At 36.6% G+C, this 72089-nt stretch overlaps 1 protein-coding gene across 2 annotated transcripts; it reads right to left on the bottom strand.

The window, feature by feature from the left end:
• Positions 1 to 19077: 19077 nt before the first annotated feature.
• MCM3 (minichromosome maintenance complex component 3) lies at positions 19078 to 61171 on the bottom strand. Of its 2 annotated transcripts, XM_003769147.4 has the most exons (17): positions 61004 to 61171; positions 57691 to 57803; positions 56547 to 56755; positions 55555 to 55685; positions 53843 to 54081; positions 52504 to 52612; positions 47230 to 47383; positions 43088 to 43219; positions 41705 to 41913; positions 37802 to 37976; positions 37292 to 37418; positions 32479 to 32629; positions 31225 to 31365; positions 23871 to 23974; positions 23381 to 23466; positions 22188 to 22257; positions 19078 to 20055 (listed from the first exon to the last, which is right to left on the bottom strand). In XM_003769147.4, the coding sequence occupies exons 1-17, from the start codon at positions 61079 to 61081 to the stop codon at positions 19857 to 19859; spliced, it is 2427 nt and encodes an 808-aa protein (XP_003769195.1). In that variant the 5' UTR covers positions 61082 to 61171; the 3' UTR covers positions 19078 to 19856. The 2 variants fall into 2 exon arrangements, with proteins under 2 accessions (XP_003769195.1, XP_031820590.1); XM_031964730.1 differs by lacking the exon at positions 57691 to 57803 and having other exon boundaries at positions 61004 to 61056.
• Between the last annotated feature and the right edge of the window lie 10918 nt (positions 61172 to 72089).

Below are 72089 nucleotides of genomic sequence, written 5' to 3'. Positions count from 1 at the left end.
CACTCTTTTATTTTTTGTAGCAGCTGAATAATCCTTAGTTATTCAAATTGATGCTCCTTCCTTTATAATCCAAGATTTTTCATCTAATTACCTGCATAAATTGCTATTCATTAGTCAACTTATGGAATTTGACTACTGGATCTCTTGGAATTTCAAGCATGGGATTTTTATATGATGGTGATTTCTGGATTAGATCAATCATATAATTTGATACATGATCATTTTGAGGAAGGGAAAAAATACTAATAATCAAGTTTGGGAAACAAGAAGCTGTTCAGTTTAAAGGAAAAGAAGAGAAAGCAGATGAAGACAGAGAATTTATGAGTTATGGATAAGGAATATTGAGTGAAATAACAACAGCTTGCCTCTATCTTTCTGATAAATAGGTGATAAGGTTATTAATAGAAGAGTTTAAAGGAAAGTGTGTAGAGGGCTGAAACTCCAAAAAGGCATATCTGAATCAGACAACCGAACACTTAAGGCTAATTACCTATTCAATGTGAGATAATTGCTCTATTAGGATATATTTTTGGATAATGGTACCCTCATTGCTGCTTGCTGAATGTTTGGTGTTAAGATAATCATAGGCAAGGATTAAGGGGGGTGGGAGGCCAGAGGCACTTGGAGGCAGGACAAGGAGGAGAGAGGTTAGTGACTCCAGACTCCAGAATCCAGGATTTTGCTTGCCTGCCTCCTTTACTTCTCCCCCTAAAGACCAAGGATTTTAATTCATCCTGACCCTGGCTGACCCCAAGACCCTCCAGGGAGCTAGCCCATACTTTACAAAAGGGAAAGGTTGAGTTAAGTGGAAAAGGTTTAGAATAGTTGCTATTGTGGGTAGGATATGGAATCAATAGGAGATTAATAAAATATTCAATAAAAATAGAGTTTGGGGTGGGTAGGGAAGGGATAGGAGGAAAGGAATTTAGAACTTAAAAAATTTAATAATGTTTAAAAATTGTTTTAAATTTTTTAAAGAAATAAACTTCAAATCTCACTCAAGATCTTTAATTGGTTGTACTGTCTATCTTTTTTTCAAGATTATAAACTCCAAAACAGTAGAGATTTGCATTTGGATAATTACTGCATTTGGCATAACATATACCTCTTTAAAAAGCCTATTAACAGCTAATAGGAAGAGGAGTGAAGTTAGATTAAACATTTTCTAAAGTCTTTCTTTATGGCTTTAATACATGAAACAGATTATGATATTTAAAAGTTTTTTAAAAAGCTTTTTTGAATTCAGATTAATTCCCAGGTGTAAATATCTATCCATCATAACAACAATATCTAACAGTGAACACCTCTCCATAGGGCAGAGTTGAGGCACCTGGATCATTTGTGAGTGTGTGTGTGTGTGTGTGTGTGTATAAAACATCATTTGGGAGTCATATAAAATTGTCAACTTAAAGAACTCAGGCAGTGAGAAGTTGTACTTAATTTTCAGTTCATAGCACCTGCAGTTGCCTTAATAAATAATTTTACAGGCCTTATCCAGCCTGTGAGTTGGACTACTGCCATTCTCCAGGTGGCCTTCTGAGGCAAAGATGAATATTACTTCATTTAACATATTTCTTTCTACTTGTGTCCTTCTCTTTCCCCAAGCTCTAACTAGCCTTTAATGAGTAGTTGTTTTTAAAATAATTGCTGGATTGAATTGGATTAAACCAAAACAACAAAATCCCTGGTACGAAATCCAAAATTTACTGGTTATGATACGCTGATGAAAACTTCAGATGCACCTGGAAGGACAACAAACAGATGAAAAATGGAATAGATCTATCATCTCAGTCCTAGTTTTGCTATCTAGGCAGAAATATTATTTAAAAAGAAAAATTGGGGAAGATAAATAAAACCAAACCAAATACACATAGATAAAATCTGCTGGAAGTGACAATTTTGAGGGCATTGGCAAGATCTAGTGTTACCTCTAAGCTAAGTACAGAATTTATTATTATCAAACCACCAGTGCAACACCCACTGACCAAAAAAAGTAATGTTTTTGCTTCATGAGTCCCAATCTTATTCTGGTTCTCAGAAATGAAGCTATAACCATAACCATAACCCAAAAAATTTATTTTCTTCAGAACTACAGATTAATTCAGAGTCACCTCAGAAGGTTAGGATCCAGAGGTTTTATGTTGAGGCAAAAAAAAAAGAGAACTAAAGCTTTTTAAAAATGTACCTATCCAAGGCAAGTAGATCTCATGCATCTTTGAGTACATCAATCAGGAATAGCAACAATAACAACTAACATCTACATAGCACTTACTATATAATCAGGCACAGTACTGTTTTAAAACAATTACCTCATTTGATCGTCAGATCCTCCTTGGGAGGTAAATATTATTATCCCCTTTTTATAGATGATGAAATTGAAGCAGACAGAGATTAGGCAACTTGCCCAGGGTTATTCATCTAGTAAATGTCTGTGACTGAATTTGACTTCAGGTCTTCTCAATATCAGGCTAATTTTTTATTCACTGTACTACGTTGCTATCCAAAACCCATATCTTAGGAGGCAGTTAGAAAGATAAACACAGAGGCTGGTAGAATGCTTTTGGTATCAGAAATTCATGGACTCATCAGTGTTTTTGTCCTTTCTTTGTAAAAAGGGTCAAGGATGGCCAGACTACATAAGTCTGGTAAATCAAAATATAAAGGTTCTCTCAAAAGAAGTCTCCAGTGCATATGTTAAGATTATATAGGATTCCTTGACAGATAAAATAGAGATAACTATGGGACTCTTCTAGTCATCAATTATTAATTTCAAATGATGTATAAAGTACCAAAAGAGCCACCATCAGAGGATATCTGACCAGAAGTTAAAGAAAAAAAAAAGAAATTCCCTGGAGAAAGAAGCCTCTTCTAAGACCTTTGAGTATTCACTGTTTTTTATGTTCATCCCCAATGTTCATCCCCTATGTTCATCCCCAATAGAATGAAATATTTCATTTTATCTGTATTTCCAATGCATTGCTCAATATCTTGTAAATAGTATGTGCTTAATAAATGTTGAATGTGAATTTGAATGGTGATGCTCCTGTTTGTGGATAACACTGTGTTTATTGCATCAATATTTGGAATACTATAGGGCCCCAGAAATGAGATCCACAGCCATTCATTTGATTCAGATAATAATAATAATAATGCATTTGATTCAAATAATAATAATAATAAAGCATTTACACAGTGTTTTAAAGTTTGCAGAGTGCTTTATATATGTTATCTCATTGGATCCTCACAACCCCAATTTATAGATGAGGAAATGAGAATGGTTAAATGACTTGCCCATGGGTTCAGATTGTTAGGGCTAGGGAAAGGAAATCTGATCAAGATTAGCTTAATTCCATGGTCCCACCCTCTGGAGGCAATTCAGTCAGAAATCCAAGTTATTCATGTTTCTGAGGCTAAATTCTATATATAAAACAACTTATGACCCATGGCATACTTACCACTGTCCTTTGAGTCAGTTTGTCACTGGCATTCTGCCTTATGTTGCTTTTTCTCTTACTTTTCCCCCATGCCACATGCTATTCCTCTTAACACTTTTAGAGTGTTAAATCCATTTCAGGATTTAGCCTGCAAGCTAAGGGCATGCCCCAGCTTCATGGGGCATTCTCTTCTACTGGGTAATTGGGAGTTCCACTGAGGAACTTCATTTTTACCATTCCTAGTGTTATTTAGCTTTAATATTTAACCTTTATCTAAAAACTATTTGTGACCCTTGTTGCTAATAGGAAGAAACGGAACTGGTGGCCATAGTTGGGAGAATGCTGACATAGTTCTGAAGGCTAATGTTAAGGAAATGATCCTTAATATGTTCTATAAATATAAGCTGTTAGATAATTGCAGAAATAGCCTGGAAGACTTTTACATGAACAGCATGCTACTTTACATAAGCGAGAACCATAGGACACATTGCAATTCATTCGCTATGATGGATCAATTTGGATGGTACATTGATCTCTTCAACTACATTGCTATCTGTCCCAGCAGAATATTGTATAAATTGAGCATATAGACTTTGAACTATAGTTCTACTCTGATGTTAGTAGTATAGACTTGTACTAAAACACTTAGCATGTTAGGAAGGCATGAAGGGAAAAATGGAACGAAGGTTTTGAAGCTAAGTTGAGGAATGTAATTACAATGTTGGAAGGAAATAAAAAGCTGTCTTAAAAAGATAAAAGATGCATATATTATTTTAAATAATAGAATGCTCTACATTTTAAGGAAGACATTGCATTTAGTGAAGCTATGAGGGAGACTCAGAATTTGTAGCTACATGCACGATGTCACATATGCACATCCTAAGATCCCAGAACAATAAAATGGAAGGCAGATTTTGAATAGGAATTGATCATGGAATGAGACTCCCATAGTGACAAGTGCTAAATGAATGGTAAAAGGAAGAAGAATAGGAAGGAGGGAGAAGGATATGAAAAGGAGAAGTGAATGAAGGGAAGAAGAAGGAGAGGAATCATAGTGCAGAAGGATCTAGAAGGAAGGAATGAGAAGAGGAAGGAGATGGAAGGAAGGAAGGGATGGAGAGGAAGGAATGGAAGGAAGGAAGGAATAGGAAGGAAGGAGGAAGGAAGGAAGAAGGAAGGAAGGAAGGAAGGAAGGAAGGAAGGAAGGAAGGAAGGAAGGAAGGAAGGAAAGGAAGGAAGGAAGAAAGGAAGGAAGGAAGGAAGGAAGGAAGAGAAGGAAGGAAGGAAGGAAGGAGAGAAGGAAGGAAGGAAGGAAGGAAGGAAGGAAGGAAGGAAGGAAGGAAGGGATGGAAGGAGGAAGGAAGGAAGAAGAAGAGGAAGGAAGGAATGGAAGGAAAGGAAGGAAGGAAGGAAGGAGGATGAAGGAGGAAGGAAGGAAGGAAGAAGGAAGGAGGATAGGAAGGAAGGAAGGAAGGAGAAGGAAGGAAGAGGAAGAGGAAGGAAGGAGGAAGGAAGGAGAGAAGGAAGGAAGGAAGGAAGGAAGGAAGGAAGGAAGGAAGGAAGGAAGAGAAGGAAGGAGGAAGGAGAGAAGGAAGGAAGGAAAGGAAGGAAGGAAGGAAGGAATGAAAGGAAGGGAAGGAGGGATGGAAGGAAGGATGGAAGGAAGGAAGGAAGGAGGGATGGAAGGAAGGAAGGAAGGAAGGAAGGAAGGAAGGGATGGAAGGAAGGAAGGAAGGAAGGGAGGAAGGAAGGAGAAGGAAGGAAGAGAAGGAAGAAAGGAAGGAAGGAAGGAAGGAAGGAGGAATGGAAGGAAGGAAGGAAGGAAGGAAGGAAGGAAGGAAGGAAGGAAGGAAGGAAGGAAGAGAAGGAAGGAAGAGGGAAGGAAGGAAGAAGGAAGGAAGGAAGGAAGAGGAAGGAAGGAAGGAGGAGAAGGAAGGAAGGAAGGAAGGAAGGAAGGAAGGAAGGAAGGAAGGAAGGAGGGATGGAAGGAGGATGGAAGGAAGGAAGGAAGGAGGGGAGGAAGGAAGGAGGGAGGAAGGAGAGAAGGAAGAAAGGGGAAAGGAAGGGAAGGAAGGAGGAATGAAAGGAAGGAAGGAAGGAAGGAAGGAAGGAAGGAAGGAAGGAAGGAAGAGGAGGAAGGAGAGAAGGAGGAAGGAAGGAAGGAAGGAAGGAAGGAAGGAAGGGAGGAAGGAGGAAAGGAAGGAAGAAAGGAATGAAAGGAAGGAAGGAAGGAAGGAGGGATGGAAGGAGGGATGGAAGGAGGGATGGAAGGAAGGAAGGAAGGAGGGATGGAAGGAAGGAAGGAAGGAAGGAAGAAAGGAAGAAAGGAATGAAAGGAAGGAAGGAAGGAAGGAAGGAAGGAGGAAAGAAAGGAAGGAAGGAGGGAAGGAAGGAAGGAGGGAGGAAGGAAGGAAGGAAGGAAGGAAGGAAGGAGGAGGAAGGAAGGAGGGAGAAGGGAAAGGAAGGAAGGAAGGAAGGAAGGAAGGAAGGAAGGAAGGAAGAAAGAAAGGAAGAAAGGAATGAAAGGAAGGAAGGAAGGAAGGAAGGAAGGAAGAAGGAAGGAAGGAAGGAAGGAATGAAAGGAAGGAAGGAGGGAAGGAAGGAAGGAGGAAAGGAAGGAAGGAAGGAAGGAAGGAGGAGGAAGGAGGGGAGGAGGAAGGAGAGAAGGAAGGAAGGAAGGAAGGAAGGAAGGAAGGAAGGAAGGAAGGAAGGAAGGAGGGAGGAAGGAAAGAAGGAAGAAAGGGGAAAGGAAGGGAAGGACATTGACAGGAAAAGGCTTTTGTTAAATTTAATTGGTATTTAAGTGGGCCTTTGTTGCAATTGAATTCCTAGTCTAATTCCTTGCATTGACAAAATTATCATGACCCCACAATTACTGTATCCAATGAGGAGGCCAAATTATGAATGTCAACCCCCAAGGTTATTTTTCTCTTATAAAGGAACCTACTAATACCTTCTTCCTAACTGCTTTTAGGAACTTAACCCACTTACTAAGCACCACAATGGCTAGTTCTTTGGGTACTTAGCCTGCCTTATGGCATCTTCCCCCTTGTTAATGATGAGTTTTGCTAAGGAACACAGCCCAAGCCTTTGTCCTTGTTAATTGCTACACTCCCTTTTAGAACTTAGCCCACTGTCATCAGTGTGTAAAATATCTGCCTCTTTATTTGGGGACGGTTTAAGACTGCAAATTCTCTTGAGATACCTCTCAACACCAGCTCAAAACCCCAATATAATTTGGGGGTTCAACCCTATGCCCCAACATGAAGGGAGAGGGAAAAGAATAAAGTATTTCAAACCTGAATAAATAGATATATGGTGGTATACTCAATAGCAATGGGAAAATTTAAATGTTGATTTTGTTCTGAACAAGTTGAGTTTGAGGGGCAGCTAGGTGAAGTAGTAGATAGAGCACCAGCCCTGAAGTCAGGAGGACGTAAGTTCAAATATGACCTCAGACACTTAACGTTTCCTAGCTGTGAGACTCTGGACAAATCACAATCTCAATTGCCTCAGTAAATTAAATAAATAAATAAATAAAATAAAGAGTAGTTAAAAAAAAAAAAGTTAGATCAAAGCATCTTAAACTATGGAAGGCTGTGTAACTTAATGTGGGGGCTGTGAAAAACAAGTTTCTGAATGAGCAAGGACCAAAAATTAATTCAAAATCAAACATATAAGTATCCCGAGGTGTTTCTGGCCACAATTATCTGTCCTGAATCACATGACTTCACTGTAGTTTTAATTCTGAACACACATGTACACTTTATACTGTGTATACCTTCCTGACATGCAACGCCAACTAATGTTGCCAGAAACAGGTTTAGATTCAAGACTATTGAACGTTACAAATTGCAGTTTTTACTGTACATATGTACTTGCCTGCCTCTTTGGTTTGGGCTTGCTACCCTGGATATTTCACAACAGGCCTGTTCTGCGTGGATCTGAGATCCCACTACCTATCTGGGATCAGAACTACACATCTGCTGTTTGCTTCTATGCTTGCTCCTCACTCAGTATATACTCTAGAACCCATAACTAATTCTTGCCTTAGACAGCTAGCTACCCCTATGCCTAGGTCTCCTCTTCAGTCTGCATTAGATTTATGACTCAGCAGTGGATTATGAGTGACAGAGCTGACAGCTGGCACAAGTTCATGCCCCAATCTGACTGATCTAGGACCTCTTCTTGCCCTGGTGCACAAAGGGAAAAGTTTTTCTTAAAGATAAATGTCTTTTATCTTGAGGAGGGCAGGTCCTCCTTTAGTCTCCACTAAAAAGCTCTCCACAATATTCCAACAAGATTCCATGCCCAGAGTCCACAAACCAGTCTCCCTTTGCTGACAAAGGAGTTTAAAAAAAAAAATTCCCTGTGATTTTTTTTTTCTTTTTGCATTTTTTGATTAGGACTTAGTCTGGTGTGTTTTGTAGATTTTTCTGGAGTTATTGTGGGGTATAGATTAGATATTACTACCTTCTTCTCTTCTAACACCTTGATTGGTCCTTTACCACATCCCACCCCTTCATTTTAAGGTAGAGAAAACCATGAACTATAGCAGTTGAGTAACTTGACCACTGTTATACAGGTAGCATATAGCACAGGCAGGATGTAACTCCAGACCCTTATAGGAGACCTATTGATCTTTCTACTGTGCCAAAGTAAACTCATTGGGACTACTCCATTGCTCTTGCACTCATTCAGTCTAGCAAGGTGTCAACTCTTGAACTCCTTCTTATCCTATTTTATATCGTACTGACTTCATGGCCCATAACCATTCCCGTTATCTGCCCTTTCAGAGTGTGCTGGAACCTATGGGAGAGTTGATTTGAGAATGTCTCATTAGGAACACACTGAAATACAAACTTCATTATATTCTCAGGGGAAAAGATAACATGTGAAGGGAAGAGAAAAGGGAGGATGGGGCATAAGGTATGGAGAAGGCATGGAAGTTTGTATGGAGACCTGGTTTCCATATGGAAAAAAAGATGAGTCTCAGGTAGGAAGAAATAAGGAGCTAAACAAGAAGCCAGAAATACACAAAGGAAAGTCAAAGTTGGAAATCCAAAGTGATAACAATACCTGGATACCAGGAGGTTACCTCTTTTTTTTTTTTTTTTTTTTTTTTTTTTTTTTTTGTAAAGTCCATTATTCTGTCCTTCCTGAAGATCTTTACTCCAGAAAATTTAGCAAAATTTATGGTCATAAGTCCTCTCAACTTTCTTCTTTCTATTTTGGATATGCCAGCTGCTACTCTATTTAGGGACAGGTGCTCCAGTTTGCCTTTCCTTGCCGCTTAGTCTAAGTCTCAGATTGTAAAATTTGAGTTGTCACTTTATCTCAACACATTATTCAAAGAATGTGGCTTTTACCCCAAGGAAATTCCTTTCTAAACATCAGCCCAGGAATACTTATAATGAAATTTAATGGCCAACTCATTTTTTCATTTAAAAAAATAGACATATTACACTGTTTCTAACAAAGTAATATGGGAAAGAAATTATTTTAAAATATACAAAGTAATGGATTTATTTACTTTCATCTTTTATTTCTTTAAGTGTTAAGATAATCTCTATGATGGTGATTTATCATAAGATTATAGATTTAGAGTTAGAAGGGATCTTAGAAGTCTGGGTTCTGCCAATTACTACTGCCTTCACCTTTCTGATTACCATTTACTGTTTTATTGTTTATATATCTAGTTACATGGAAGCTTCTTAAAGGCAGGAATATTTTTCCCCCTTTCTCTATAATCCCAATGCTTAGCATATTAGAATATAAGTAGATACTTCAACTGCCGAATAACCACAGTTATTTCTGAATCACCACTATGAGACTAAGTACAAAGTAAGCTAGTGTATGATTTGAGTAATGAATCATTGAGGAAGCATCCAGAGAGCTGGATTTCAAGTCAGAAATTCAGTTTCAAATCTCATCTTTGTCATTAGCTACAACCATAAACAAGTTATTCATGTAACTTCTCAGTCAAAAAGCATTTATTAGGCACCTACTATATGGCAGATGGACTCCATCCACTGTGACATCTAGTGGCCCTAAATTTATTTATATGAGTTCCTAGACAAATCAATAAAATGGAAATCATAATAGCACTTATCTTAGAGGGTTATCTTGAGTTAATCAGAAGTAAGATAACATAAAAGATTTTACAAAACTTTATGTGAATACAAATTATTATTATTCCTGTACTGGCAGTTCTTCATTAGGATTGTGAGTTGCTTTTTCTCATTGTAAGGGTAGATTTGCACTGATCCATCTATAACCTCTATCCATCCCTCTGAAGACTAATGATAGTTTTTTGCCAATAGAGTCTATTTGGCAAAAGGGCAATCTATGTGTAGACCTGAAATCTAGAGCAATGAACTAGCCCATAGAATGATGGAATACATATCTGCTGCCTCATTGGTCCTGTGCTCTCAACAACTGAGTAAACCAGTCAAGAGGGCATTAAATACTCAATTTCTATTAAAATGTTCATTGCCTAATTTATTGATTCCACTCTTTGTTTCTCTCCCTTGGGCCCATGATTCCCTCTAATTGCCATTGCATTTGTAAAGTATTTCAATTTAGAGATTAACAGCTGTTTAAGTGTGTGGCTCAAGAGAGCTATTTGCTCTACTCCCCTGTTCACAGGCTGCCCTTCTAATCCCTGCCAGTCACCTCAGAAATATATACTGATCCCAAAATCACCCATGGTACAGACATCCCCTGCTGATAGGAGACTGACAGCAGAGTCCTCACACAGAAAGCCTTTGAACCTTGGCAAAAATAAGCAAAGAGCAATGGGGGAAATGAGGATGTGGAATGATACTAAAAGAATCTTCATGATTATCAATGATTCTGGGTACTCGGTATGTTGTGACAAGAGACTAAAAGGAACTAGCAGTGAGTGGTACACTGGAAATGGAGCTGGATGTGGAGTTAAGTGTCCTAAGTCTGAATTTTATCCCTGGCACATACTATGAATGTGATCTCAAGCAAGTCATACAAAATAATAACAAAATAATAATAATAATAGCTGGTACTTAGATAGTTCTATAAGGTCCTTTTTTAGGTTATACAGATCCTTTTTTTTTTTTTTTTTTTAGGTTATACATGTATATTTATTTTTTTACATATTTCCATGAGTCATGTTGGGAGAAAAAAACCAAACAAAGGGAAAACATGAGAAATTTTTAAAATCCCATTCACCAACCTCAACTTCTAGATTCCTTGTTTCCCATCCCAAAGTTTCACTCAATCACCTAGTCTTTCCCTTAGACGCTGTGGAATACCAGTTGCATAGTTCAACAAATTTCCTTTCATCCTTAAATATTTTCCTTTCCCACTTCCTTCATCCTTTAATTGTTTGTGTTTCCTTGACTCAGTGTCATTTAGTCAATAACAATTATTTCTATTTTGGCCAGAAATCCTGAGAGTCTTTCCCTCCCAAACAGATTTTTTTTTGTTTTGAGGAGGTAAAAGAGTTTTTGTTTGGTTGGGGGGTTTTTTTGCTTCCTTTCTTACCAATACTGAACGAGTATTGCCTCAGACAAAGTGAGATCTGGGAAAGGTTTTAGCTTAAAAAGACCAAGGTCTCCCACTGCATCCAGAGACATCTCTGTCTCTGTCTCCAGTCATCCTGATTATGTCTTGCCATTCAGCCAGATGGCTCGAGAAAACAATGAGGCTGGTGACTATAAGGAATCCTACTGAGGAATTGTTTGCCGAGAATTTTGGAAATGCTCCCAGTTATCTCATAAAATTTCAGGAAGTATTAGCAGGATCCTCCTGGGGACTTAATGAATATTAAGGGAAAACCTGGCCAGTTTCTGGAGTAAACATAATTCTCCTAAAGGAATGAACAAATATTCTTTTTGGCAAGCCTCTTGAGATGAAAAAATCCTCTACTTGAGAGGATTATTCTATCTCAAGGGTCATTTATTAAATGAGAATATTTAACATAGAGCCTTCTTCGTTCTTAGTCTCCTTTAGTGGAAAGAGACTTTGAGAATTCAGTTAGGAAGCTTGGTGGCACTTGCCTAACAGCCTCCCACTTGAGACTGAATAGCTACGATCTGGGTTCTCCCAGCTAAAGGAATTAAGATGTTGGGGCTTCCTTATAGTAGTGATGATGTCGCATGTTATCTGTTTGTTTCTGATATTGTCTAGGTGATCACCATGTTAGTTAATTGTGCATTACTTTTATGCTGTAAATTTCCTCTTATATCTTATTTAAATCAAGGCTATGAGCAGTAACTATATTTCACCTTTTTAAGTCTGTGCCTGATTAATGCAAAATCCTTTGAATCTAAATTAATCCTACACTGATGTGGGGTTTGGCATCAAAATGATGTGGTTAATGTAGACATCAAATGATGGCAGGAACCAAATGTTGGAGTTCAATCATGTGGAGAGTTCACAATGGCCATTCTCTTTGGAAAAAGGTAGATTTAGGGGAAAAGATTACAGACAAAAAGAAAGGGATACAATAGACACCAGAAAAGGTAAATATGAAATAGAGTTGTGAGAGCATATGAAAGACAAGTTCCCCAGGGGAATTCACAGTTATCTAGTAGAAAGGAAACACTCCATGAGGTTGGGGTGTACCCTTAGCTGGCAGGCTAAATCCTAAAAGGGACTCAGCATCCTAAAAGAATTAGCTATAAGTAGGAGAAGAGGGGTTGGGAAGGCTAGTGGGGATAGGAGAAATACCATGTGACATGGAGGAGGGGTAAAGAGAAAGATACCAGGAGGCAGAATACCATGGCAGACTGACCCCAAAAAAAGCAGCACCCATGGGATGGCCCATAAGTAGATTTTATAGGGGAAATTTAACCTCAGGGTATTTCTGATAGACATGGCAAGATGACACTGCTAAAGACCCTACAGGGGGAGAGTCTCTGGGGTTTGACATAATTTGAATTTCAGACTGGGCAACTTCCCCAGATGGTGGGATTAAATTGATCTCTATCAGTGCCTTCTCTCTCCCTGCCTCAGGGATCAAATCTAGTTTCTCTTTGTCCAACTGCTCCTCCCAGGACCTCATCAGTGACTTTGCCTATAGTACTGCCTCACTTAAATCTAATTCACCTACAAGTCAAGACATCACCTTCCTGATGTCATTGCAGAACGAAGGACAAATAACCATCTGCCATACCAGCAGCTGCCCCACTGATGAGATCCTGAGTAACAGGGTGTGGTTGGCAGAGAGGAACTGCAGTACTGATGGAATTGCTCCCTGGGGCAGCAAGGGAAGGGCACTGATGGAGACCAGTTTAGTCTCATAATCCCACCTCCTGTCGAGATCTTGGGCAGCCCCACTTTGCTGTGTCTGCTCAGAAATCTAAGTCAAACCCCTGAGGTTAAATTTCCCCTATAAATCTGTCTATAGATCATGCCATCTTTGCCAAATCCCTTTTGGGTTATATCCTGCCATGATACCGTTTTATGGCTTCTTTTCCCTCATTCCTTCCCCATGCCTCTCCTCTCACCCCACCATGCTTCATGTCTTTCTCCTTCTTATAGTTAACTAACTCATTTAGGGTGCTAAACTCTTCTGTAGATTTAGTCCGTCAGCTAAGAAAATACTTCGGTCTCACAGGGTGTTCCATTTCTCCTGGTTAATTGAAAGTTCCACTAAGAATTGTGAATTCTTTCCATCATTGTTAAAATCTCTTTCCTTATGTTATTGTTCTATAAGAAACAAACAATGGGATGATTTCAAAGAGGCCTGAGATACTTACATGAACTGATGCTAAGTAAAATAAACAGAACCAGGAAATCATTATATATGGCAACAAGATTATACGACAACCAATTTTGATGGACATGATGGCTCTCAACAATGAGATGACTGAGGTCAGTTCCAGTGATCTTATGATGAAGCGAGCCATCTGTACCCAGAGAGAGGACTATGAGAACTGAGTGTGGATCACAACATAGTATTTTCACTATTTTTGTTGTTGTTTGCTTGCATTTTATTTTTTTTCCTCATTTTTTTTTCCTTTTTGGTCTGATTTTTCTTGGGCAGCACAATAATTATATAAATATGTATACAGGTATTGAATTTAACGTATATATGTGTGTGTGTGTGTATATATATATATATATGTACATATATATGTTGAATATATATATATATTCAACATGTTTAACATATATTGAATTACTTGTCATCTAAGGGAAGGGGTGGGGGGAGGAGGGAAATATGGAACATAAGGTTTTGCAAGGGTCAATGTTGAAAAATTATCCATGCATATGTTTTGAAAATAAAAAACTTAAAAAAAAAAAAAAAACTTTCCTTACTAACTATATATTCTCCCAACTATTTCAAATTTATTTACCTTCCCTGGTGTATATTGTATCTCATTGTCTGTTAATGGCTTCCACTAAATAAAACTACCTTTTGCCAACAGGAATGACCATTTTGAATTCTTCACATGACCAAACCCCAACACCTGGCATCGGATCACATCATTTGAAACCATTAATTGCTCTCCTAAACCATATCACGACTCCATTCCATCCCTCCTCCTTCCTTCTTTCTTTTCCTTACTTCCATCATTCCCTTCTTCCTCTTACTTTCTCCTTCCCCATAGGAATTCATGCACTTATATTTGGATGCTCTCTCCAAAGAAATAAAAATGTCTTAAAACAGGTCTGGGAAACCAGGCTTTGATAAAGTCCATTCAGATTCAAAGGAATCTATTTGACTGTGCCTTAAACTTAAATCACTCTAGCTATCACTGATAAACCAATACTAAGTCCCAGTTCAAGACTGTAGGTTGTTTGGATTCTGAAGGCTCAGAGTAAGTATAAATGGCAATTGTTTTGTTCCAGTCAGAAAGCCTATGGATCTTCCTCTGTCAAATTGATTTTTTTCTTTCTTTCTTTTTTTTTTTTTTTTTTTTTTTTTTTTTTTGGAATAGTCAAATAAGGCCATCTTTTGCTTCATTTCTTATCCAACCTTAAAGATCTTACAAGAAAGGAATATATAAATTTCTTAAAATAGATCTCTGGAAAACTAGGCATGGATAAAGTCAGGAAAATCCAAAAGGTGTTATAAGACTAAATCCAAAGTACTCTAGCTTTGATTGATCAACAATGGGCCAAAACTTAAGCCTCAATTGGATGTTTCTTGGATTTTGTTAGATCAGAATATGTATAAATAGCAATTTTTCTGTTCTGGTTAGAAACCCTAAGGGTCATCCCTTCCCAGATGTAATTTTTCTTTTTAAAGTAGATGAAAGGCCTTTTTTTTTTTTTTTTTTTTTTTTTTTTTTTTTTTTTGCTTTATTTCTAACCTAGTCTTAATCACTAAATGAATGTTGCCTCACATAAATTGAGATCCAGGAAAAACCAAGTTTAAAAGACCAAGGTCTCCAACTGCAGCCAAGTCCATGACTAGAGATGGACTGATCTATACCTTGCCAACAGACCCAAATGACACAGAAAAGAATGCCTCACCTAAATCCAATTCACTTGCAAGTCAAGACATCTGGATGTCATTGACCCTCTTCAAAGGACAAATTTTTCATCTACGATTATAGAAATCTGGCTCCCTATGAAGCCTCCTTGATCACCCTTTCTACATTGACTGCACCTTCTCCTAAGCTCCCCTGGGCTACTTCCAGGTTCTCCCCCTACCTCCATCACTTACTAACCTCTCCACAATATTCACATAAATCAAAACTCTGAGCTGTTGTCTATGGATCTCCAGTCATTCCCCTTCCTTCTGATGTAAACCCTAGAATAGCTTATTCTGGAAAACTGCTAAAGTGATAATCATGATCAAATCAGTCACCCAGACTGTCTAGTTAGCATCTTTAAAGACAGTCACAGCAGCCTTTTGGGAACTTCCCAGACTGTCTAGTTAAACACAGACTGATGATAAGCTGGAGCTCATCTGGCTTTTTCATTATTACTACTTCAACCTTGATAAGAAATTCTTACTTCCCAGATAATCTTTAGAAGTCTCAGCATCTTAGTACACATCTATGTTACTCCCTAGATGCTAAGCCCCAATCCTCCATCTCCCCTGAGCTATGTAAGATTGTGTTCTCCCAAACCAAATTGCTCATTCAGTATGACTGCCTTGCCTAACTGTATTTGAGCCTATGAAGCCATTTTTTAACATATAACAAAACAGCAAACCTTTGTGACTTGTGGATGTCTTGATTTCTTCAGGTTGATGGAATTGTAACCGCATCTCTATTATACTATTTTTGTATAATATTCTCTTACAATTATGCGTTCCCAAATCTACTTACCACTTCTGGTAACTATTTTTACCACTTCACTTCCTCAATTGGTTCATTACATGGTTCACAAATTGTATCTCCCCAACTCCTGTCCTTATACTAGGAAACTTCAATATAAGTACTGACTCTCCTTCAAACTCCAAAACCACTCAGTTCCTCAACTTAATTGATGAGATCCTAGGTCACTGGATGGGATTGGCAGAGAAAACCTGAAGTATTGATAAAATTACTTCAAGAAAAGCAGAGAAGGGCACATATAAGGATCATTGCAACCTTATTGTTCCATCCCCATGGCGGTCTTGTGTAATCCACCTTATTATATCCAATCAGAAATTCAAGTTGTCAAACCCCTGAGGTTAAATTTCTCCTATAAATCTGCTCATGGTTCATGCTATTTTTCCTGAATCCTTTTGGATTAGCCCCCCACAGCATTCTCCCTAGTGGTGCCTTTTTTCTCACCCCCCCACCCCATGCCTCATGGTACTTTTTTTTTTTGGCTATAGCTAAATAACTCTTTCAAGAAGCTAAACTTCTCTTTGGATTTAGCCTGACAGTTAAGGGTATGCTCCCACCTTATGGAGTATTTCCTTTCTCCTGGTTTATTGTATTTCACTGGGGAATTTGTCTTTTCCATTGTTAATTGCTAAAAAACCACTTTCCTGCTAACTATATGCTCTCCAAATTCTATTTTTTTATTTACCACTGTCTATTTTACTTTTTTATTTTATGTAAACTCTCATAAATGCACCTTTTGCCAGAGAAAGGTCTTTGGGAATTCTTCATATAACTGAATCCCAATATTTGATAGCAATTGCTCCCCTCAATCTCATCTTTTGGTGCTGAACCTCAAACACATCTTAGTCATTTCCCATAACCTACCTATTTCTCCATCTCATCTCAACTACACAGAAAGATGGATATACTCTGTTATCAACTCCATATTTAAGAATTCCATAATCACAATTCAATTATTTATTTTCCCTATCTCCATCACTAACTTCTCCATGATATTTATATAAATCAAAACTCTGGGAGCTATTGTCTACACATCTCCAGGGTACTCTCATTCCTTCTGATGTAAACCCTAGAATAGCTTATTCTGGAAAATTGCTAAAATGATAATCACGGTCAAGTCAGTCACCCAGACTTTTAGCATTTTCAAAGACAGTCACAGCAGCCTTTTAGGAACTGTTTACAAAGTCCTATTCCTAATCTGAACCATAACTTCTAATCCTCTGCCCCTCAATTCTCTTCCAGGCTATTTCCCTTGCACTAATAACTAATTTCATTTCTCCATTTTGAGAATCAATTCTCTACACTATCATCTTTTGAATCTCTATGCCCCTTATCATTTTTGCCACTTATGTACTGCTTGCAAAGTTCAGTAGTAGATCATTATTCCTACTATTCCCCACTTGCTATCCTACACATATGCTGCTGAATGAAGATGATGCAAAGCATACCATTCTGATTTGGTCTTCTCCAACATGTTACACAACTTGAACTTGGCCCTCACTGATACTTGGCAATCCTTTTGATGGGGGCTGAATCCCAAAATCTCTGTAGCACCAAGTAACATCAACAGAGAGCCTGAATTTTACTGTCCATGCTACCCCCAGAGGAAAGGAGGCAGGAATATTCATCTGATTTTTTTAAATGGATCATTTGATTTTAAGCAGGTCTTTTGCTCCTTGTCATAATACCTTGAATTAACAAAATAATAACCCTATAGTTTAGTCCAATGAGGTCAAGTTATTTCTCCCCTATAAATGAGCTTACCTGTGCCTTAATCCCTGCTAAACTTTTTTAGGAAGTTAGCTCACCTTATGGTATCAAGGGCTTATTAGGAACGTGCCATGCCTTAATGGCATCTTACTCCTTAATGGCACCTTCCTCCTACATAATTACGAGTTTGTTAATTGCTGAAATCCCATATGGAATTTAACTCACTATTAGCAGCATAATAAAATCTTTGTCTCTTGACTTGGAGATGGTCTAGGCCTACAAATTCTTTTGAGACACCTTGTGACACAAGCCTAGAATCTCAATAAACTTTTGGGATCCAACACTCCCCCACCCCATCATTTGGTAGCAAACCCCACCTCAACCTTATGCCTAAACCATTGCAAGAGCCTGCTGGTTTAACTGCCCATCTCCAGTCTTTCCCCATTCCTACCTTTCAGCCACCAAAGTGATTTTCCTAAAGCATAAGTCCCATATATCACTCCAACCTCACTCAATAAACTTTGGTGGCTCCCTGTTGCCTCCAGAATCAATTAATCTCTTAATATTCAAAGCTCTTCTTTGTAACCTGCCCCTTCACACCTCTTCAGTTGGCTCACATCACATTCACTTCAATATATTCTTCAAACTGGTCATGCTGGGTGTTCCATGAATAAGACAAACTCCATCTCTCCACTCCTGGCATTTTCTGTCTCCCATGCCTAAAATGCTCTCCCTCTTCATCTGCTATTGGCTTCTGTGACTTCAAATCTCAACTAAGATCCCATCTTTAAAAGGAAGACTTCCCCAAACCCTCTTAATTCCAGTGCCCTTCTCTCATTATTTCCTAGTTATTCTATATAGAGCTTGTTTGTATTTGTTTGATGTCTCATTAGATTGTGAGCTCCTTGGAGAGTACGATTTATCTTTTTGTATCCCCAACATTTATTGCAGTGCCTGGTACATAGTTAAGTGTTTATTATTGATTGATTGAGAATTGATCTGACTCCTTCTCCTATAGCCTGCCAACCCAGGACCAATGTCCAATTTAGAAGAGCTATTCTCAAAAGAACTTTTAGGTCTGTTTTATTATTGTTGTTTAAAAAAAAAAAAGGGGGGGGGGGGACAGACTCTGCAAAGGCTAGCAAACCAACCACATTTATACTTTACAGTAACAAGAAGTTCCACGACTTATCTCCCATTCAATCTGGTAAGCAGCATCTATCTACAGCCTGAAAAGGCCAATAAGGACCTTAAATTTCTGGGATACTCGAATGAGTGTAGCTTCACCAAGGCCTGAAAAATGAAAGGTCATCTTTTGCTTCAAAATTCAGAGCTCATCTATCATCAGCAGGTATTCCATCTCAGTCCTGCCAAAGACCAGTAATTGTTCAATTCTTCTCTAGAAATGGCTTCTGGAATGTTTCACTCCGTAAGCAGCTGGGCTTCCTCTAGCTAGGTGGCTACCTTTAGGCTCCAGGGAAAGGGTATCCCTCCCTACTGGGTCTGATTTGTTACCCATGCTAATTAAATGCTCATACAGATACCTCAGGAGATTAGCCTGAACCCAGCTGACTGCCCCTCCCGAGCTGGGCTGGTCCTATGCACAGCCACTTGTCGCCACCCTGTGGTGGTTTGGTGTCAGCAACAAATGCAGCAGTGAATTCAACACAAAAATTTTTTGGAAAGGAAAAATAATGCACAGGTACATACACATTAGGGCGAAAGGAGGGGAGGGGAGCTTACAAGTAATTCAGGCTTACAAGTAAATCATTATCAAAATGATTCAACTAGATGATTCCGGAGAAGGAAAAAAGAATGTATTTTTGCTCTCAAACCACTGGATTGTTTTGGAAGTATACTTAACCAACTAACTTAGGAAATTATCTCCTGTACTATTTCAAACAAGTAAAAATCGGGTCTTCAAACTGGGACAGCAACCCAAATGTGATGCAGGGACAGTCAGTGCATTTAATTTAGATGAAGTCTAAAAACTCAACCAGCAGATTTCAATAGAAATGGACCACAACAACGCAGGAGCTCCACCAACAAGTCAAGCATCACTGGTGACATCGTTGACTTGCACAAAACAAAGGCCAGAGGACTTTTTCCTCCCTCAATGAGACGAAGTAGCTTGTTTAAGAACTCAGGGTTGCAGGATTTTTTCTTCCACCCCTCCCCTGTTGCCCCACAGTGACAGGAAGAGGTTCCATCTTTAAAGCTTTTCCCCTAAGTCCAGTTTTAACTTCACTGGGATCCACCAAGGCTCTCTGTTTCCGTACAGCAGTCCTGGGCAACATAATAAGTCAATGGAGGAAGGCTAGAAGAAGGGATATACACAGATAGATACACAGGAAATGGAAGTGAGGAAGGGATGAAAAAACTTTTCTTGAACAAAAACAGTTTTAAAGATAAGTCCCCCCTTGTCTGGGAGACAGCAGACTCAGATGAGGAAAATGATGTCATCGGAGACCATGACCTGGTTATCGTCCTGCATCTTGCTCAATGCGGCCTGGACCTCAGCTGGGGAAAATGGCGATTCATTGTCCTGGTTGATGGATTCTGTAAGATGATTCATACCCACAGACTGGGCGTGGGCTGCCCGGAACACTTCCAGGAGGGCAACTTTGAATGCCTTCAACCTGCCCAAGACACAATAAACCATTACTAGCAGAATGCAGATGGGTAGCATGGAGGAATATCTAAAGTGGATAGCTAAACCTCCGTCCTTTCTTTGCTGAAATGGGAGACAAAGTGTGGAAGATTACATGTACTTTCAGGCTTGGTTAATCAGGCTGATTATTTTTAAAGAAATGCCTTTTTTTCCCTCCTGCCTTTTTTATTCTATTACAGGGGAAAGATGGAGTTGGACTTGGAGCCAGAATGTTCTGGGTTCCACCTCTGACACTATTAGATGAACACTCTCTTAGTTCTCTAGGCAACTATAAAATGGTAATTTGGAGATAAAAGGCTAGGAAATCATAGGTCAATCCCTATCCTTACAAACTTCAAGGTTGTTGCTATTTGCCCTTCTTTCTCAAAGAAGGCCATGACGTCAGGGAAGCAATACCGTGACATGCAAGTAAATTAGATTTAAGTGAGGAAGGACGTGAAAAGTCACCTGCCTCACTTTTCCTTCCAGAGCTATCTGGATCTAAGTGTCCTGACAATTAGAAATGGCTGTGGATGCAATGGGAGACCTTGGCCTTTTTAAGCAGGTCTCAATTTGCCTGAAACATTTACCCATTCTGTTATTAACACTAGTAAAAAAAGAAATGAGGCAAAGAATGGTGTTTTTAAACCTACTTTTAACCAAAGGAAGTCCATATTTTTAACCTATTTAACCGATAAATAAAATCTGGCAGGGAAAGACCCAGGCTATCTGGCCAAAACAGAAAAAACTGCTATTTATATTCACTCTGAGGTAAACAGGGTCCAAACCAAGTAAGTAGGGCTGGACCTGGAAGTTTTTGTTGAAAGCCAGAGAGCATGGGAAATAGGAACAAGGCAATAAAAAAATCAACTGAAAAATATTTTAGAAATGAAGGATAATAAAAAGAAATTGAGAATGCATTTTTTTTAAGTGCAGAGCAGAGCCTCCTTTCATTAGACTTGGTGAACTATGAACTCTGCTGGCCATAATTATCAATGCATTGGCTTTGCTTAATTACTTTTTTTTTTTAATCAAAAGTGGGCTCATCAAGGATCAGGAAATAAGAGAGGCTCATCAAATCTATAAATGACTATTTATATATATTTATATACAAATGAAAAGAACTGATTATGATGCTAAAAAAAAAGAAAAAAAGAAGTAACAATACAACTGTTCTAGTGTAGTTTTCAACTCCAAATACATCAAAGTCAGATGCAGATTTGAAGGGCTAAAATCTGTCTGTCTGTCTGTTTCTCTCATCACATCTCTGTGTGTGTGTGTGTCTGTCTCACCACACACACATAGGGCTGCCCCTAGTAAGTAGTTCCCTAGCCAACTTCCTCTTTTAGGGAAGTTAACTATTTTGCTCTACAGTGAGGTTTTTTGTCACCCAACTCAGCCAGTACTGGCAAATCATTGGTTATTTCCAGCAGAGAGGGAGTTCTGACCCCAAGCAAGCTCTTCTCCCCACAGGATGTCCCATTATCTCACGGTTAGCACCTTTATCCCTTCCAAGGGACGAATGAACCAATAAATTGGGAGATCCCTGCTTTGAGTCTTTTATGATTATATATCCCCATCCTAGGATCTTTCTTGGGGTGCATTAGAATTCTTCAACAGCTTACCAAGTATCCAAGGATTCAAAGTTGGAAGAGACCTTAGGGAACATCTAGACAAATCTCCTCATTTTACAGATGAGGAAATAGGAGACTCAAGAGTAATTTGTCCAAGGTCACACTTATAATAAACATAACAGGCAGCTCTAATGCTTACCACATAACTTTGGACAAATTCCTTCCCCTTGATTTTTCTAACTCCAAAAAGAGGGAATTGTTTCTAGCTATATAACCCTGGACAATCACTTAACCTTCCCATCCTCAGTAACATCACCTGAGGGTTGGGGCCCATGGCCCCCAAGGTCCCTTTTCCAATTCTATGATCCCTACTATAGTATGTGTCACCTTCCTTCCAGGTGTGACTTTCCAATAATCTATGATTCCAAGAAAAGATCATCACCTCAGTGAAATAAGTAACAAGTGAATAAACATTTAATGGATTTATTCATTGACTAACATAGACAATTTAGGAAGAAACAGATAATGATTCCCTATAATCTCTCACCTGGATTCAGTCAACTCTGTCTTCTGGCCCTCTTTGGATTCTTGTGGTTCAGGCATTTTTGGAGTATGCACTGCAGGGGATCCATAATTGGGGGGAAAGGGGGAAGGGGTGCAGGAAAGATAATAAATTAAAGCCAAATTTAAAATCAATAATAAAAAAAACACATTCTACAAACCCCAATTCAATAGAGGTTCTGCTGAATGGCAAGAGGTCCCAATACATCAACTGTTTCCACGATACAAGGCAGAACACAAGAAAGGACCAAGGGAAATTCAGCTTAAAAGATAAAGCAATGTTCAACATGGGAAGGGGGAAATTTTCTGCAAGAGGAAATCAAGGTGTTTTAGACTATTTAAAATAACTAGACAGTATAAAGTTGAAATATTGCTGTGATGGAGGGAAATGAGCTGATGGATTTAAAAAAATATGGAAAAACTTAGACTTATGAAGATGATATCCATCTTCAGAAAAACAGAAGATAGGAGAGAAGCATAGTACACTCTTACATATATGCATATGAATGTAAATGTACATATATGAGTATGACTAGATGTGTGTGTGTGTGTGTGTGTGTAAACAGATCTGCATTTAATTGTAGTTGCTTCAGGGAAGAGGAGAGAGGAAGGTAAAGTAAAAAGTGCAAAGCAGAAAACAAAAGAAAACCTACAAGGAAGCAAACAAAAACTGGACAATTCTGAAAATAACATGTGGTATTATATACTTTAGCTTTTTATTTTTCAAAATACACGCAACAATAATTTTCAACATTCACCCTTGCAAAACCCTGTGTTCCAAATTTTTCTCACTACCTCCCCACTCTCCTAGACAGCAAGTAATTTAATATATGTTAAACATGTACAATTCTTCTAAACACATTTCCACATTTTTATATAGGCTTTCTTGAAATGGAAATTCACTGCTTTATATTTTGAATCCTTTCTTATGTTCTGCTGTACATGTGGTTTTTTCCCTCTTATTTTGCATTTAAGTTTAAAAGAAAAAAAAAAAAAAAGAAAAAGAAATCTAGGAAGATCAGCATATATCTAGGGATATTAAAAACAAGCCTAGAACAAACATCAGAGCACACCCTGAGGTGAAGGACAGCAAAGGATTTGTCCTCCAGATGCAAGAACTTTGGTAACAGGGCCAAAGCTTGACAGCCTGGCCTCCAAATTATAGGGAGGGATACTCACCCTGGGGCATTTCCTCTTCTGTATCACTGAAGTCATAGGGATCATAAGAGTCCCCTTCTTTCCCTTCTGAGGCATCAACCTTCCTCCTAGAGTATTGACACAATTTTGTTAAAAACATCAATCCCACTTTCCTAAGTTCCATAAATCTCCTTTTAAATTTATAGACTTGGATCATATATTTATTTACTCCTTGAAACTTTTATCTTTTCAGAGAATAACTGAGATTCCAAAAATTCATCATCCTACTAGTACAAAAACACAGGGAGCAGGGATCCTAACCTGACCTGAGCTTGCTGTATCAAAGGAAGTCCTTCTTTTTCTTACTTCTCTGGTAACCTCAGCCTGAAATCCTGCCAAGACCAGCTTTCTCCAAGGAAGGAGAAGAAACCAAACATTCCTTAGCAAACAAGCATGGGAATACTCCCATTACCTCATCCTGAGGGAAATTAAAAAAGCCTTTTTCTCCTCCCAAGTCCTCTACTCCACTCACTTCTTCTTTCTCTGCTCATGGCCATCCTGCATTTGGTCCTCCTCATCCTCTGTCTCCGATTCATCCTCACTTCGTTTCTTTCGCTTCTTCTCTTTTTCTAAGACCTAGAGTCAAACCCGGGAATTAAAAAAACGATCAGATGCATGGATCCTACTTGGAGGATAACGTTATTCTAATCCTTAAAAGCCAACCACTCAATCTCTCTGTATCCCAGTATCCTTCTCCAAATATTTATAACAAGGTAAAGTATACTTATATGGCATCTAACTCAAAGTATTATTGTAAGCAAACAAAATAATGCATATAAAATGCTTGAAAGTCAGCATGGCACAGTGGATAGAGATTAAGCTTTAACATAAAGAAGCCCTGACTTCTGTTCACTTATAATATTTAGTGGACTCTTCAGCGAGGAACTTCCTACACTGATAAAATCATATTCCAAGAAGAAATATATTTTACACACAAACATACATAATGTATGTATAATTATAATATATATAATACTACTTCAGGACAGCTAGGATAAAACACTGGACCTTGGATCCAGGAGACTCAATTTCAAATCCATCCTTGTGTAACCCTGAACAAGTCACTTAACTTGTTTGCTTCAGTAACCTCATCAATAAAAACTGGAATAATAACACCTCCTATCTCCTGAAGAGTTTGCTAGGAGGATTAAATGAAATAAAAATAATACAGCACATAAGTGTTATATATTTATTGTTATATGCATATATATATAAAATACACATACATGTATATCATACATATACACATTCATACTTGTATACACATTAGTATTTCTATATCACTTTAAAGGTTTACAAAGCACTTTACAAATATTACATTTGATCCTCACAACTCCAGACTATTTACTATCTCCATTTAGCAGATAAGAAAACTGAAGTACATAGAGATTAAGTGACTTGTTCAGATCACACAGCTAGTAAGTACTTCAGCTAGAACTAGAAATCCAGGTCTTAACTATAGGTCTAAGAGGTCACAGAAGCTCTGAACTAGTGTACCAACCAGTTATTCATACATATGTATAAATGTGTAGACACATATGTATATATGCATTTATGTAAGTTTGTACATATATAACGTATTTTCATATGTTTAGCATAATATAAAATGATATAAATTTGTTTGCATATGGGTTTGTATATATACCTTCCAACATATATTATACATGTATAACATATATAATATACATGTTGTACGTGTATGTGCACATATTTCGTCTGTGTTATTGTATGTAATACTAGACTTCTTTGAGGTTATAAAGAATTAACCATGTGTCTCTGTGTGTGTATATATATATATATATACACACATATATATGTATTTAATATATACCCAAATATGTGTATATGTCACCAGAGATTTTCCTTGGGGCTATAAAGGATTAATTATATGTAAATTATCATTACAGCAATCATTTTCATGATGATCAATCCCTGATCTTTTGAGGCTGATATCATGGAGAGCACCCACGGTCTCCCACACACTGTCCCTTCACAGAATGGTCAGAGAGAGACTATTCTCCTACATGGAATCTCCATACAGAAGAAAATGAGATCTCTGTCCTGGTTTATAGTAGAGATATTGAGGACTGATAGAAAAGGATAGCCAGTCTCCCTACTAATAACCACACTTCCATGTACATGTTTCTTTAAAGTTTACAAAGTTCTTTCTTTACCACCAACCTCTATTGTTGATGATTACCACCTTACAAATGAAAAACCAGATGTTCAATGAGATTAAGTAACTTGATCCTGGTCACATTGCTAATGCTGGAACTGAGATGCAAACCCAGGCTTCCCACTAGTAGATCTGAGCATGCTGGAGAAGGGTATTGCTCTTCCTCACAAACTGGATGTCTGACCTTGACCAAAGGACCTAGTTCCCTAGCTATAAAATGAAGGAGCTCAAGTGATCAAAGAATCAAAAACATCAGAGTCAGGGGTTCATGAAAGGAAAAAGATCAATAATCAATGCCTTGAATGTTTTGCTTTGTATTGCCTGGCTGATCTTTGATCAGCTATAATCATTAAGATAATAAGTAACTGTATAACTTTAAAAAAAAAAAAAGGAAAAGAAATAACTGTGATTTATGCTAACAACATAAGGCCAGTTAAAAAAAATCCTGGGTGAAGATGGCGGGGAGGAGGCACACAGCTGTGTAAGCTCCACGTTTTCTCTCAGAATTTATTTCATGACAAGCCTCTGAATTAATGTTTGACTGGAAAAAACCCACAAACAGTTACCAAGAGAAGACATCCTTGAAATTCGCCAGGAAAGGTCTGTTTTTGCTCAAGGGCGGGACGGTTTTAAATCGGGCACAGGCTGAGGGCAGTGGCAGCTAGAGCTCAGCAGGAAGCTCACAGCCAAGCAGACCGTAGGGAGTAGGGTGTGATCTCAGCCATCTTTGCGGGGAGAGCTTCGCTACATGATTGGATACTTTGCCCTGGCAGCAAGTCAGTAGCCCAGCAGAGAAGCTAAAAACACCGGGGTTGAAGAATATAACCCCAAACAGCTAGAGTCTCTCGGGACTTGGCCACCCCTCCCCCACAGCTTAGAATTCAGCTCCGAGGACCCTCCAGTGAATATTCCAGGAACTGCAGATCTACTTCCTTCTCCAGGGGATCCTGAACCTGACTCCTCTCCCAGACTGATCCCTTATTCCCTAGACTCAGGTCAGCCTCCAATCTTAGGAATATCCCATTGTTTTTTTTTTGTTGTTGTTATTGTTTGTCTTGATAAAATTTTCATCTTAATCTCTCTGGTTTCCATTTCAAGAGAAAGTTAAGTGTGGGGAAGGATTCTGTAGCATCAGAAACTAGGTAACCTCTGCAACTTCTCTTTTTTTCAGAAATTATTAATAGAGTATGTAAATATCTGTTCCATGCTGTTTTGTACAAACCCATAACTAAATAGGTGTTTTTCACTTCTGCCTTTTCTTTTGGCTTGATCAAACAAAAAGAAACAGGCTGTAAAAAATTTTGTTTTCAAAAAGTCTTCACAGAAGTTAAGTCTCTCTTTTCTCTATTTCCAATGCTGGCCACATCAGAGCGTGAAGAGACAAAAAACAGATAATAAATAAAGCAAGACTAAAATTTGTGATGGAAGATTCTAAAACTGTGATTTTAAAAAATTCTATAATTTGATCTATTGCTGTATTTAAACCTTTCTTTTGGTTTTCAAACGGGAAAAGAAAAATTTAAAGATAGGAAACTAAGATAGAAAATGATTAGAAAGTAAATTTTTTTTAAAAATGTTTCACGCATGGTTCTGTTTGTCTATGTTTCATTCGACTGGTACCAGATTTCCAAATTTTTATATTTTACATGAGAATTTAGATTAGGATTCCTGAGTTAAAGTAGAGAAGGAAATGTGACTATGCATAAAGAAACAGACATGGGATACAGCATATACACATAGATTGCTGAGGGCAGGTAAAACCCAAGAAACAAGCCAACAGAGTCCATATTTACAAGGTACTATAAATTTCCTGGTCATAACTCTGGTTAGACTAGCTAGTTATCTTGTTACACCGAGTGTAACTTAAGTACAACTGAGAGTAGGAATGTACTTAGGATTCTCTTTGCTACAGATCACAGGTGTAGCAAGGAAATTAGCTTTAGCAGCCAGACACTAAGTTACAGTAATAGTCAGTAATGTTGTGGCTTAAAAATCAGTTATGATTCCACGTAAAGCAGATGTAAAGGAGAAGATTCAAAGGAATAAAACTGCTAAGCATATGCTGCAGTTAGTATAGAATAAGGAACTCACTTATTCAGTTTAGGTAGACAACAGCTTAGTTAGTGTATTATTTAGATAAAATTTTTAAATGGAATTTACTTTTCCCCTTTATCCCCCCACTTAATAATATTCTATTTTCCCCCAATTACATATAAATATCATTTTCAATATTTATCTTTAAAAGATTTTGATTTCCTTTTTCTTTTCTCCTTCCCTCCATTTCCTTTCCCTCACTCTTACTAATTATTCTGCATGTCAAATTCAGTCAGTCATAAATTAAAAGCAGTTTTGCTTTTGTGGTCTCCTAGAAATTAGTAAAAGGCAAAAAAGATTTCACATTAGGACCTAATAGAAATTAATTTTTTGTCTGTAATATATCTGTATATTTTCTCCTAGTTAAAGTTCTTGTTTCTATACTGTCTTATTCTTTAACCAGCTATTCAAAACATAAATTGGTTAAAAAGAGTAATTGGCAAACTTTTCTCTTTTCAATTCTTTGTGATCACAAATTTGTAGCACAAATTTAAGCTACAAACAGATTAGAAATAACTATTTTTTCTTCTCAGAAAGATTTAGGTTAATAACTAAAACTATAAATCTTACAAAAATCATTAAATTTATTCTATTCTTTATTCTATTCTATTCTAAGGTATTTCTTACCTTCTCAGGGGCTTTTTGATCACAATAGTCAACTCTTTGCTGTGGTATGGTCTCAGGATGTATAAGGAAACTGAACTTATCATCTGTTTCTTTTGTTTCCATGTTAGAGAACTACTTAGACTACCTATGTAACATGAGTTACTAAAACCATTTGGCAGTTTTTTTTCTCAAGACACTGAAATATTAAATTAGGTCTCCTTCACACCCGGAAACCACAAAACTAAGAAGTAAATGAAGAATATATGTAAATGAAGTATGTGAGCAGTAAATGAAGAATAAGAGCCAAATATGGAAGGGAGAGGAGAAGGGGAGGAGAAGGAGAGGAAGTACCCACAACCTTTCCTTGAATACAATCTGACACAGACCCTTAATAAGAGGGAAATCTGGACTCCTAATCTCCATACAGATGAAGATAGATGGCTTCAAACAAAGGAGGATCTGAAGAGAATTTCAGCAAGTTTCAGGAAATAGATAAGAAAACAAGAGACCCTGAATCAGTTCTGCAAAGAAGCTAAGTTATCTGGGATTTGACCCTATTGACTCCAAGGAGGCCAATATCATTAATAAAGCTTTTATAAATCAGACTCCTCAGAAATCAAAAGCTTTTCACCCCTGAGTAGAATGAGAGGAATATTAGTGAGCTCAAAATTATACTTCTGTGTATTTTTGAAAGGGATAAGAACAAGAAAAGAAATTAAGTAACTAGGACCCTAAGATTTTATAACATCTGCATCTGAGTCCTAACAGACGAAAGCAAACTCTTAAATTATTTTTACTGTGGGGAAAAAGGGTCACTGTGTTAGAAATTGCAGAAAGAAATCTCAGGTAGCCAGAGCCAAAATGGTGGAGTAAAAGCAAGGAACTCCCCAACCTCTCCCCCAGAGTGCTCCAAATTGACTCTAAACAAATTTTAGAACATCAGAACACTCAAAAAGATAGCGTAGAACATTTTCCAGCCAAAAGCCAATTTAGGAGCTCAACAGAAAAGGTCTATGTCACCTCCAGTGTGCAGGCCCAGTACAGGGCAGAGCCCTGGCCCCAGCCCTGGCCTGACCTGTGACTTAGCAGCAATACTGTGGTTTCCAGACCTCTCAACCCAGAGACACCAAAGAGGACCTGGAAGGTCAGCAGAAAAGGTCTGTGGGACCATAGTGGGGGCCTATCCCACAATCCCAGCACAGGTTCACATCCAGACCCAGCTCTAACCCAGACCCCAGTATCAGCAAGACAGGATTTCTGAATGAGCAGCAGTGCTGGAAGCTTCTGGTCTTCTCAGTTTGGGAACATCAGGGAGGACTAGGAAGGTTAATGAGAGGGTCTGCAGCAAAGGGGTAAGGTCTGATGTGCAGTCCTAGCACAGCCTGGGTCAGTGGAGCTACAGCCCCAGCCAGTCCAGTATAGTTACAATGGGGTGGGGACACATCTGACACATCTAGGGTAGAAAAGAGTGCTCGTGGTCAGATTCCTAGAAGGATTTCTGAAAACAGCTGCACAAAAGCCTTGAAGCCTGGGCTAGTACACCATCCACCCTGGAAACAGAGCCCTACTCTAAGAAAGAGTTAAAAACTGAAAAACAGGCTAGGAAAATGAGCAAAAAACAAAAAAGTTTCTGACTATTGAAAGTTATTATGGTGACAAGGAGGTTCAAAACACACTCTCAGAAGATAACAAAGTTGAAGTTCCTACATACAAAGCCTCCAAGAAAAAAAAGAATTGGGCTCAGGCCATGAAAGAGGTCAAAATGGACTTCAAAAATGAAGTACTATAGAGGAAAAATTAGGGAAAGAATTAAGAGAGGTGCAAAAGAAAATACAGAAAGCTAATGAGGAAAAGAATGTCTTAAAAGGTAAAATTGACCAATTGGGAAAGAAGGTACAAAAGCTCATTGAGGAAAATAATTCCTTAAAAAATAGAATTGAGCAAGTGGAAGCTAATGACTTCATGAGAAATCAAGATACAATAAAGCAAAACCAAAAAAAAAAAAAATTTCTAGTGGAAAAACAACTAATCTGGAAAATAGATCCAGGAGAGATCATTTAAAAATTATTGGTGTACTTGAAAGTCATTAAAGTTAAATTAGCAAAGAACTGTTTATTGGGACCATATATCATTGGTATAAGAACTCTTAAAACAGCCATGTCAATCTCTAGTGACAACTTCTTTATTTTTCTTTATGTAAGATCTCTGTGCTATTTAATTCCTATGTCATTTCTAGGTACCTATTCTGGACACAACTGTCTCCATCATTCCTAATACAGCTAAAAATTACTTTACTCTTACTAAACTATGCTCATCCTTTTTCGTTTTTCCAGTATACTCCTGGACATGTATATGTCCAGTAGCTGTTCAAATTTACCTGGAAGGGAACTCAGTACAGCCTGAATGAAGACAAAGAAACAATTCTACATCATACTTGGACCTTCAAATTACCATGGACGGAATATTCCCCCCTTTGACAAGACAGCATAAGAAATAATAAAAGGGATAGTTTCTCTGAAACTAGGAAGATTAAGCAGAACCAGGGGAATAATTTATATACTAATAACATCACTGTAAAAAGAGCATGGAAAGACATAACTCTCAGCAACAGAATGATCTATCATAATTCCAGGGCACTAATAATGAAGCTTTCCCACCACTTGATAAGAGAGGTAATAAACTCAATAATCAGAATAAGATATAAACTGACCACAGTCATCTTGGAAATTTGTTTTGCTTGATTATGCTTATTTATTAAAAGATTTGGGGGGTTTTTCCCTTTTTTTAATGGAGTTTGGGAAGAAGAGAAAATAAAATCCTTATTCATTGAAAACAAAAATAAAATTTAAAGAAAAGTCCCTACAACTATATATTCAGATTTCAGGTAGTTTTAAACCCTGAGAACTGCGCTCTTTGTTCAATTTATCTTCATCTTACCCCTGGTACTCACCTTCTTGAAGTAAGCATACTGGACCAGCTCCACAGCATCTTCTGCATCCTGCAGTTCAATGGTCTTGCTCATCCGGGCCTTGGCATGAGCAGTGGCCAACCGGATGAGAGTTTCCAGTGTCCGGGCTGTGACTGGAGATGTCTGGGGAAACAAAAAGGGGAAAGGAGTCAGTTTTGGTCATTACATTCCTAACCTCAGGGCAGGTAGTCATCATTTCCATGTACAAATATTAATAACAAAGGTGAGTTAATGAATGTTTGCTTGAAATCCCAACGGAAAGCTGTAGCAGATTTCAGCAGAGAATTCAGAATTTTGGATGTCTCAAAAAGGGCACCAACATAGGAAAAAGAAAATTGGAAACTGAATGATTCCTATAAATTGGAGAATGACTGAACAAGTTATAATATACAATTGTGATGTAATACTATTGTGCTATAAGAAATGATGAAGGAGCTGGTTGAGAAAAACCTAAAAAAATGTATGATTTGATGCATACTCTGAAGTAAACAGAACCAGGAGAACTTTGTACACAGTAACAGTAATACTGTAACAATGATCAACGGTGAAAAATTTATCTACTCTCATCAAGACAATGACCAAAAACAATTTTAAAGGATTTATGCTACCAACTCCAGAGACAATTGGTATAAACTGAAGGGCAATTTTTTTCTCTTTACTTATCTTACTTTTTTTTTTACATGGCTAAAATGTTTTTCATAATTTCATATACATAACTGATACCATATTATTTTCCTTTTAATGGTGGAAGAGAGACAGAAGAAGGAATTTGGAACTCAATTTTTTTTTTATGAATGTTAAAATAAATAATAAAATTCTAGAAATAGTAATTTATTACAATTCTGATTTATGTCACAAAATAAAAATGTTGAGCTAGCCAGCCCCAAGTTGCTTTGGAGCTCAAAAAATCCTGGCTAGAACAGGATAAATTCATAAAAGAAGCAAAGTATGTTTGGGGATTATCTCTAGGCTATCACAATATGTCTTTTGGTACTAAGTAGATAACAAAAACTAAGCTAAATAGACTAAGGGTCCAACTCAGGATGCCATTACTCTAAAAAGAGAAATAAAGATGATATCCTGTAAGTCCCTCAAACTTTCAGGAAGGCCAGGGAAATAAAAATATTTCCGTTATGGGTAACACCCCTAACCCATCCCTAACCCACTCACATCCTCACATAGGACTATTCGAGTCCTACCCACTGCACATACTCCCCTCCAAGTAGGCTCACTCACCCTGGCAACATCAGAGCTCATGCTGTCCTGGCTGCGTAGGCGTGAATACTCATCAGCAATGTGGCTGGCTGCCTCCTGTGTCAGGACAGGTTTGATGATTTTGGCCACATGAATGTACTTCTTCATGAAGGCTGCACTCACTGTCTTCTCCCTGGAACCCCACAAAAACACCAGTGAGACAACCTTCACCTTTATTCATGGAGGTCAGAGGTTCTTAACCAGGGATCTAAGAACCCTTAAGGGAGTACAAGAATAGATTTCAGAGAGGATACTGACTTGGATGGGGAGGGAAGGGAGTGGGGAAGGGGAATACTTACAACTTTATTTTTTATTAGCCTATGGTTTCCTTTGCCGTTCCCTGTACATTATTTTATGTATTTATAGATGTTATTTGGGAAAGGGCCTATAGACTTCACCAAACTGCCAAGGGAATCCATGAGACCAAAAAAAAGGTAAGAATGAACCTTTAAGATTTGCCTACAAACAACCCTGTACCTATTATTCCTTGCAACTGCCTTTAAAAAACTGTGTTGGCGGCAGGCTTACCATCCTCTTAGAGAGATAAAAAAGATCTGACCAGTTAGAAGCACAGATCACAGCAGTCAAGATTCAAGATGACAGATGACAGATGTCTTAGTTTGGAAAGCATTGTATATCCTCTACTACCTCAAACGGACTTATGAACTAGACAGGCAAAGAGTTCTACGTGTCAACCTTTGAGCCAGGATTTGATTTATAAATGTTCTACAGGTGTCCTCAAATGGTCTGAGATCAGTCTGAAAATTCAGATAAACCAGAATTCAAAGAATCAATTTCCACTTGAAAGGAGGCCTCTAGTAGAATGCCCTAGGATTCTGTGCTTAGCTCTGTAACATAGGTAACCCTAGAACAGCGGAGCCTTGGGGGTCCACATGATCAATAGACCTCAAATATCTATTGCTAGTTTTCCATAGACCATACACAACAAATTCAGCACATGAAAAAATGTGCCCAGAACAGTTACATTTGGGTGTCAAATCTCACATGTCACACAAAGCTGTTAGACCACAGGAGGTAGTAGTCACAAGAGTTGGCCAAACAAACCAAAAAGTATAGTAGACAAGAAAAATTTTAATGTGAACCCCAGAGAACATGCCATGTTTATGTTCCTACCAGTACTATACAATATCCATGTAAATACAGAATCCCAATTGGTTTCTGCTTTAGGTGATAATGTGAAAGGACTAGGGGAATACTTATTTACTTTCCAGGTTATGAGAAAATATGTATTCTCTGAAAAAAGAGAAGGACTTTGAGGAACAAGTCAGAAGGAAGGAAAGAGGCAGAGGAAAGATAACACCTATGGCAGGAAGAGGAAGGGTAGGAGGGTGTAAAAGGGAATAGAAAGAAAAAAGATGACTGATGTAGACCAGTAAGAATTAGGAGGCTCCTCCTATAGGGCAGATTCTTAACTGTTTTTGTGTTGGGTCAAAAACCTAAGAGAAAAAACGAGATAAAAGGGAATCTGAATGAGTATTAACTTGGGTAGGATATATTAGAAATCAAAAGAATTAGATGAAGAGTTTTCACAAATATGGTTATGATATATAAGGATTGAGATTTCACTAGCATAGAGATCACTCAGGCGGGAAAACCACTTCTTCCAATGCATTTGGGCACCCATTCTGAAACTTAGCTTAGGACACTCACACCCAGAGACACTCAAACAATGCACATAAAAGCTCTTCAACCCAGGTCTTGGCTTTAAGGTTAGCTTTCTATTCCTTGAGCAAGTCACTTAATCTGTTTGCCTCAGTTACTTTATATGTAGCATGGGAATAACAATAGCATCTATCTCCTGGTATTGTTGTGAAAATCAAGTGAAGATCACTTATTATAAAGTTGGGACAGCACCTGGCACATACTAACTGCTATGTAAATGTTAGTTATTACTATTATCATCATCATCATCATCATCATATTATGTTATTATTTTCATTATTGTTTCTGTCATTACTATTACTATTATTCACCATGCTGTGCTGCCTCTGATGATGGTGATAAGGGCTTCAATCACATAGACACCTGATGACGTTTTCTCTGCCAAAAGCAGATTGGCTGATAAGTGTGATTTCTCTTAATAATGATTACACCTTTCAAAAAACAGAAGCAGGAGCTAAGAGACTTCTATCCTTGCCTTGGATTATGAACAAAATAAAAGAGGAAACTGGTTGATGAAGTAGAAATGACAACTTTGTAAACCTATGCTTCTTGATAGGAGGGATCATTTCACTGGTCGTATCTGTATTCCTAGCGCCTGGCACAGAAAACATTTTCCCATAATCAGGACCACAATACAGAAGGAGAGGAAAGTCATCTTCAGTCTGATATGCACACCAATTTTCATCACAGCAAACGTTAAAGGTTTGGTAGGATGAATATTCTGAGAGAACATTCAGCCCTAAAAAAAATGGGAAACTCTCAAGAATGAAATTCTGACAAGACCTAAGTTGAAATGATAAAGATGAGAAGGAAAAAAGACTGATGCTGTACTTATTAATAAATTCAGATGGAGAACTGTAGAGAGGATGAATACAAAAGAATGCTATGGCCCTGAAAGAATTCTTTTAGAAGCTTTAAGTCCAGAGAGAGCAGGGGAAGAAAGTATGTGCTAAGGGCAACAAAGGAATTCCTTTATTTTAAGTTCTCAGGGTTAAAGAGAATCTTGGAAGGGAAAAGAGGGTGACCCCGAGGGAAGGACTGATGATAAAAGACAAGAGTGAGCACAAACACTCAACTTTTAATTTTCTCCTTTTCTCAGGAAAATGATCTTTGGACTAGGAATGATAGAACAAAAATATGTATTTATTTAACCTTTGGATGGCGAGAGTCTGGAGCCAAAAAGATCTATCTCAACAGACAAGCATGATTATCAGAGATGAAATTTAAGATGGATAAATATAAACATGGCTAACACAAAGGTAGAAGTACCACTTGGATTATACCCTTCCATCTCCCCCGCAATACACATACAAATACAAGAAAGAGGAATAATGGCTAGATGAAAGAGTTTTTATGTAAGATATTTTGGGGTTTTAATCAACTGAAAGCTCCATGGGTCAATTATGAGACATGGTAGTCCAAAAAATTAATGACATTTTAAACTTCATTAAACTTCATAGTATCTAGAATGAAGAGACAAAATATCCGACATGCTTTGCCTTAGTCAAGCTATACCTTAGGGTTACTTATGCTCTGGCTGTCATATGTTAGGTAAGATATAATCAAACTGAAATATGTGCAGTAGGGGAAGTCCAAGATGGTGAAAGGACAGGAGATGTATATGAGGATCAACCAAAAGAACTGGAGTTGGTTAGTCTGAAGAATTTAAATATTAAATTAGTAAAATATATTTATATGTGTGTTATATGCTTATATGTTATATTTATTAAACTGTATTACATATTTTAAGTGTTTTATATATTTGTATATAACTTAATTATATTTAAATATTTGATAAGCTATATCATGTATCTGGACCCAGAAAGCAAAACTAGGTACATGGTACAAAGTCACATTAGGATAAGTTAAAAAATCAATTAATTAATGTAAGTAATAGCTAATTAATTAGATAATGATATACTAACGATCAGAGCTATCAGAAAATAGAATGACCTACTATATTAGGTAGAGTTTTCCTCTCCTCTGAGATCTTCAAACTAAATGCTAGAACAGAGGTTTTAAACTCTTTCTGTGTATGTCATGCACCCCTCCTTTGACAAACAAGTGAAATCAATGGACTCCTTCTTAGAGTAATGCTTTTAAATGCATAAAATAAAACATACAGAATTATAAATTAAGTCAATTATATTGAAATACAATTATCCATTTTTTAAGACAAGTTCAGGAACCTCCAATTAATGATAACAATAATAATAGCTAGGATTCATGTAGCACTTATAAGGTTTGCAAAACATTTTACAACTATCATCTCACTGTATCTTTACACAACTTTGGGAAATAGATTTTATTGTTATTTCCATTTTACAGATGAGGAAACTAAAGCAGATGGGGAACTATCTTGTGCAAGGTCACACAGCTAATTAAATATCTGAGGCTAAATTTGAACTTGGAAAATCTTATTCAGATTAGTTGAACAACTCATTTTATTGAAGTACCTTCTAGGTCTGAGACTGTCTTATTTTCTGTCCTCCACAGAGGAAGACTATCAGGAGGCATATACTCTTATATTTTTAGTAGTAGGAATGTTTTCATCTTGAGCCACCCACATTTTCCCCCAATTCTTTTTTTTTTTTTTTAAATCAAAGGCATATTATCTCTGAAAAGTTGACCAGGACGAAATGTATAATCTGTAGTCTTAAAAAAAAAAAAAAAAAAAATGCAAAGCAAACTGGCCTATAACCATACCCTCATGAAAATGATGTCCTAACCTGATGATGTCACCAGCATCATGCTAGTACTCTATTAACAGTGCAAACATCTCTATCTTAGGGAATATAATTAAAATGAGGCAACAAGATACCTCAATGAATATAGAGCTGGGCTCAGAGTCAAAAACACTTAAGTATTCTTGTCTCAGTCTCAGACACCTATAACTAGATGACCGTGAACAAACAATTTAATTTGCTTGCCTCAGTTTCCTCTTCTGTAAAATGGGGATAATAATATCTACTACTTAGGTTGTTTTAAAAAACCAAATGAGATATTTGTTAAGTACTAAGCATAGTGCCCAGCACATAGGTGGGACTATATGCTATTATTGTTATTACTGTTATTATTAATCTAGGAAGGAAAGATTAATTATAGTACTTACTTTTTCCTCTTGGTTCCATGAAGGAGGTTGTCATGCTTTTCATAAATTGGTGTCTCCTGCTGATCCTCCAGGATAAAGTTGGGATCATCTGTTGCAAGGATATCCACAGCGCTACCCAAAGGCATGGCTAGAAAATCCAGAAAATGAACTTAATAATTAGGAAATTATGTCCATAAAGTCTAACTAACCTGCATGTGCCCTCTGATCTAGCAAATCCAATCCAAGTCAAAAAGAAAATCACTACAAGAGGGAAAAAACTCTTATGTACAAAATCATTTAAAGCAGTGGGGTTTTTGTTGTTGTTGTTATGACAAAGAGCTAGAAACAAAGAAAGTGGCCATGTATTGGGGAATGACTGAATAAATTAGGAAGGTTCATTCAGACAGACGGGGTAGGAGGATGGCTATCTTCCCTTTCTATTCAAACTCCAAGCTGCTCACTGACTGCTCCTGGTCTCTATCCCATTCTGATATTGGACAAGAGACAGAAGACAGGGCCTTCCTCACTCACCATCACCATCCTGCTCCCCCGCTGCCCGATATCTGTGCATCCTGAGAACGTGGTCTGAGATCTCCCGATCCTGCTCAGGATCCATCTGATCCAGCATGATGAAAAGCAAGTCAAATCGGGACAGTAAAGAATCCTGCAGTCCAATGTTCTCCATGGGTGTCTTGTACTGGTCATACTGAAAAGAAAAACAAGAAAGGAATGTGTCACTGACAGAAAGGATAACAGGATCAGATGAAGGAGCTAGAAGGAACCTGAGAGTCACATCTCATTCAACTCTCTTGTTTTATAAATGAATGGTAGAAATCCCACATTTCAGGGACTTGTTCAAATGCACACTGCTACTAAGTGACAGACGAGGCTTTCAACCCAGATTTTCTGAGTTCAAATTGAGCATATTTTCCACTCTTATGATGTTATTTCTCAGGGCAATAGGCTCAGATTTCTTCCTCATTTCTATATATGTTATCTCCTCCAACTGTGATATTATGTAATATGTAATGATAGTATTTATTATATTAATATATAATTTGATATATATGATGTATGAGCTTCCTGAAGCAGGCACTGTCTTATTTTTTTTTTTTTTTTGTAAACTCAGGCACATGAAAAGGGTTGACTAAATGATTTTTCATTCATTCTATAATGGATTACCTTAGTGATTCTAACTTTATTTTTAATAGTATTTTATTTTTCCAAATACATGCAAAAATAGCTCTCAACATTCATCTTCACAAAACCTTGTGTTCCAAATTTTTCTCCCTTCCCTCTCTCCTCCCTCAAGACAGCAAGCAACCCAATATAGGTTAAACATGTGCAATTCTAAATATTTCCATGTTCACTATGCTACACAACAAAAATCAGATCAACAGGAAAAACAACACAAGGAGAAAAAAAAGCAAACAAACAACAACCAAAAAAAAAAAAGGTGAAAATCCTATACTCAATCCACATTCAATCTCCATAGTTCTGTCTCCGGATATGGATGGCACTTTCCATCACAAATCTTTGAAATTGCTTTGTTGATTCTCATTTTATAAGGGGAATGTAAAGAAGTATGGCAGTAGGAGGAGGATGGCTTAGGATAAAAACGAGAAAAATTTCACAAGTATTTATTAAACGCACTGTGTGCTAGAATGGAAGCAGCTAGGGGGTTCAGTGGATAAAATGCTGGGCCTGGAGTCAGGAAGTCCTAAGTTCAAATTGAGCCTCAGAGAGTTACTGGCTAGGTGACCCTAAGTAAGCCATTTAACTTTTTTTTTAATAGGTGATTTGCTTTGATTTTATTTTTATTAAAGCTTTTCATTTTCAAAACATATGCATGGATAATTTTTCAACGTTGACCCTTGTAAAACCTTGTGTTCCAAATTTTCCCTCCATCCCTCTCTTCCCCTCCCCTAGACGCAAGTCATTTAACTTTGCCTGGAAAAAAAAAAAAAGCCAAGCACTGCAACACCTTTGCCAAGGAAACCCTCGGCACAATACCAGCAAGCTATAGGCCATAGGACCATGAAAAGTCAGATGTGACTAAGTAATTAAACTAAATGTACTAAGCTTCATACTAAACTCTGACATAAAAACAGGGGAAAATAAATTTAAAAAAACACAAAAAACTCTTGGCTTCAAGGAACTTATACTCTAACGGGACTTACAACATGCAAACTACATTCATGTCACTGAAATGTTCACCCCACATCGTAAGTTATCATCTAAACACGGCTAAGCATAGTCAGACCAAGCAGGGGCTGAAGGCTGCCCCTTTTCTCAAGCTTTATTTCACCTGCTTTTTTTTTTGCCAAGACAAAACTGCTACTGAGGGATAAATCTGTGTCTCAATTTCTATTCGTTTGTCATCAATATGGTAGAAAGCTGGGAGCTGAGCCAGATTAAGCATCTTAGAAGTCAAAAGCCCTTGGGAATTCTGGAGTCCTTCATGATACCAGAATAACAAATTAGTGAGTAAAATTTTAAGTAAACTTGTTAAAATGGTCAAACTTAATGTTATTAGCTGGTGGTGGTGGTTGAAGATGGTGGTGATAAATCATAGCCTTTTAAGATTTACAAAGGGCTTTACAGACATAATCTCAGAGTTTATCATCATCACAATCCTGTGAAGTTGGCAATAGAGGCACTAATACAAATGACAAAATTCATTAGATTATAAGATCTTTGAGGGTAGGAACTGTTCCTTGCTTTCTTTTGTCTGCTCAGCTCTTAAAAAAGCTTAGCACTTAGCACATAAAAGCCATTTAATAAATGTTCATTGCCTGACTGATTGGCTGAAAAGAAGCCTACCAAAATGGCGGCTAGCCTTGGCTTATTTCTGTATAAAATGGAGGCAATAATATTTCTACTACTTCTATCATAGCATTAATGTGAAGGCCTGTAATAAATCTTCCAAAACCTTTATAAATAAGAACTCTCATTATTTATTATTACACATTAAAATGGGAAATCTTATTTCTTTGGGTTCAGGGCTCCCAACCCATTCTATCCTTTTGACTTGATTAATAACAATAATATTAGCAGCTAACATTTATAAAGTTAAAAAACACTGTATAAAAATTATCTCACTTGATCATCACAACAGCTTCTGAGATGTAGATGTTATTATTATCCCCATTTTATGTATAAGAAAACTGAGGCAGGCAAAGGTTAAGTGACCTGATTCACCATCAGCTAGTAAGTAAACGAGGCAGAATTTGAATTCAGCTTTCCCTCAGAGCTCTATTCACTACACTGCTTAGGCAAAAGGGAGATTATCACAGATTTCAGAAATAGATTATGTTAAGGCAGTAATGTAAATAATTACTAATAATTATGATGACTATGTAATAATTGAGAGGCTGTGTAACATACTGGAGTCACCAAGATTTAGGTACCAGTCCTGACTCTAACATACACTAACACTGTAATCCTGGGCAAATTACTTAACCTCTCAGTGCTTAAGGCAAAACTCTGACATTTTAAGTTATGAAGTAATTAATGGCTGATCTACATTGTAGGAGGGAATTTCCATATTTGAAGTTTCGCATGCTGACAAAAATAGAGGTCTGATCAAAAATAAATTATTTTTGCATCACAAAGTATCTCAACCGCTGCTCCCTTCTTATCCTTACATATAAAATATGCTATTTTCCCTTTTCCCAAATAAACATACCTTTCTATTTAAGAAGTAAACTAAAAGTAGCAGGAGACAAAGAACTTATTAGAGCTTATGATATGGGTCTCATTTCTCATAATGTCCCTCCACTGGGACCCCCAACAATGAACAAAAAGATACAAAGATCTCCAAAGCTAATTAAAATGTAAAGTCTTTGCAAGAAGGGATTATTCATTCATTATGTTCCTATGGCCTAACATCTGACTTTTTATACTGATAATGTGCAATCCCATGTGGGGTCTCTTAACTGTGTATAAGGGGGGTAGGGGGAGTCATGAAATGATGATTTATTATCAGTAAATGTTTGATTTGTATACATATTTTATGTAGGTAACATATTTTATGAGGTCACATACAAATTTCTTGGGCAAAAAAGAGTTGAGAGTGGAAAAAATTTAATAAGTCCTGATCTAGCACATAGTGGATACTTAATAGACATTTATTGATTGATGACTGAGAAATTCCTTGTCCTACTTTGAGGCAGCTAGGTGACAAATAGGCCTAGAATCAGGAAGACCTCAATTCAAATCCAGCCTCAGGCAATTACTAGATGTGTAACCCAGGTAGTAAGTACTTAGCTTTATTTGGCTCAGTATTTCTAACTGTAAAATGAGTATATTGGCACCTCTCTCCAGTAGGACCAAATGAGACAGTATTTCTAAGCAAGTGTCTGGCTCATGGTAGGCCCTTAATGATTGTTTCCTTCCTTCTAACCTAAGATGGCCCAAGACCTTCCTACTCACCCTGCCATAGACGGGGTTAGCAGCTGCCAGCACACTGCAGCGGGCATTCAAGCGAGCATGGATGCCGGCCTTGGAGATTGTGACTCTGCCCTGCTCCATCACCTCATGGATGGCTGTACGGTCAATGTCAGACATCTTGTCAAATTCATCAATGCAGACAACCCCTCGGTCGGCCAGCACCATGGCCCCTGCTTCCAAGCGGCGTTCCCCTGGACAGTGGGAAAAAGAGAGGAAATAAAGCAAGCACCAAGCATTAGGGCATGGAGGAAAGTAACAACCAGGAAAAAAGGGAAAAAACATGGCCTTTTTTAGAATCTACTAGACACTTAACCACCAAACTGTTTAGAAAACAATTAAGGAAATCCTCCAGTAACTTAAGGGTTTCCACCAAAAGTCTAACCCTTCCTTGCTATTTTACTTGTCCTACTTGGGAAAAACTCTGCTTATGTGTATCATGTCTACACCTGTATAATCTGTATCAAATTGCTGCTTACCTTCTCAATGAGAAGGGTTGATAGGGAGAGTATGAATTTAGAATTCAAAAATTTAAAAACAAAAGTTAAAAACTGTTTTTATAATTAATTGGGAGGCAAATAAAATACTAATTTTTTTTAAAAGACTGGTTCTAAGACTTCCTGAAATTTTCTCTCTTCCATCATCATTATCAGTGATCTAAAGGTATCTTTTAAAATCAGAAAAATGGGGAGAAGGGAAAAGGAATTGGAAAAAATATATATATATCTTTTTTCTTAGGTTAAATATCCTACTTATAAAGAAGAGGAAAAATGTCCAATAAATGAAAAATTATTGGGCCAAATTTAAGATCTGATCACATAAAAATAAAAAAACTTTGCAGAACAAAATAAATATATCTAAACAAAATGGAAAAGAAACCATTTGAGAGCAAACTCTTCTGTACTTTGGGGTTTTTTTATTTTTTTTTTTTGCTGAGGCAAAAATCTAAGTTTGATAGAGTATATGAATGAAATCACAAGTCCAATCCAAATCCTAACCTGTCCCCTTCTTTCACTCCTCTTGTTTTACTAGTATTTATATATAAATATATATCCCTCCAATATCATCTTCTCCTTCAATTTTCTTAGCTTATTCTTTTCTAACAAGCTTCTTCCAAACACTATTCAAAATCTTTACTCCAAGAGTGGTCCGGGCCAGCAAATATTCCATTCTGAAGGTAAAACTAATTCATTTATTGCAACTGATCAATCACAAGACTTGGTCTACCATGGGTGGATCCCAACTTCTCTACCAGGCACTCTTCCTAGACAAACTTTCTGCATAAGAAATCAATCCATAATCCCCCATGAACTCCTACCCTACATCTCGTTTTCTGGAAATCCACTAAATACTCTGTCTAGTCCTCACCTGTCTCTTGGTCTGTGGTGACAGCAGCTGTCAGACCAACCCCAGAAGACCCCCGGCCAGTGGTGGGGATTGCCCGGGGAGCTGTGCAGAGTACATAACGCAGAAGCTGAGATTTGGCAACTGATGGGTCTCCTGAAAAAAGAATGGGACAGGTGGTGAATCCCAGGAGATTGTTAAAATATACATAGCAAAGAAAAGGAAACAGACTAAAGGTCCATCAATTAAATAATGATTAAACAAAAGATGACACATGAATGACTATTACTGTACTATAAGTAATGACAAATACATTCATAGATGGATGGAAAGAAGCACAGATTTGTGATCTGATGCAAAATGTAAGCAGTTAGAAAAGTATATACAAGACTATAACAATGGAAACAGAAATGATCAAAAATGAATGCTGTGACCAGATTAACAGAAGAAAAAGTAAATTGGTTAAACAATTCCATTTTAGAAAAAGAAATAGAACAAGCTATTCACATGTGAATTCCAGCAAACATATAAAGAACAATTAACTCCAATGCTATATAAGCTATTTGAAAAAATAGGGATTGAAGAAGTCCTACCAAATTCCTTTTATGACACAGACATGGTACTGATACCTAAACCAGGTAGGTTGATAAGAGAAAAAGAAAATTATAGACCAATCTCCCTAATGAATATTGATGCTAAAATCTTAAATAAAATATTAGCAAAAAGATTACAGAAAATCATCCCCAGGATAATATACCATTACCAAGTAGGATTTATACCAGCAATGCAGGGCTGGTTCAATAGTAGGAAAACTTTTAGCATAATTGACTATATCAATAACCAAATTAACAAAAATCATATGATCATCTCAATAGATGCAGAAAAAGCATTTGATAAAATCTAACATCCATTCCTAATAAAAATACTAGAGAATATAGGAATAAATGGACTTTTCCTTAAAATAGTCAGGAGCATCTATTTAAAACCATCAATAAGCATCATATGTAATGGGGAAAAACTGGTACCATGCCCAGTAAGATCAGGAGTGAAACAAGATTGCCCACTATCACCATTACTATTCAATACTGTATTAAAAACCTAGCTTCGGCAATAAGAGTTGAGAAAAAGATTAAAGGAATTAGAGTAAGTAATGAGGAAACCAAACTATCACTCTTTGCAGATGATATGATGTTATACTTAGAGAACCCCAGAGATTCTACTAAAAAGCTATTAGAAATAATTCATAACTTTAGCAAAGTTGCAGGATACAAAATAAATGCACATAAATCCTCAGCATTTTTATACATCAACAAAATCCAACAGCAAGAGATACAAAGAGAAATTCCATTCAAAATAACTGTTGATTGCATAAAATATTTGGGAATCTATCTGCCAAGGGAAAGTCAGGAATTATATGAGCAAAATTACAAAAAACTTTCCACACAAATAAAGTCAGACTTAAATAACTGAAAAAATATTAAGTGCTCTTGGATAGACCAAGCGAATATAATAAAGATGACAATACTCCCTAAACTAATCTATTTATTTAGTGCTATACCAATCAGACTCCCAAAAAACTATTTTAATGACCTAGAAAAAATAACAACAAAGTTCATATGGAAAAACAAAAAGTCAAGAATTTCAAGAGAATTAATGAAAAAAAAAATCAAATGAAGGTGGCCTAGCTATACCAGATCTAAAATTATATTATAAAGCAGTGGTCACCAAAACCATTTGGTATTGGCTAAGAAATAGACTAGCTGATCAGTGGAATAGGGTAGGTTCACAGGAAAAAATAGTCAATAACTATAGCAATCTAGTGTTTGACAAACCCAAAGATCCCAACTTTTGGGATAAGAATTCAATCTTTGACAAAAACTTCTGGGAAAACTGGAAATTAGTATGGCAGAAACTAGACATAGACCCACACTTAACACCAAGATCAGATCAAAATAGGTTCATGATTTAGGCATAAAGAATGAGACTATAAATTAATTCGAGGAACATAAGATAGTTTACCTCTCAGATTTGTAGAGGAGGAAGGAATTTGTGACCAAAGAAGAACTAGAGATCATTATTGATCACAAAATAGAAAATTTTGATTATATCAAATTAAAAAGCTTTTGTACAAACAAAACTAATACAGGGAAGATTAGAATGGAAGCAACAAACTGGGAACACATTTTTACAGTTAAAGGTTCTGACAAAGGCCTCATTTCCAAAATATACAGAGAACTGACTCTAATTTATAAGAAATCAAGCCATTTTTCCAATTGATAAATGGTCAAAAACCTTTAACAGAAAATTTTCAGATGATGAAATTGAAACTATTTCTACTCATATGAAAGGGTATTCCAAATCACTATTGATCAGAGAAATGCAAATTAAAACAACTCTGAGATAAACCTGTCAGATTGGCTAATATGACAGGAAAAGATAATGATGAATGTTGGAGGGGATACGGGAAAACTGGGACACTGATGCAATGTTGGTGGAACTATGAACGGATCCAGCCATTCTGGAAAACAATTTGGAATTATGCTCAAAAAGTTATCAAACTTTGCATACCCTCTGATCCAGCAGTGGTACTAGTGGGTTTATATTCCAAAGAGATATTAAAGAAGGGAAATGGACCTGTATGTGCCAAAATGTTTGTGGCAGCCCTTTTTATAGTGGCCAGAAACTGGAAAATGAATGGAGATGCTGACAATTGGAGAATGATTGGATAAATTGTGATATATGAATGTTATGGAATATTATTATTCTGTAAGAAATGACCAACAGGATGAATACAGAGAGGCTTGGAGAGACTTACATAAATTGATGCTAAGTGAAATGAGCAGAACCAGGAGATCATTATATACTTCAACAATACTGTATGAGGATCAATTCTGATGGAAGTGGATGTCTTCGACAAAGAGAAGATCCAATTCAGTTCCAATTGATCATTGATGGACAGAATCAGTTACACCCAGAGAAGGAACACTGGGAAATGAATGTGGACTATTTGCATTTTTTTTTTCTTCCCAGGTTATTTTTACCTTCTGAATCCAATTTTTCTTGTGCAACAAGAGAACTGTATGGATCTGCATACATATATTGTATCTAAGATATACTTTAACATGTTTAACATGTATGAGACTGCCTGCCATCTAGGGGAGGAAGTGAAGAAAGGGAAGGGAAAAGGTGGAACAGAATTGAATGCAAGGGACAATGTTGTAAAAATTACCCATGCATATGTTCTGTCAATAAAAAGCTATAATTAAAAAAAAAAAAAAAAAGAAGAATGCTGTAAAATTGTAAAGAACAAGATAGACCCCAAAAAAGAGATATAAGAAGTCACCTCCTCTTTCTTTTTTGTAATGAGATTGATTTACATATTGCATATAATATATGTTAAATAGCTTCCCTACTGCTTACTACCAAAGGTGGGAACCAAGTTCTCCCTAGTTCCCCAATCCAGGCCTCTCCTCCCTATATTATGTTGCCTCATGAGAACCTTACCATTCAGATGATAAGTCAACAGATACTACTAAAAGGGAAGTCCACATATACTCTCCCACACCCACAACCAAGACTTAACTGCTATGGCCTTTGACTTTTCACTTTTTTCTTCCATCATCATTCACTGTTTTTTTAGGGGCCAAGATGAAGGGGATGCATCAGACCTAAAATACTACAATAGCCATCCTGACAGAGCAGGGATGAAGGGTTTAAATCAGACCTCTGCTATGACCCAAGGAAGAAGTAACAAGGTGGCACAATGGATAAAGATGAAACTGGAGTCAGGGAGCCTCAAGTTCAAATCTGGCCTTAAACATTTACACTGGCCAAGTCACTTTATTTCTGTCTACCTCAGTTTCCTCATCTGTAAAATGGGTATAAAATAAGGAACTCCCTCCCAAAGTTGCACTCCACCCCCTCCAGGAGCTCCATTTCCTCACCTATAGAATGACAGGGTTAGACTAGATGTTAAGGACCTTTCCAGATGGAATACCCACTGAGAAAAGAATAGCAGTAAAAAACTAATCACTTGGAGTAGAGGAGAAAAAGTTTAGGCTCATGTAAAGTAAACTCTAACATGAATCTATGAATTGCAAGAGTTCCCAATCTGGGAACTGAGAATATTGTACTTGGAGAATTGCTCTTGTAAGATAATTCCTCACCTATCAGAAGAACATTGATGTCCCCTCGGATGCGACTCCCATTCTCTAGGACCTTCTCAACTCCTCCAAGGAGCATGCACAGGATTGCTTTCTTGATGTACTCATGTCCGTGGATGCTGGGAGCCAATGACCGAGACAACTGATCAAAGATATCCTAGGGAGAGAGACATATGGAATGGGGAAAGCAAAAAGAATAATTACCAATAGAATATAAATTAGTTGAGGGTAGGAACGTTGTCATTTTCACTTCTGTATTATCAGCACTAAATAAGTAGGCACTTAATAAAAGCTTTATTGATTGATGATAGATTTAATTGGGTAGCTTTTGGTTCCTTGATGTTGAGTTATGTTTAAAGAAAAATTGAGATTAACAAATGATTCCTGACCCCCATTCTACTCTAAAATTAAGTGCACAGCCTATATATATATATATATATATACACACACACACACACACAGAGAGTGAGAGAGAGAGAGAGAGAGAGAGAGAGAGAGAGAGAGAGAACATGTAAAAGACCAAGAGTTGAGTTCTCTCCATGCTCAACTCACCTCCAAAAAATTCACTTAAAATTTTTAAAAAATCACATTATTTACAAGAGTAATTATTAATGTAATTTTAAAAGAAGTCTACTTACAGGGACTCTGAGACATTAACTAATTCCATTTATGTCCCTACCTTCAGATAAAATCCTACCTAATCCCACTAAAAATCTTCCATATTCTCCCTTAGCTATTCATCTCAGTTCAAGAAAAAATTCACTACAGATGTCATTCTCCAACACAACAAAATTAAAAATAACTGAAATTGCATTTTAGAGATGGAAGTAGCATAAATAGAAGGTAAAATTCATCCTTTCTTACTTAAAATGAAAGGATAAACAAAAATTCTGGCCTAAAGCAAAAGTGAATTATTAAAAAGATTTAAAATATAACAAATTAATATTTATCAAAATACCAGTGGGCTATTTTATAAGATTCAATAAGAGCATAATAAAATTAATGTGGAAAAAAAACCCAGATAATTAAGAAAAACTTTTATTTCCTTTTCTATATGAGAAGTCAAAAACAAAACTTCTGAAAAGAAGGCTTTTTAGTTGATCACGGGAAGATATGGTGACTATCAAAACGTCTCTAGCTTCGATTAAAGGAACATGGCAGTGTCCACTCTTCTTATGAGGATGAACCAACAACTGGTAGTGACTATGTGAGCAAGGGCTATGTGAATGGCAGAGATGCCTTGTCCTACAGAGACCAGTAATAGCAGTACAAAGGCAATGTCAGAAAAGCAGCAGTTCTGCAACATCAGTAATATATATATATGAGTTGCCCTTCAACTTTGGAAAGTCTGGCCATGCATGTTCCATGCTTGATTTGTGTATTTGTGACAGTATGGCTCAGATTTATATGGCACTGCTATAATGCTACTTTTCTTAATGTACCACCATTTCATCAAATCCTAAGCTTTAAATTATTTTTAAACAAAACTGTTTTCTTAATTGAAGAGGGTCTCATCTTAGCCAAGTTCAAAATATACTATTTAAAAGGTGTCTTACTAGCCAAAAGACCTACAACAAAAACCAGATCCTTATAATGGAATAGAATATCCAAAAATTGAAATTAGTATAAATAAAAGACTAAAGTTAAGATGAAAAACATTAGGGAAAGAAATCCTTATTCCATTAAAATTGATATGAAACTGGAAAACAAAAATGGCAAAAGAAAAAAAGAGAGACAGAGATTAGAAACACAACATGCTTTTTATTATAATAAAACCAATCTGATTCATTGGTCTACAAACTTGAAAGAAAAAGGAATATGTAAGTCTCTTCCAAAGTCAGTGAGGAAAAAATATTTTCACTATTGAAAAAGGTCCTAGTTAGGAAGGGATGTTTCATTCTCTGAACTTTTATCTCTAATGCCCAGAATAGTTTATACCTAGCACATATCAGGTGATTAATACATTTTTGTTGATTGGCTAACAAACAAAATTGATGGAGTTGAATACACCAAAATAAAAGAACATATACAATAAATAAGGTTATATTTCCAAAATAAAAAGAAATAGATGAGAGAACAGGAAGAACATTTAAGACAACATTTGACATTCAAAATCTAATGCACTTGAGCAGCTAGATGGTGCAGTGGACAGAGGACCGGTCCTCAAAAAAAAAAAAAAAAAAAAAAAAAATCTAATCTACTTGATTGACCCACAAAAAGTCCCAGACCAAGACTACCAGATCTTATTTTCTGATCTAGATTGCCTCAGAATAAATGTAAACAGCAATTTCTGCAGTTTTGGCCAGAAACCCTGAAGGTCTTAATCCTCCCAGATTGATTCTTTATATTTTTTTTCTGACTAGGTAATAAAGGCCATTCTTTGCCTCATTTCCTTCTTACCTAATCTTAATCAATGAATGGACAATTGCTTCAGTAAAACTGAGACTTGTTAAAAATATTAGCTTAAAAAGGCCAAGGTCTTCCACTGCATGCAGGGTCATTTCCAGTTGTCCTGTTCTACATATTGCCATGGGACCCAGATGGCTCCTGAAGGACAAAACCTTTCTCACTTCAATCCAATTCACTTGCATGTCATGGTATCACCTCTCTGTTGTAATGGCCCTCTTCAAGAATGAAGGGCAAAGCTACTGGGATTATATCCCAAAGAGATTATAAAGAAGGGAAAGGGACCTGTATGTGCACGAATGTTTGTGGCAGCCCTTTTTGTAGTGGCTAAAAACTGGAAACTGAATGGATGTCCATCAGTTGGAGAATGGCTGAATAAATTGTGGTATATGAATATTATGGAATATTACTGTTCTGTAAGAAATGACCAACAGGATAATTTCAGAAAGGCCTGGAGAGACTTACACAAACTGATGCTGAGTGAAATGAGCAGGACCAGGAGATCATTATATACTTCAACAACAATACTATATGATGACCAGTTCTGATGGACCAGGCCATCCTCAGCAATGAGATCAACCAAATCATTTCTAATGGAGCAGTAATGAACTGAACCAGCTATGCCCAGAAAAAAGAACTCTGGGAGATGACTAAAAACCATTACATTGAATTCCCAATCCCTATATTTATGCCCACCTGCATTTTTGATTTCCTTCACAAGCTAATTGTACAATATTTCAGAGTATGATTCTTTTTGTACAGCAAAATAACGTTTTGGTCATGTATACTTATTGTGTATCTAAGTTATATTTTAATATATTTAACATCTACTGGTCATCCTGCCATCTAGAGGAGGGGGTGGGGGGGTAAGAGGTGAAAAATTGGAACAAGAGGTTTGGCAATTGTTAATGCTGTAAAGTTACCAATGTATATATCCTGTAAATAAAAGGCTATTAAATAAAAAAAAAAATTAAAAAAATTAAAAAAAAAAAAGAATGAAGGACAAAGGACAAACAACAAGTATAATATCAATTCCTTATTAGAATGCCTCAAATACTATGTGACTTCACTTCTCTAAGACCTCAGTCCCTTCATTTGTAAAATGAAAGAGTTAGACTCAATGACCTGTAAGGTCTCATGCAGATCTAAATCAAAGATCCAGCAAAATGGTCAAAAGACATGAATAATTCAATTATACAATAATATAATTATGTGATTATTCAATAATTCAAAGAGGAAAGCAAAATTGTTAATAACCATGAGAAAAGTTATTCAAATTCTCTAAGGATCAGAAATGTAATTAAAATAACTTGGATATAACTTTCTATCAAGCACAAACTGGCAAAAGCAACTGAAAATTATAAAATGTTAATATTGGCAGCCTTCCAGGGAAACAGGCACTTTCACATTGTCAGGAGGACTATAAATTGATAACAAAGTTTTTGGAGAGCAATGTAGCATCATACAATGAGAATTACTAAATGGATCCTACAATTGGACCTCAAAATGCCATACTGCTGGAATTAAATCCCAAGAATTTTAATCAAATTTTAAAAGGATTTATCTGTACAAAAATATTTAAACCCATTTCATTGTGATGGAAAAAAAAAAAAAAACCAACAAACTTTAGTCCAGTTATGGAGAATAACTGAATTATAGTCTATCAATGATACGATGAAATAATGTCAAAATGCAGAATACAAAGGAATATTAATAGATTCACAGGAGGTAATATAAAGCAGGGAGTATAAAATGTACAAGGAAACTAATTATAGGGGGAAAATAACAAAGGGCACCAAAATGGACAGGGAAAAAAATTATTAAGGGGCAAAGATCAAATAATGTGTTAGTATTATTTTATAGGTATCTAGACTGAGACACATTGGCAGTATAACCCTAGGGAAGTCAAATACCTTCTCAGAGCCCCAGTCTCTAAGAAAATTGCAAAGAAGGTGGAGATCTACCTAGTAAATAATATAATATGTAGCATTTACGTAGCACTTTAAGTTACAAAGAACAGTAAATGTTATCTCGTTTCATCCTCAAAACAACTCAAAAAGTAAGATGCTATTTATCATTTTCATTTGACAGATATAAAGGTAAGTGACTTTGTCCTGAGTTACATAGATCTGAAGAATCTACCTCCACACACCAACCTATTTTAGAAACTATGAACTCACCATACCAATGAAATAACAGGTTTAGCCCTCCAAAAAAGAAACTTTATTTAAGTTAATATTTTTCATCAAAATGTAAATATTTCCTGTTTAGAAGAATTGCACATGTTTAACCTTTATCGAATTCCTTGCTATCTTGGGGAGTGCAGGAGAAAGAGAGAAAAATTTGGAACACAAGGTTTTGCAAAGGTGAATGTCAAAAACTATCTTTGTATGTATTTAGAAAAATAAAATACTATTAAAATGTGAAAAAAATAAATATTTCCTATTTTCAATTCCATATTGTTTATTTGTATTCAATGAAGAATTTATAATTGTGTCTTTTAAAAAATAGTAAGGTTTCAATTCCTTTATACCTGCCATTTAAAAATAAAAAAAAAATTTACAAAGAAAACTCTTCTCTACCTTTTCCAGACTTCCTCAGAATTTCTTTAACCAGTACCTACTTAGCTTACATTCCTTGGCCTCCTCCAAATCCAACAAATAGCAATTATTTCCATAAAGGTACTGGAAAGTCTACTACGCAATGGGAAATATTGGAACTAAGTCAAAGGATCCAGAGACAAATGGAGCTAGTTTTCCCCCAACTTCCAAGGAAAATCTCTACCCAAAGACTTTTTTCTTACCTGAAATTCTCATTTCTTTCCCTCCAAAAATACTTAAGGTAGAAGTCTATCTCAAAGCTCTTTCCTACCTTAGAGCGAGATTTGCTGAACTTCTTAATCTTGGCTACATCTTCAGCAGAAAACAAAGGCTGAACCTCCTTGCTCATAAGTTTTACATGGCAGGCAATCAGAATAGTCCTAGGGAGAAGAGAATGGTTGAAAGAAGGATAATAATTATGAATACAGAATATTAGAGCCTCATCTTCTACTCACATCTCCTGGCCAATCAGTTCAATAAGCAGTATTCCTCAAGAGAAAGTAGTTATCTTCATGCCTTGACCTAGCAAACTGACTGGGACCATCCTGATTTCAGGTAGTTGGATCTGCACTGGACTTGGAGCCAGTAAGATCTAGATCCAAATCCAGCCTAAAACATGAACTGTGTGGCTCTGGGAAAATCACTTGACCCCTCTGAGTCCTGTAACATGAGGGGATTGGCTATATCGGATTATTTGCTGTCTAGGAGAGGAAGGAGAGAAGGAGGGAGAAAAATTTGGAACACAAGGTTTTTCAAGGATGAATGCTGAAAACTATCTCTGCATATATTTTGAAAAATAAAAAGCTATTATTAAAAAAAAAATGAGAAGGTTGGACTCAAAATTCCTTCCAATTCAAAATCACTAATCCTTTGATTTCTGAAATCAGAAATTAATCTTTTCCATTGTCTGCATCCCATAGGCTAACTATTCCCATAGCATGTCAAGAAAGCCATCTTTCCTTTTGCTGATGATGACTATTATTAATGTTAATAGTAATCATAATTTACATAGGGCTTTAAAGGTTTACAAACTATTTTTACATATATCATTTTCTTTGTAAAGTAAGCTTTGGTATGGATGAAGGAAGCACCTGGAAGTGGCAAACCATTTTACAGCCCCTCTTAATTCCAATGCCTTTCCCCTGCTAATTATTTGCTATTTTTCCTACATGTAGTTTGTTTTATATCTACTTGTTTACATGTTGTCTCCTTCATCAGAGTATAAACTCCTTTAGGGTTGGAACTAGCTTTTGCCTCTTTCTGAATCCCCTGACACCTAGGAGGCATTCAATAAAAGTTTATTAATTAATTGATTGACTGGAAGGATGAATGTGCATCAATCAAAAGCCATAAGCAGGGTTTTCTCTGACTGGTGGGGAGAATTAGTTCTTTGAACTCAAGAAGTCTTCCTTACAAGTCAGAGATGGAACCAAGAGTTGAGAAAAAGTTAGATCTCCTGACAATCAGATTAATTCAGTTTTTTACCTATTTCAGTTTTTACCTATGAGATATCACAGGATTTACTTTTCCAAATGACAAAGGATGACAAAAAGCAGAGGACCACTAACCCCAATATTTCCAAATCCTTTGAATCTCCACGGTTGCTTTACCTGAATGTGCCTGAAGTGTATCCTCCTTTCTTTCCTGGGAGACAACGGTAAGTCCCCACCACTTGAATCCTATCACCTGGTTTTACTTTATCTACTAGATCATCATCCAGGATAACATCCACAGAGCGAGGCAGTTGACCAGCGGGGGCCTTCTCAGGCATTTCCTGGATAGTGATGGTCTGGTGGTCTTTATATACTGAAAGACCATATTCCGTCTCCAGAGGATTATTCTCTTCATCCTGGGAAACAGAGGCAAATGACACACTTAGTCATGACCCCATATATTCTGGATGTATCTGCCCTTAGAGAATAACATTTATAAATGATCAGATCATCATAACTGCCCCCGCACAAATTCTAGTGTTTTTCACCCTTACTCATGTGTTTATGATTGTAAAATTATTATCAGGAAGCATCAGAAGCTTGCTAGAATTAGAATACCAATGTTACTACTTGAGACAATTAAATAGGTTCAGCAAGTTGAAATACTTTTAGAAAAAGCCTGGAAAGATACACATGAATTGATGCAAACTGAAGTGAACAGAACCAGAACACTATACGTAATGTATACAACTGTGAATGCCTATTCTCAGCAATACAATGATCTAAAATAATTCCAAAGGACTCATGGAAAAAACCTTTAGAGAAAGAACTGACGGAGTCTAAGTACAAATCATACTTTTTAAACTTTATTTTTCTTGGTGTTTTTGTTTTGAGTTTTTTTTTTTTTTGGAGGGGGGGGCATTTTATTTTCTTTCAACATAACTAATACAGAAATGTCTTGCATAACTTTTCATGTATCAAAATTGCTTGCCTTCTCCATGAGAGAAGAGGATAGAAAAAGAAGTTAGAACTCAAATAATTGTTTTTACAAGTTACTATAAAAAAATAAGACTTTTTAACATTTAAAATAATTTTTTAAAAAAACAATGGAAAAATAAATGTTTATTCCCTCTCCATACCAACTATCAAAAAGAGAGCTACTTTGTAGAACTTGATAAAATAATAAGATTTATCTGGAAATACAAAAAATCTAAAATGCAAAGGAAAATAATGAAAAAAAGTAGAAATGAAAGGAGGATAGCATTTCCAGAACTCAAACTGCATTACATAAAGCAGTTAACATCAAAATCATTTAGTACTGATTAAAAAACAAAGTTAAAAGACAAGTAAGATGAGGGAAAATCAGAAATAATGGAACGCAGTGATTCAGTATTCAATAAATCAGAAAACAGGAAAAAAATTTCCTGTTTGATAAGAAGTACTGTGTAAAAACTATACAGGTTAAAGGCTCAAGGTGTGTCCAACAGTCCATTTTCCTCTGGATTAAGTCAAATTAATTTCTAGAAATACAACCTTAAATCTTTTTATTCTTTTTTTCTTTCTTTCTCTTTCTCCTTCCCTCCTTCTCTCGTTAACTGCAATTTCTTTAGGAAAAGAAGCTCTCACTGAGAAACTCTTGACTTAACACAATGCACATCACTACCTGTTCTACAATTTATAATTTTCAAGAATTGCCTGAGGATACTGAGAGGCTAACTGCCTTACCCAGAGTCACTCAACCAGGATGTGTTCAGAAGAAGGACTTGACACTAGGTAAGCCTTACCAATTCATAGGCTAGCTTTCTCTATAGGTTTCTTTTGATACTTTTAACACATCAGGTTAAGAGACATCTTGGACCGCCACTATTCAAAAGAATCTGTCTCCTTACCTTGGTGGGATAGACAGAGCTGGAAGGAAAGGCCACCAGTGTGGTGAGATCAGTGTAGTTTCTCTCTAGGGTCTTCTTGGTGGCAGGACAATAGTGGACACTGCGGACAACCTTGGGACGAATCAGAGAACCTGAAAGGAAAGAAACTATATAAAGATCGGAGAGCGGCCTCTATGCCCTCTGATATCCTAGATGATATGGAGGGGAAATCTCCTTTTCTTCTAGCGTGACTTCCTCTTCCCAACCCAACCTCATCAGTTCTTTGTCTTCACCCCTTAACAGGTGAACCCGCTCCTGAAAAGATTAGGGGAAATAGACCAAAGGAAGTAGATCTCACACTCAGCAGCAGTCTAAATTCAAGCTAGCCAGTTCCTATCAACTTCATATTCTCCAAAATCCTATCCAAGGATGATGGCTTTCACACATATAAAGTCCCCTGATAATTTTCTGAATGTCTCATACAGTAAGGAAGCTACTGTCTGATTCAAGAATACAATCACAGGAAAGAACTGGGAGCTCCCCAACCCCTCTTACTTCCAGTCCCTTCCTTCGGTTAATTATTTCCTATTTATGGTGTATATTATAGCTTACTTGGTATCTTTTTGTTTGCATGTATTCTCTCCCATTAGACCATAAGCTCTCTGAAGGCAGGGACTTTCTTCTGCTTCCTTTTACATCAACAGCACTTGGCATAGTGCTTGACACATAGTGAACACTTAATGTTTACTGATTGAAATAGCAAAAACAGCAGCTAACAAATACTAAATATTTTAGGATTTGCAAAACAGTTTGTATTATACTGACATCTGATCCTCACAATAACCCTGCAACAGAGATTCACTATTATTCTTGTTTTCCAGATGAAAAAACTAAAATTGCTTTAGAAGGGTAAGTCACTTATTGGGCATTACAGGGATGCTGGGTGGTTCAGTAGCAAAAGTGCCAGGCATGGACTCAGGAAATCTCCAAATAATGCTATTTGGTCCCCTCACATTTGGTGACGATGCCCTCCACACAGACGATACAACTGAGGAAGCAGGAGGTAAGGGTCCGAGGAGAAACGTGCTTGGAACCAAAGCTCCCCTCCAAACCAATGTAGAATTCCTCATACTGTTTAGCATAAGTAGCATCAATGGAGGCCACAAAATCTTTCAAGGCACGCTGGAAGGCGAAGAGTTCCTCAAAAGCATTATTAAGAAGCCTGCAGATGGGACAAGGAAAAAAAAACTGAAAAAGGGAGAAACAAACTCTCCAGTAAAATTCTGATCCAAATCCCTAGAAAAATACTGACCCAAATGTAACCCAAAAGGATCAAAACAAAATCAAAGATTTATAGATAAAAGGAATGTTAGAGGTCACCCACTCTAAGCTCACTCATAAAATAAGTGAGCAAGTTAAAGTCTAAAAAGATTAAGTCCTTCATCCAGAGCCATACAGTTATTAAGAGTCTTGAGGTAGGATTTGAACCCTTGGCTCTAAAGGCAATGTTCCATATCCATCCACACACACTACTGCTTCCAATCCTACTCATCTCAACTAAAATAGAGAGTTGGGTCAAGAAAAATGAAGCACGAATGAAGGAGACCTCCTCTGAACTTTGCTCAAAGGTTCTCTAGGTGCTTTATGCCTACCAGAAACTAATTACCAAAAGGTTTTTAATATGTCTACTGAAAACTAGAAGAACTCCAACCCATCCAACAGATTTTATTTTTCTTATTTATTAAGCACTTATGTACCAAGCACTGAATAAGGTGCTGGGGACATAAGAAAAAAGAGAGAAGAGAAAAGAAGAGAAAAAAAAGAAAAGGTGAGAAGAGATAAAAAGATATAACAGATGAGAAGGGAGAAAACAAAGGAAAAGAAAAAAAGATGAGACAAAAGAAGGAGAAAAGAAAAAAGAAAAAAAAAAAAAGAAGAAGAAGAAGAGGAAAGGATTCACCCACAATCACAGAGGTGGTAAATTGAAGAGATGACTTTGAACTCAGGTCCTGACTCCAGAACTAATACTATGTATATTGTCTTTACTTAGGTATCAATCCAGCTCCTTTTGTGGGAGAGTATGACTCTACCCTAACGAAAAGAATGGGAATAGGAAGGTTTCCATTTTATTCCTCCCCCAGTGACCCCAATACTTACCGGATAGCTCTTTTCTCATTCTTTCGACGTAGATCATTCACATTTACAATCAGACGATGCTGGTTATCACTAATCAGCTCTCGAACTTTGCTCTGATAAATTCCCTGGTCTTCCTACAAATAGCCAGAACCTACTAATTAGCTCAGCCAAATAGTTTTTTTTTTTAAATTATTCTAAATGAAAACAACAGAAATAACTACTCTCTCTTTACTGGAGAGGTGACTAAACATAGAAAATATCACATAAATTGTCATATTAAGTTTGATGCATTGTTTAATTTTAATAACCAGAGTAAATGTTTAACAAGATCCCCAAGAAAAAAAAATCCCCATGACATATATCTTCCTCCTTTTCCATCTGAAATCTTTCCTTTATAACAAAGAACAAAAAAAGACAGCAATAAATTAACAATGATCAACTATGAAAGATTTAGCTTCTCCAATTAAGACAACAATCCAAGATAATTCCAAAGGATCTAAAATGAAAAATTCTATCCACTTTAGAGACAGAAGTGATGAATTCCAAGTACAGATTAAAGCATATTCTCTCAACTTTATTTTTCTTGAAGCTTTTTGTGTTTTCTTTTGCAACATGGCTAATATAGAAAATGTTTTGTATGACTTCACATGTATAAATAATATATTGCTTGTCTTCTCAAAGGATAAAATAGAGGAAGGATGGAGAAAATTTGATTTGAAACTCAAAATTTTAAGAAATAAATGTTAAAAATGTTTTCTGATGTAATTGGGAAATATTTAACAAAATAAATAATATATATATATTTATTTTTTAAAAAGAATAAAAAAATGGAAAAACTGACCCACACCCACGAAGTATGATTGCATATATGATGTTCCACAACTCATAGTCCCCCATCTTTATGAAGAACAGAGGCAATATATTTTTAATCTACACTCTAGGGCTAACTATAATCATTATGGTTTGTGGCACTCAATTTTTTTAAAAATTATGATTCTTCCCATTTACTCTGTCATAAGTCTATGTGTATATAGATATAGATATTATTTCACTAACTAGTTCTGCTTTATTTCACTCGCAAATTCTAACCTTTCCATTCTTTACATCTCATTTCTTACACATCTACAATATTTTATTACATTACTGAGAAGGCTTTTCCCTAAACATACTGCTTCCCTTTTTATCTGAGTTATGCTGATTTCCTTTGTGCAAAAAGTTTTGTCTATTTTATGTTATGTGATCACCTGTATATTCCCTCCACGTCTGAGGAAAGACAACTCTCATCTTAGTCAAAAAAGTGAAAGGTACCTAATCTGTCATCTAAATTTTTACAGTATTACCTTTCGTTTGCATTTTATAGTATCACCTTTCAATTCAAGTTGCACATTCACTTTTATCTTATTATTGTATAAAATGTTGATCTAAATTTAGTTTCTACCAATCTGTTTTCCAGTTTTCCCAGAAAATCTTGTTGAATAAGAAATTCTCTGCCAAGTAATTTATCTCTTCAGGAATATAGATTACTGGGTTGTTAATTTCACCAGTACCAAATAGTTTCAATGATTAATGCTGATAGTACAACCAGAAATCTAGAAGTAATCCACTTCGTTTTTTCCCCCACTGATGTCTTAAAGAGATTCTAGCTCTTTCCTCCAAATGATTTTTATTATTTTTGCCTACTTCTGATCACCTTGGTAAGCTCTTTTGACATAGTACTAAGTCTGCAAATTAATTTAAATAACTATTTTTATTATACTTTTCAGACCTAACATGCACTAGCGAAAAATATTTTACTCTTTAATTACTGATAAAGTTTCTGATAAAGTTTTTCCATTGCAAATAATTTTAGACATACTTTCATCATTAAAAATTACCCTTCTAGATCTATGATCTGTAAAATTTTCAGTATATATAAACGCTACACAAGAAAGGCTTTTCCTATATCTAGTCATACAATCCTATAGTTCGGTGGGCTTTTTTAGTATGAATAATTACTTTTCTAGCTCTGTACCATTCTTGATTGCAGTGAATAACATTTTTTATATATTGCCAAAATTTTATTTAAAATCATCAATATTCATTAATGATGTTGGTCTACAGTTTCTTTTCATTTTATCATCCTCTGGTTGAGGGATTAAGATCAAGCTATTTTCCTTAGAAATCCTTACAAAAATCCATCTTAAGCTTCTAGAATGGCTGTATTTATATTCAACTTACTGAGAAACAAATAGACTCCATTACTCACAGGAAGACAGAGTTTGTTAACTGTTTGTTTATTAAGCACTTACTATGTGCAGAGCACTGGGCTAAGTGCTGGAGCCATCATGATATGACAAACTTGACTCTGCTCTTATTTATCTGGACTAAGTAGAGAAAAGGGGATCAGCCAATGACAGGCATCTTTCCCTCAACCCTGCCTCCCTGCAAAAAAAAAAAAAAAAAAATCCTCACAACCTTGCAAATAACATCAGCATCTTATTAGCCCATACTTCCTTTCTTGCATCCAAATGATATTCACAACTATGTCAAAAAAAAAAAAAATCCTCACAACTTTGCAAATAACATCAGCATCTTATTAGTCCATACTTCCTTTCTTACATCCAAATGATATTCACAACTATGTCAAAAAAAAAAAAAAATCCTCACAACTTTGCAAATAACATCAGCATCTTATTAGTCCATACTTCCTTTCTTACATCCAAATGATATTCACGTCTATGCCAAAAAAAAAAAAAAAAAAGACACTTGGATTTAATTCAGCCACTCAACAAAAGTTATTAAACATTTATTATGTTTTACTGCTTTAGTAAAGGCTAAAAAAAAGTGCTTTTCCTTTTGCCACAAAAAAAATTTTTAATAACAAAACTTTTCCAAAATTGCCCTACTTCGTCCCCTCCTTTTAGCCCCCACCCTCAAGAAAACAGAGAAAACTAAAGTATCTTGACAGCCCTGAACCAATAGAAGTTCAAGGATTCAGCTCTAATTCATGCTAGTTCGATTAGGAATTTTTAACAGTGACACGAATAGGAAAGGTCCTAGGTGAGTTGCACGACACGAACTAACTGACGTAACCTCCGCCGCCCGGGAACTCCAACAAGCCCTCCCCACCTATCCCCATCTGCCTGGGCTCTTATTAACAGCCCGACCTCGCTGCCATAAAGCAAAGCGGCCGAGAGTCAGGACAAAAGGACCCTCCTTTTCCTCCGATAGTATTTAGAGGGATCGGTCCCCGCCTTGCCCGCCGAGCACACACCTCCCGCTGGAACCAACAGGCCCCCCGGCTTTCCTCTATCCCTCATCCAGAGATTGGGGAGGAGGAAGCTAGTACCCTCACCTCATCGTCCAGGAAGTCCAAGTAATCTCTTTGAGCCTCCCGGAGCTCAACATCGTCAATCACGGTGGTAGCAGCCATGCTTCCAGGCGGCAGAATGGAGTCTAGTTCTTCGATCACACCCTGACCAATCAAGAAGGTGCGATTGACTCCTCCCCTGGCGCGAAAACGACTTCACTTTTCCCGCCACTAAGTTACCTCCAAAGGGGCTCCCGGAAGCAGCTTTAGATTATGATTGGCTGTGACTTACAAGGCCAAAAGCAGACATCCAATGGGAAGTTTGTTCCTCCTTTGGCGTTCTGATATATCTCCCATGGCGGGAAACTTACCGATGCTTCGCCCTTCCAGAGCACCCTGACCAATCAAGAAGGTGCGATGAGAGGAGCGCCTTGTGACTTTCATCCCCGGAGATTACTTCGCCTTGCCTTCTGGGTATTGTAGTCCATAGGATAGAGAGCTTACAGTCTGGAGCGCCTCATGCTCCCTGAGGCTAGATGTTTTGGTCTGATTTCTAAAAAGATGTTTTCCTTCTGGGGAATATACAAAAATAGTATTCGTGTCGCATCGTCCTGTCTCTCTTATACTTATTTTGTGGTTGGGAAAATGAGTCCCTTATTCTGTGCCTTTCGTTTATAATAGTTAGGGAATGGTGTTATATTACGTTGCAGATGAAGTAAGGATGACATGAAAACGTGGCCATTGGTTCATTGTGGTTTTGTGGCTTGTCTGTTTTTTCTTTTTCTTTTCTTTTTTTTAATTAAGTAGACAGGACCAAAGGGTGTGCTGGAGCGAACTCCTTACCCGCAGAGCCGGTTATTATATTTTCACTGTGAGCCTTTATAACTTGGAAATCGACAAATGCTCCAAATCAGAATTTGATTTATTGTTTTGTCTATTGTTTTTGTCTCTGATTTATTAAAAAAGTAATGGAGGAAATGTTAACAATGCCTATTTAAGTTAAAAGTGTTTTATGTTTTAGGAACTCCCTTGATAATTCGGCAACATTTCTATAAGTTGCACTCTTAGAGAATTACTTGGGCATTGGGAGTTGAAGTGATCTGCCTATAGTTCTAAAGCCGATAAGAAAGGCAGAAATGCCTCTCTATGTCACTAGATTCTGATTAAATAAAAAGATCAATGCAAAACAAATCTCTTTTAACGTTTATCAGCAGCTTCTCTCTGTAGTGTCTTGGACAGGGAGCTGGATTTGGAGTAAGGAAGGCAAGGTTCAAATTCTGCCTCTGACACTTAGGAGCTATGTACACAAGCAAATTACAAATTCTCTAAACCTGAATTTGTAAAGGGATTAGATCAAATCGTCTCCTAGGTCTTTCCCAGTTCTAAATAGAGGCAGCTAGGTGGCGCATTTGGATAGGGTCAAATAAAATCTGATTTCAAATCCATTGCCAAAAACTTACTATCTTATGTGACCCAAGACAAATCATTTAACTACTGACTACTTCAGCTTCATTAAGAATAGAACCTACCTCTGAGAGTTGTTGTGAGGAGCAAATGAAATATTTGTAAGTCCTTTACAAACCTTTAAAAGCTCTATACTACTATTAAAGCATTTAATCAAACTAGAACTTAGTGTAAAAAGGCCAAAATTTCCCATTGCATCCAAGACCATCTCCAATCTTCCTGATCTATATCTGGCCACTGGATCCAGATGGCTTTGGAGGAGAAAGAGAGTCAGGTGACCTTGCACAGCACTCCCTCACTTAAATCCAATAAACTTGTATGTCATGGCATCATCACCTCCCAGATGTCATGGTCCTTTTCAAAAACAAGGGAAAACAACAACAAATGCATGCCATTATTACTATATCTATGATTTCAAAGTATTTAGCATACAAAAATAAATTCTGGAAGTAAGAAATTTAAAAAGCTATCCCATGGTGCAGCTGTGTTTTTGTGACAATCTAATGAAATAATGCCAGGGCTGGAGTCAGGAAGATTCATCTTTTTGAGTTCAAACTTAGCCTCAGACATTTCCTAGCTGTGTGAGCCTGGGCAAGTCCCTTAACCCTTTTTGTCTCACTTTTCTTGTCTATAAAATGATCGGGAAAAGGAAATAGGGAACCACTCCAGTATCTCTATCAAGAAAACTCCAAACGGGGTCACAAAGAATCAAATATGATTGAATAACAATGAGATAATATTTATAAAGTATTAAGCACAGTTCCTGAAATATATTAGGCACTATACGTAGTTATTATTAGCTATTAGCAATAATGATGTTGCAAGCTATTGTTTTGTATACTTGGATTCATTAATATGTATTCTATTAGTTTCTTGTTATTTATCTCTATAAATAGAGATTTTATAGAGATTAAGATTTATATTGGATCATTTTCTTATTGGTACTATTTACAATTAATCGATTTTGTCCTATAATTATTTATATCATAGTTCTTTGTCTCTGAACTTAGTTCAGTGTTCAGCTGGTCCATAATGGATTGAGTTTAGAAATATGGCTCTCCTAGTTCAAGGAATCTAACTGATATTGGTGTGAAAACATAAGAACGTTTGGGCCTGATACCTTTACTCCACCAAGCCATCCTTCAGGGATGCTTTTGCTGTCCAAAAGTCTGAGCCACTGTCTCACACCTGCACTCAAACAATGAACACTTCTTAGTTTCATGAGAGAGGATGGGAAGGATCATTGCCAGTCCCTATTACCAAACTTTCAATTCATCATGTTTCTTGCAGCTCAACTCTGTGACCAATCATGTTGCCCTTAATCCTATGATTTGTTCTTTGTTCTGTACTCCCCAATGTAAAGAGAACTGTCCTCTTGCTCCAGGTCTTTGGTATTAATGGAGGCAATCTGTTGATCCATTTATCGACAGGTAACACTCCCTGTTAACAAATATTATCTTGCTCTGAGATCTATCTGTTTTACCCTTTCATTAAAATTCAGTCTTGACGAATTTATATATTGATAAATATCTTTGACCTTCAAAGTTGAAACACAAAGATACCAGCATCAAGTCCTTGCTCTGCTACTCACTACCTATTGCTTCCTAAGTAACTCTTAAGTAGTTTGCTTATGTCGGTGGGGTTAATAGCTGTGTAACCTGTGGTTCAAAGGGTATTTGCATAAAACTCTACTAAATGGCCTTAGAACAGCACATTATATCTAGTGTACCTCAGAGGTATAAGGATCTTGTGAACCAATTTCTATAAAATATGTAAAAACTTGGCTATATGCACACATATTTGAAATTTTATTGATTTGCTATTTGACTATGCTTTGAAAGTCTAAAATTTAACCAGAACCTGGTTCTTGATTTGTAATCTGGAAAACAAAAACAATTCATGAATCAAGATCCTGTTTACATTTTTAATCAAGGTAAGACTTTGGATGAATGAAAAACCATAAGTCATTACCATGGGCCAGAAACAGGGATAAGCACTAGGGATACAAATGTATAAAGAGAGAAATAGCTTCTGATCTCAAGGAATTTATATCTTAATAGGGCAGGTATTCTTAACCTGAGTTCTACAAACTCTATGAATAGATTTGTATCTGATCTAATCTGATAATTTAGATGAGAAAAAATGGTATTTTCTTCAATATAATTGGATTTCTTTATAATCCATGCATTTTAATATATTAAAAATATTTTGAGAAAAGTTCAATAAAGTTCACCAATCTGTCAAAGGGGTCTATGACAGAAAAAAAGTATAAGAATCCCTGTAATATCATGAAAAAACACACATAGGGCAATGATGGCCAAGGGACATTTTGGTCAGGAAAATGATCTCAGGGACAGCGGGTTCATCTGTAGGCCAAAATTAACTAGCCCATTCTTTAAGAAGCAATGCTGTTGCCATTGCTACTTATAGATCACTTTAAGGTTTGCAAAGTGTTTTGAAAATATTATCTTATTTTATTTTTATAACAACTCGAGGTACTATTATTATCCCCATTTTACAGATGAGGAAACAGGCTGGCAGAAATGGATTTTATTTACTCTTCATTTGATTATTATGTCCAGAGGAAAGGGAAGGGACAGTAAAATGTATTGCTAAGTGTCCCAATTTCCATTTTTATGATTTCTTAGCATCTGCTTTATTTTAAGGCCAACCAATTTCAGGTTTACAATATTAAGTAGGAAGAAGATCTTGGATACCATGAAAATTGATGATAATGTAACCCTGTTTTTCAGGATTCCCAGGGAAGGAGAAAGCATGGGTGTAGGGACTGGGTATAGCTTCCCAGATGAGGAAAATACCTCGTAAGTACTTTATCTTCACCTTAATCTTACAGAGTTGCCTAGAACAAGTATCTCTCCTATCTAAGGGATGGGAACTAGATCTGTATAGTGCTCTGAATTGCCCAGGGTCACACAGTCTGTGTCTATTTTGTTTTTTTAAAGCTAGGGCAATTTATTTTTTGTTCTGTCAAGTTTTAATTTATAATTTCTTGAAATTTAGTTCTGAAAAGTCAAACTTTAAAAAAAAATGTGTATCATATGGAGTCATACCTGAATTCAAATTCAGCTTCAAATACTCACTATGTGATCTTGGGCAAGTCACTTAAGCTGTTTGCCTCCATTTCCTCATCTGTAAAATGGAAATTTTACTTTCCCTGGCTATTGTGAGGATAAAAAGAGATAACAATTATAAAGCATTTAACACAGTGCATGGCATATAGTAAGCATATATAAATATTGACTGTTATTATTATTCCATGTGACAGCCCTTCAGAACTTGAGCATAGCAATCATGTATATCCTAAGTCTCCTAAGTCTCTTCTCCAGGCTAAATACTCCCAGTTCCTTCAACTAGTCCTCGGATAGTATGATCACCTTCCTCTTCTGGACAGTTCCTAGGTCACCAATATCTTTCTCAAAATGATGCATTGAGAACTAAAGACAATGATCCAGAACAATCTGAATAGGATGGTACATACTAGGACTATCATACCCATCCACCCCACTCTTGGACACCAACCTAAGACCATTAGCATTTTTGGTGGTCATATCCCATTGGTGATTCATGTTTGTGTGCCTAAAATGTATTTCTCCCCCTCTACCCCTCCTTTAGTAGCTAAGGACTCAGTTCATGAAGCTTCTCCTGATCCCCTAGTGATTTCTTAGTCGATCTCATTCCCTCCCCCATCATGTGGCTGCAAAAGCTCTTAGTGAACGGAGACAATCCCTTGTGTCTGATAAGTGCATCTATGAGTTTTCTATTACTTAAGGTCTCATGGATTACAGCTTCTAAGAGATGTTCCGACAGGGGAAACAATTTTCAAACCCTGACAGGGATGTGCAAATGCCTTGTCAAATGTAAGTGACTAATAAATGTTTGTTGAATGATTGATCTTTGGTTCACTAAAAAGCCTCATGCCTATCCTGGAAAAGCTGCCATGTAACTATCTTGTAGTTTTGGAGTTGATTTTTTAAATCTGAGTGTAAGAATTGACATCCAGAGAATATGAGCCCTGACCACATCTTTTTTCCTTGTCAGCTATCCTGTCAGCCTCCATAAACAACCCCATTAGAGTTGTGGAGTTCTCTTTCCTGTCCCATTGAGATGGCTTGCCATAAATCACCAAAAGCACTGTGGCCACAGATTGTCAGATCACACTATGGCTTCTCTCCATACTGTTCTTTGCTTTCTTTAATCATGAACTCAGCCACATAATTCAGAAGGTCATTTTGTAACTATCTTCTGCTGTCAATACTAAAAGTTTTGGTGGTTCAGGCTCAGGATTAAAGCAAAATGAGATAACGGTTGATCACAAAGCCTTTAACAAAAGGAATTTTATTCAATAATAGAATGGAAAAAATAGGCAACAGTGTTGATTCATGACTGATACAGTACTGACTTAGTGGAACACAGATTCCCTCGCTTCCACTTTTGTCATGATGGCAAGCCTGGTCAAGAAGAGTACAAGTGGGGAGGAGGGAGGTAAAGGAGGGAGGTAGAAAATTTTGGAACACAAGGTCTTACAAAAATTTATGTTGAAAACTATCTTTACATATATTTGGAAAAATAAAATACTTGAAAAATAAATAAACAAAAATAAAATAAAAAGAGTATACAGCAGTAGTAAGTCTGTCAATGCTAAGGAGCACTGACTTTTCCTACTCTGGGTTTTATGTCTTGGGTGTCCATGAAACAAATGTCAATTGCCTATGTCCAACTAGCTTATAAGGCAGGGACCCTCCATTCTTCTTAGATCCTGAGCAATGAATTTCTAGTTGTGCAGTGGAGTTCACTACCACAGGATCTAACCAAATTAGCAACAGATGTTACTGTTAACTAACAGGCTCTGGCTACAAATCATGGAAGTAGGTAAGGAATAAAGGAAATAGTACTTATTAAATGCCTACTATGTTCCAGGTAGGCAACTAGGTAATACAATGGATAGAGTACTGAGCCTGGAGTCAGCAAGACTAATTTTCCTAAATTCAAATCTGACCTCAGAGTCACTCTACTCCAGTATCTTTGCCAAGAAAACCCCATAAGGGGTCCCAAAGACATAACTGAAACAACTGAACAACAAATGTGCCCAGCATATTTTATAAATATTATCTCATTTGATCGTCACAATAACCTTTGGCAGTAGGTGCTACGATAGTTACTTTTTTATTGAAGCTAACTGGCAGAATGTATAGAGTGAGGATCCTGGATTCAGAAAGGCCTTCCAAATCCAGTCTCAAATATTTACTGGTTATGAGACCCTGGGCCTCAATTTTCTCATTCTGTAAAATGGGGGAGAGGGGGAATAGCATCTACCTCTCAGGAGTAATTTGTGAGGATCAAATGATATAATAATTATATAGCACTTAGCATAGTACCTGGAATATAGTAAAAGCTATGTAAATATTAGCTATTATTATTATAGATGGGGAGACTGAGGCAGACAGAAATTGAGTGACTTATCCAAGGTCACCCAACTGGTGAAGCTGGATCTGATTCCAGGCCCAGGATTCTATCCACTGTATCATCTAGATGTCTCTGATAACTAGGAGCCATCAATCATTCCTATCCTTTAGCAAAGGTAGAACATGTGTTCTTACCCATAGAATCAAGCAGACTTGCTTAGTTGAACAGGAGTTTCTATTCCAGTAGATCTGAAAGTTCCCATGATCATCCCTGTAAACATTTATAATCAAGCAAAGGATAAAATCTTGCCATGTAGATCAAAATTATGTCCAGTATTAGAGAAAATATTTTTAAAAGTTGTTTTTTTGTTTCAAACCATAAATGCAAACCAGAAGAAAAAAACACCATGAGTTTGCTTCTATTTCATTTAATCTAGTTATTGGGAGCCTATTTGATGGACAAAGGCCATCAGCAAGAGATAGAAAGAGAAATTCCATTTAAAATCACTATAAACAAAATAAAATATTTTAGGGTCTACCTGCAAAGATACATCCAAGAACCATATGAACACAATTACAAAACACTTCTCATACAAATAAAATCAGATCTAAGCAATTGGGAAAATATATCAATTGTTTATAGCTAGGCTGAGCTAATATACTAAAAATGACAATTGTGTCTAAATTGGTCTATTTGTTCAGTGCCATACCAATTAAACTGCCAAAACCATTTTATAGAACTAAAAATTAATAATAAAATTCATCTGGAAGAACAAAAGGTCAAGAACATCAAGGGAATTGATGAAAAAGAAATATAATGGATGGTGGCTTAGCAGTACCAAATCTTAAACTATATTATAAAGCAGCAATCATCAAAACCTTTGGTACTGGCTAAGAAATAGAGCGGAGGATCAGTACAATAGAATAGATACACAAAATTCAATAATTAAGGCCTGTAGCAATCTAGTATTTGATAAAACCCCAAACTCCAACTTCTGGAATAAGAACTCACTAGCTGACAAAAATTTCTGGGATAACTAGAAAATAACACGTTAAAAAATCAGCATAGACCTACATCTTGCACCCCATACCAAAATAAGGTCAAATTAGATATATGATTTGGGCATAAAGGATCATACCATAAACAAACAAGGGATAATTTACCTATCAGGACTTGGGAGAAATATGACCAAAAAAGAACTAGAAAACATTATTAAATGCAAAACAGACAACTTAGATTACATTAAATTAAAAAGGGTTTGCACAAACAAAACTAGGTTAAAAGAAAAAGCTGAGAAAAAAATCTTTATAGACAGTATTTCTGATAAAGCTCTCATTTCTAAAATATATAAAGAATTTGTCATGTTTATAAGAATACAAGTCATTGATAAATGTCAAAGGAAGTAGACAATTTTCAAATCATAAAATTAAATCCATTTGTAGTTATATGAAAAAATGTTCTAAATCACTACCACCTCACACCTCTCAGATTATCTAAAATGACAGGAAAAGATAATGAAAAATGTTAAAGGGGATACAGGAAAACTGGTACACTCATGTATTGTTGGTGGAGTTGTGAAATGATCCAACCAGAGAACAATCTGGCACTATGCCCAAAGGGCTATAAAATTCTGCATACCCTTTTGATCCAGCAGTGTCATATCTGGGTCTGTATACTAAGGAAATCATGAAGGAAGGAAAAGGACCCACAGTTCTTTTTGTGGTAGCAAAGAATTGGAAAAGGAGTAGATGCCCATCAATTGGGGAATGGTTAAAACAAGTTGTGGTATATGAAGGTAATGGAATATTATTGTTCTATAAAAATGAAGAACAAACTGATTATAGAAAGACCTGGAAGGATTTGCTCAAACTGATGCTGAGCGAAACAAGCAGAACCAGAAATACATTGTATATGATAACAGCAAGAATGTCAATGATAAACTATGAAAGGCTTAGTTCTCAGCTGTTCAGTGATCTGAAACAATCCCAATGACTTTGGACACAAAATGCCATCTGCATCCAGCAAAAAAGATTTAAGGAAACTGAATGTAAATCAACATATGCTATATTGACTTCTTTTTTCTATTTTTTTATTTCTCCCATAGTTTTCCTCTTTTGCTCTGATTTTTCTCTCCCAACGTGATTCATAAAGCAATGTGTATTAAAAAATAAACTTATTACAATAAAAAGAGAGTACATTTGATAATCAGAACAGAATATTAATGTTAACTGAACTCTGATCCCAAATGTGGTTCCATATCATCTGTCTCAAAGGTCTGAATCCATGTTTACAGTGCTATTAGAAACTGGTTTACCAGGAGGCATTTTGGGAAAGGCAGATTTTGGTAAGGGGCTTCACTGTTGTCTTCGATGCCCAGCAAGCATCTGACAACATAGATGTAATGGAGAATCTGTTTGGGACACAGGATGGGATGAAATTTCTAGATCTCAGCTTTTCCTGTATATGACATATAATGTTCCCAATCCCAACCCAAGTTTTCACATTCTATATCACTGCCTTTCAATATTGTATTACATGTTGATCTGAATCCAGGGATGCACAAATAGGCAGTAATATAAAGTTATATTTTTTTGAACAATAAGCTAGTGATAGTTGGATATGTTGCTTATTTTGACCTTTAATCCCCAGAATTTCTTTGCCCCCCAACCTTTGGTGATTGCCCTATCTGTCCCATTATTTTAGGTAGATTCTAACCATGTTTTATCTTACTTCCTATTCTCCAGCCATCTAATTGACCACCAAGGAATCATATCCTTGCATCCTTTTCTCCAAACCTCCCCCAAGTTTTGGAACCAAAACAACTCTGTTATTACTCTGAGAAGGGCTTTCTCAACCTATTCTGCTATCATCCTACTCAACATCCTTGTAATTTCAGGATTTTCAGAAAACCTATTCTTGGCTAAAAGTCACCTGTAATATATTGGAAAGTAAGTTTCTTGAGCACAAAGATGGTCTTTACTTTTATATTTATTTCTCCAGCACTTAGCACAGTGTTTAGTACCTAATAAGGGGCCTCTGGGTGGGCAGTGGATAGAGCATTAAGCTTGGAATCTGGAGGATTTGAGTTCAAAATTGGCCTCAGATAATTAATAGCCGTGTGACACAGGACAAGTCACTTTACCTTGTTTGCCTCAGTTTCCTTATCTGTAAAATGATCTGGAGAAGGAAATAGCAAACCACTTCATTATCTTAGCCAAGAAAATCCCAAAATGGCTCATGAAAAATAGGACACAACTGAAAAATGAGAAAACAACAATGGCCTTTCTGAATATATAGCTTTTATATAGGACTCAGCCTGGAGGGCTAACCATTAAGTGTTTATCTGTTTTCCAAAGTATTTAATTTTTTTAAACTTTTTTAAAATGTGGTGCTAAAACAACAACAAAAATCTTTGATCTGATTTTAACTTCAAATTGAACATTTTCTTGGCTTTTGTCCATCTTGTGTTTCTCAGAGCTGGCAGGAGAAAGAATCACACAGAGAAGGGGCATTTACAAGTAGTCACTTATTATTACAAGCTTCAAAGCCATCTTGTTCATCTAAAATGAAAGGGACCTCCCAAATGATCAAAGAATAACTACGCATCTAGTTGGCTAGTGAAATAACCTTAATGTATTTATGAATGCTTTTAAATTCTAAAAGAACACAAATGAAGGTTGCTAATAACATAAAATATATAATAGTGCTTATAATATTATAAAATGATAACTACTTAGGGAATTTTTAATAGAATACATATGTATATATACATATATACACACATATGTATATATATGTATGTATATAGTGCTTTATATTTCCCAAAGCACTATTATATACTTTATGTTAATAGCAACCTTCATTTGTGTTCTTTTAGAATTTAAAAGCACTCATAAATACATTATCTCACCATAAATTACAGTTCCTATTAACTTTATAGCATTGATACCCTCCAGTGATTAGCACCCTAGTATCATTTAATCAATTAAGATGAATTAGTTTTCACAGTGATATAGTTAATGAAAAGATTTATAAGGAACAGAAATACAAACCAGTCTCTGAGCTGGGCAGGGCAGAGGAGAAGGCACTCTCCTCTGTAACTCTTCAATCCCTGGAGAGAGTGGGCTCAAAATTAAAGTGGTTCCTACAAAGCCTTGATGCAGCAAATTCACTTGCAATTGCAATAGCATAACCAATGGATGAGCTGAGGTCATTCCCATATACATAGCTAATGTCACCATCT

Source organism: Sarcophilus harrisii, chromosome 4 (assembly GCF_902635505.1).
Source record: "Sarcophilus harrisii chromosome 4, mSarHar1.11, whole genome shotgun sequence".
In the NCBI taxonomy this organism is placed as follows: Eukaryota; Metazoa; Chordata; class Mammalia; order Dasyuromorphia; family Dasyuridae; genus Sarcophilus; species Sarcophilus harrisii.
The sequence above is the reverse complement of the archived record's forward strand: the minus strand, read 5'-3'. Positions and strand labels throughout refer to the sequence as shown.

Coding starts and splice junctions, on each gene's coding strand:
- MCM3 (XM_003769147.4), bottom strand. CDS start 61,081: ATGGCTGCTACCACCGTGATTGACGATGTTGAGCTCCGGGAGGCTCAA. Junction 57,804..61,003: donor TGGACTTCCTGGACGATGAG/GTGAGGGTACTA, acceptor GGCTATTTGTAG/GAAGACCAGGGAATTTATCA. Junction 55,686..56,546: donor GGAGGGCATCGTCACCAAAT/GTGAGGGGACCA, acceptor CTTTCCTTTCAG/GTTCTCTGATTCGTCCCAAG.